This window comes from Diadema antillarum, unplaced genomic scaffold (assembly GCF_040938485.1).
Source record: "Diadema antillarum isolate AM-2024a unplaced genomic scaffold, OU_Dant_1.0 scf00000038, whole genome shotgun sequence".
NCBI lineage: Eukaryota > Metazoa > Echinodermata > Echinoidea > Diadematoida > Diadematidae > Diadema > Diadema antillarum.
In genome coordinates, this window is record NW_027270927.1 from 2,685,534 (window position 1) to 2,757,622 (window position 72,089).

At 39.3% G+C, this 72,089-nt stretch overlaps 4 protein-coding genes across 4 annotated transcripts; 2 read left to right on the forward strand and 2 right to left on the reverse strand.

Moving 5' to 3' along the window:
• Positions 1-933: 933 nt before the first annotated feature.
• On the reverse strand, positions 934-14,764 carry LOC139709773 (uncharacterized). The gene is made up of 10 exons (XM_071621738.1): positions 13,935-14,764; positions 11,291-11,568; positions 10,826-10,985; positions 9,526-9,664; positions 8,428-8,570; positions 7,314-7,603; positions 6,577-6,733; positions 2,915-3,056; positions 2,426-2,571; positions 934-1,280 (listed from the first exon to the last, which is right to left on the reverse strand). The coding sequence occupies exons 1-10, from the start codon at positions 14,443-14,445 to the stop codon at positions 934-936; spliced, it is 2,313 nt and encodes a 770-aa protein (XP_071477839.1). The 5' UTR covers positions 14,446-14,764.
• A 4,392-nt stretch (positions 14,765-19,156) lies between these two features.
• LOC139710257 (nascent polypeptide-associated complex subunit alpha-like) lies at positions 19,157-26,136 on the forward strand. Its single transcript, XM_071622192.1, has 7 exons — positions 19,157-19,219; positions 20,645-20,745; positions 21,421-21,615; positions 22,649-22,761; positions 23,178-23,321; positions 24,421-24,543; positions 25,329-26,136. The coding sequence occupies exons 2-7, from the start codon at positions 20,685-20,687 to the stop codon at positions 25,344-25,346; spliced, it is 654 nt and encodes a 217-aa protein (XP_071478293.1). The 5' UTR covers positions 19,157-19,219; positions 20,645-20,684; the 3' UTR covers positions 25,347-26,136.
• Positions 26,137-30,317: 4,181 nt separating this feature from the next.
• On the reverse strand, positions 30,318-40,925 carry LOC139710267 (uncharacterized). Its single transcript, XM_071622202.1, has 5 exons — positions 40,800-40,925; positions 37,996-38,039; positions 36,877-37,053; positions 32,149-32,243; positions 30,318-30,721 (listed from the first exon to the last, which is right to left on the reverse strand). Exons 1-5 carry the CDS (start codon positions 40,871-40,873, stop codon positions 30,479-30,481), a joined length of 633 nt encoding a protein of 210 aa, XP_071478303.1. The 5' UTR covers positions 40,874-40,925; the 3' UTR covers positions 30,318-30,478.
• A 165-nt stretch (positions 40,926-41,090) lies between these two features.
• Positions 41,091-49,396, forward strand: LOC139710279 (large ribosomal subunit protein mL45-like). The gene is made up of 7 exons (XM_071622210.1): positions 41,091-41,224; positions 42,112-42,382; positions 44,479-44,543; positions 45,032-45,183; positions 46,079-46,127; positions 47,833-47,982; positions 49,068-49,396. The coding sequence occupies exons 1-7, from the start codon at positions 41,177-41,179 to the stop codon at positions 49,356-49,358; spliced, it is 1,026 nt and encodes a 341-aa protein (XP_071478311.1). The 5' UTR covers positions 41,091-41,176; the 3' UTR covers positions 49,359-49,396.
• Positions 49,397-72,089: the final 22,693 nt, after the last annotated feature.

Below are 72,089 nucleotides of genomic sequence, written 5' to 3' on the forward strand. Positions count from 1 at the left end.
TGAAACAGGGTTCGTTATTCCGAAGGTTCGTTGAGCCGAAAATGAAATAGGGTCCGTAACGAACCTTCGGAATAACGAGCTTTGTTTCATTTTCGGATTTACGAACCTTCGGAATAACGGACCTTATTTCATTTTCGGATTAATGAACCTTCGGAATAACAAACCTTATCACATTTTCGGATTAGCGTACCTTCGGAATAACGAATCTCCGGAATAACGAACCTTCGGAATAACGAACCTTCGGACTAAAGAACCTTCGGAATAACGAACTGCAACCGCTATGTATGATCACTTGGCTTGAGAAAGTCGGTTGTTATCAGTATTTCCATGATTTTTTTTTTCACGAGGGACCCATACACAAGCGTTGTCTTTTCAGTGGGTCTCTCCATTTTTCGCACAATGCATATACATGTGTGGATATTTCACTTTGATTACTTCAGTCTCATTACAATGTATTTTACAATTATTGTAGTTTACTCTATTCAGTCCACATTGTTTTGTTTACATGATTTCTGTCACTAAGGAAAGTGAGTTCCATATCATTATGTTACTGTCGAATAACGGAAATAAATTTGAATAGAATTTGATTTGAATTGAATCATGGTATTGCCATAATCCTCAAGGAATATTTCAGTTTCAGTTTCAGTAAGTTATATTTCTCCACTTGTACATTACAGAAAATAAGTATAACACGTATTGTACACGTATAGAGAAGAATATAATCTTTTATGTTGATTTAGCCTCTCAACGTTCTAATCTTAGCTACTTTCCATTTTTATAAGGGATATAAGATGACTAAAAACTACTTCATAGCTGAGATAATTTTATTCCATTCGAGTAGATCACTAGATCAGGTAGTTCGTTTTGAATCGCAATCCAAGACAGGTATAATTCAATTTTGCTGCATGAAGGCGATTAGATCACATTCTTGCACTACTGCTTGTATTTTGTCAACTTTTTGTTGAGGCACTTTGTGACTTCGCAGCAGAAGTAGTACCACTCCATCCCATGGGCCGCTTTGTCCACCTTGTCAGGGTGGTAGCAGGCGATTGCTTGGAGAAGGCATTTTTTCGCTGATCCCGATGACTTTACGTTGCAATTCATGGCAACGGTGCTGGATTTAGGGGGCCAAGCATCGAAGAGCTTCTGAACGAACATTTCAGTGGACAGGGAAGATGCCGTCAGTGAATTGAGTTTCTTCAGCTTGGGTTTCAGTGACTCCAAAGCCCTAGTCTTCTCCTCAGTCTCTTGCTTTTCCCGCTCCAAACGTCTTTGAAGTTCTGCAAGAGGATAGACATTGACGCCGGGAACTTAAAACAGGTTTAAGAGCAAACAATTCATGACACATTATCATTTTTTAATCTACGTCTAGGGGAAAAACTTGAATGTAATGCAGTTGATTAGTATAGAAATAGCGCACGGCACGGCTCGGTTTCTTCAGATGGTGCGCACTGCGTACTCGCCTAGCGGCTCGTACGCAGAGGCGGCACCTATCAAAGAAACCTCGCGTGCACTGCACTTACATTGTCGCACAACGGAACAAGTGCGCGATTTCTTTTATAAAATAGCGTTTTTTATGAATACCCCCCCCCCCCACACACACACACACACACAAATTAAAAAACAGCATTGTACGCAATGAATTGTTTATTGATAGACAAATTTCGGCAACGTGATAACGCCAGGTAATAGCAGTCTAAAGGCCGCCTCACACTACGATTACGATGGGATGCATGTAGCATCGCAAGCGTTCGGTAATACTCAATGTACTGTACTACGTTAGATGCGATGGAATGCAATTCAACTTCACGAGCGTGGTATATCTCTCTCTTTTTCTTTTCTTTTTTTTTTTTTGCGCGCGACATCTGCACTCCCGTGCAGTGCGCCGAAAAAGTTGAATGCCACGTGACGCATTTTGACCAATTACCATGCTTGAAATCCGCTAGCTATTTTATAATGTTGATAAGCACAAGGCAGGCCGTATCTACAAGTACAACTGTGATATAAATAATGTTAAGGAAATACACTGAGCACGAGTAAACCAACATCAGCTGATGATAATTATACCAAACATTTTGTTGCCTTAGTCATATATACTTACTATGCAGTTATGAGCGTGTGTGCGTGTGTGTGTGTGTGCGTGTGTGTGTGTGAAGTGCATGGATACTATTTTCAACAACAATACAATGCGCGACAAGTACAAAGCACAGACCATTAGAAAGAAATGGGTAGAAAACTAACAATACACGTCATTTCGGGGAAGATCAGTACAACAGGAAGGTGTCCTTTGATTTCCCCTGGAGATTATTTCATCGTGTCACAATATGTGAGGGAAAAGGGGATATGAGAAGGAGTCATTTCAAGTGCTAGCATGTAGGCCTATATGGGTCCCATTTCAATGTCGAGGTATGAGTCCGATACGTACCTGCTGCAGTAGCCATGCGCTTCTTGACACTTTCCTTACAGGCATCCACATTCTGCCGAAGGGTACGCACGTTTGTCATTACATTTCCTTCTCCGCCACACGTTCTCTCGGCATCATCCAACAAAAGGGAGCATCTCTTCATGTACCTGAAACACATTGTGACAGGGGTCAAGACTTTGAATAGATATTAGAAAAATGTCCAGGAGGGGTAAATTGACCCCCTCTGAGTTAACGCAAATCTTGCGAAATGTAAGTGAGTGGTCCACGAGTCGGACACTGCGTACATTTTCAGAATTACATAAACATACAGTGATACATGTACTTCCAACCAGACAATCTCTTTTCCCCTTTTCATTGGAAGTAAATTATACAATAATGGATACAGGCGTGATATGGGGGATTTGAAAATCACAGATTATCATTTACCATACTGAATTAAATTTAATTCAAATGCATAATGTTGTGCAAATGAAGCGTGGCATGATGTACCTTAGACACTCTTCGTATTCGTTGGTTTGGGATATTTCCAGGCAAGTGTTGTAAGCATATTGGGCGAGTGTCACTTTACCAACCGCTTTAGAGTGACAAATCGGCAGGCACTCTAGAAACTCTTCAAGTTTGGTAGCCTTGACTGTACATGAGAGAACGTAATACAATGAGTGAATGGATTTCAGTTGTACATTATTAACATGAATGACAAGAGTAAACCCCTTACTTCTTGTGTTTAATCTGGCGTGTGAAAAGTTTTCTTAGCATTGTAGTATAAGGGACATAGATAGGGGAGACCCAGGAGACTTGAGCCACAAGGAGAGTTGATCCACCCCCTAAATCTCACACTTGCACTTTAGATAAAAAGTTAAAACTCCCTCTGCTGGTAGTGTATAATATAACTTTCTTTCCAGTTAAGTCAGCAAGATCCATGGTAACTCATGGGAGATTTTGTGAAAGGAAAACCAAATATCGCGCTGAAAAGTGGATTTGAGAGTTAGAGGTAAGACCCTTCTTATTATTCATATACTAGCAGTTACTTTGGTCGCAATATGGGCAACGCGTAGCCTCTGCATTGTTGATTATTTCTGATGTTTTTGGTTAAATATGATGCAACTGCTCTAGTGGTAGTTAAGTCACATGCAAAAATGGCCGACCTTTGGAGAGTTGAGCCACTCATCATGAGGAGACATGATCCATGGCTCAACTCTCCTTTTACCATTATCTTATTTATACAAATTTTTACTTTTCTTTCAGACAATGCCACAAATATACAAAAGGACATCAGGATTGATTGATTCAGTGATTCAGGATTGCTCCAGCGAGGAGCAAAAGCAGTCGAAGAGTTGAACAGTGTTCGAGCTGCCGCTCGAGCATTTGGTGTAGATCGAATGACACTCAAGAGATACATGGATAAAATGACCGTTTTTGTATAGGGTTCTTTGTACATTGTAGAACCCTATACAAAAAGGGTCTATAAAGAATCTTAAATACGGGACAAGAAGAGGTTCTAATCAGCACATTTTTTCTAAGAGTGAAGGGCACCATCATTTGTTGTGTCATTATTGTTAAAGTTGTGTTGGTTCACACTGCAATCATGGTATTCTGCATTTCGTTGAATCTAACAAATCATTTGTTGAGGTCATTTTGTTATTTTGTATTGTTTTGCCAGGTAGATGGAAGAGTCACTGGTTGGCATTATGTTGTTCATGGGACTACATTTTTTGAGCAGATATTGTTAACAATATGATATCATCGTCTGAAATTTGAAAGGATGTGACTGGAAAAGATGTGACTGTATTCAGGCAATTCTGGAAAGTTTTGTGGCCCCTTGTTGTCTTTAGACGTTGAATGAAACCCCATGGAAATTGAAATTCACAACAAAGAGGATGATACATAAATATCAATAGCATAGCCTGAAGCTGACGTGAGCTAAATGAAACAAAATGTCATGTTAATTTCCACGCACTACAATCTTTATCTCCTGTTCAAGGTTGCATATCTGTTTGAGCGAGCTCTGAAAAGCATTGTAAGATCTAAGTAAGGGTTATATCAGTTGTGTTTTAATGTTGTTTTAAAGTTTTAATGAAGCTGCCAATGGTTTTTCGCTTACTCAATTATTGTCTTCATGAGTAATGATTTCTCAAAGAAGTTATTGTGTTTTAAAGGGTGACACGACATATGCTCCGCCGACAATTATTGCTCTGACATTAATATCTCTCCGAAGAGAGAGTGAGCCTCATGGGTATGATTGAGTTTTTGGGTCAGAGCAGGGTAAGGATTTGGATTAGGGTTAGGGTTAGGGTAGGGGTAAGGGTTTGTGTAAGCTTGAACATTAGTAATTCGTGCCGGAGCATTTGTCGCCGGAGCATATGTCATGGAAGTGTTTTAAAGTTATTGATTGTCGGCCCCAGGTAGCCAACTCTGAGTCAGAACATTTCGATGACATCATCAATTTGTCTTCAACTTGGAAAGCCTATCTTGAAGTTCTTTCTATCTGAAAAAAAAAATCATAGTTCTCTGTTAGAGTCATTGTATTTCAATTTACAAAATAGTGATATTCGATAAGAACAGCACATTAAATGTATTTATGCTGGCCCATCCTCACGAGATATACGACTTTCCCACTCCCTAGTACAGTGTGGCACAACTCTCCCATGGGTGGCTCAACTCTCATTGCGGGTATGCTCAACTCTCCTCGTCCTACAGGAGACTTGTGCCATTTGACATCTTTTTTTGAACGGGCTCTTATTCTGAAATGCAATCATCTTCCGTATAATTAACAAAACTGGATTATGACATATGATCTTAACTTCCAACCATAAGAAAGTCTTCAGCCCAAAATACAATTAGGGGGAAATATGACAAATTATGTAAAAAGTGGCTCAACTCTCCTGGGTCTCCCCTACATTGTTATCTTCTCCTCCAAATATTAGGATGACAAGTGCATTTACACTGCTTATATTTTAACCATTTTAGTCTCTGAAACCATATTTCTTTGATTTTTCAATGATTTCACAAGGATTTGTGAGGTAGAAAAAATCAAAACATCAATCGTATTACAGCCCTTGGTTCTTCATTGGTTCATAGTAGCAGATTTTTAAAATCTCAGCATAATCTTAGAAGGTTATACAGAATAGGTTTCTCTCTCAAAATGATTTTGTAAATTCCTTTCGGCTTTGAGTAGATTTTGACAAACATAATATAAAACATATGCAGTAGTTCCAAGTAAATGACGCAGGTTGATGACATTTTGAAGTAAAGTGTCCCAGCACTTGATAGCTTAGATACAAAATAATGTCTCTCCATTGAAAAAGAATCAAACGAAATACAATTTTCATCAATATCTGACATACTTGCAGACAGTTACCATGAACCAACTTGTTTGTATATTGCATTTTAATGTAGCGGATTAGCCGCCACGATTGAACATTCACGACAACATGACGAAATCGTTTTCATATGACGAGGATGTTTTATCAAGCAAAATTCATGAAGCAACAATATCCCCATCATTGAAAGCTTATACAGGGTAAGTTAATATAACTTTACAGCGCTAAAGTCATTTAATGTGAAGTTTATGATATATTCTTTGTTATTTCTTCTATTTCATTTTACTAAAGGGGAATAAAGTAAACAGTGCTTGTATATCAAAATGTGAGATGTCATAATTGCCTTATTTTTGTTCATGTTTTAATGAAAGTTCAATGCCCTTCTAAATCAATTTCAATACTCTGTATACTGTTTATGTTAGTTTCAGCACAGATAGGCTTTCCAATTTAACATCATAAATCTAGCATGATAAGCGCATTAAAAGATTACATCGGTCTCATATCTGGGAACTTGCTGCCTTTACAGAAAATCGTTCAGACTAAAAGCGTCGAGAGTAATACTTTCCCCAACTAACATACGCACATAAATGGCCTCTAATTATACAAAAATATGATAGACAGATTGCTTATTTTCTGTTCATCGCTCCTTTTATGTCACGGACTAAAATAATGCGCCCAAAGTGTCAAACTCAAAATTTTAAGCGTATAGTAAAGTGCGCAAAGAAATGAACAAAATCTGTGATTAATGTCTGTCTACATTTAAAATACATATAGGTCCTATTACCTCATCAGGTATTCAGTAAGCATGATATTAAAAAAAAATCCTCTCACCCTCGACCGTCATGTGAGATACCCAGGACCGAAATTCTTGAAGACAGTTCTCCATGCATTTGCCAAGGTGGCTTCTCCATGCCAAAGGTTTGCATTTCCCCTCCGAGAATGCTCGAGCAAAATACTTTGCAGCATCCATGAAGTCATTTTCAATACCCTGCAGAAAGTGTTGTGAACAGTTGAACAAGGAATAATATCTGTAAGTAGATATCTGCATTTCCATTTTTGTAAAAATATACATGTACAACATAATACTACGTTACCCATTGAAGGCAAAAGACAAACTACCAAATAAGATTGGCAGACTGATTGGGCAGGAGAGTTTGAAATTGTTTTTCCCAAATATTGAAATTTTACAGCTTTTGAGCTTTAATTCTGCCAAATTCAAGGGATGTTTTGAGATTCTTATCGAAAATTTTCCAGATTTCATGATGACAGTATGGTTTTCGGAGGTTTACCTTTGTTTTTAAAATTCTACATATCTGCTCGCCCATATATTTCTAAACTTGAAGGCTGATTTTCTGGCAACGGTTTTTGCAGATTTATTACAAAACATACAAAGGGAATTATGAAAATACCAAAACAAAGATATTATAAACATAACTTTATATATATATAAACATATAGAGCTATGCCAAGGTACCTACGCAGCCGTACTACTGTTCTTCCAAGACGATAACGAAGGGAGCGCGTAACATTAGTAGAGTGTTTTGAAAGACAGCTCTGTGTTAGCCTACCTTATCCCCGCTTGGATGGTTGCCGTGTTCTCGGTAAAGGGTGGCCAGTTTCAGGAAAGTCATGGCGACGTTCTTGGCTGCCGAAACACCTTCCTCGTCCGTGCAAGACAACTGGCAGGCCTCCTTGTAAAGTTCAAGGGCTTCTTTGAGGCAACGAACCCTTTGTAGCGACCCAGCCTCATGGTCATCAGCTGACCTGAAACGCCCATTCCCCAAAGTCCTCTTCTCCACTGATGCCGAGACGGGACGGGGAGGGGCAGTAGCACTGGCAGATGATCTCGTGGTTTCGTCTATCAAAAAGCCGTAACGTTAAAAAGATACATGATCTTGTTTCTTCCCAATTTTCGTGTTTTTCATTTTCTTCTTAAAGATATAATTTACAACTTGCAGATGACAAACAAAACCCCAGCTTTAGTGCTTCAAAATAGTTCCGAAATGTGAGTTAGGGATAGAAAAAAAAAAACAACCAATGTACAATTCTAAATCTGTGTAATCAATGTAAAGTTTTGTTAAATATACAAAATGGGAACAATAGTAATGATAAAAATGTTTCTAGACTAAACAATATACCAGTATGGTTTATGAAGAAAAATATTGATATCTCGTTATATTTTAGGCTTTATTGCGAAATTTAATATGGTAGGGTATTTTGTGATACATCTGACCTACACACATGCAGAAAATGTGATATCTTGAACATTTTTGAATCACTGCTCCCAATGGTAAACAGTATACCTTTAACACTTAAAGTTTTTGTGCAAAATTGAGCAGAGAAAATGGGATTCCATCAGGATCCCATTTTCTTTGCTCAATTTCCACGAATAAATGATATTCATTTCTGGTCAGTTTCCATTTGTTTGCCTTTAACACTTTAAGTAGGAGAAATCATTCAAGGGTTAACGTATATCCATCCTGATCAAAGTAATCATCGTCCCATGCACGATGGCTGAATATTATGACACACCTGCCGTTTATAACGATCCGTTGAGTTTGTCACAAAGTAACAGAATGGTGAATTTGGGATTCACCAACGACCCCTCCGATCAAATACGGTCTTGTGTTGTGTTTGGGTTACATTTTACTGTTAAGGTAAGCGTCGTATCTAAGAAATAACCTGCTGACTTGGTCATTCGCCTCTTGACTATTTTAATACAGGCATTCACGGCCTTCCGAAGGCGAGGTAAGGATGTTTCCTCAGCTAATCCATCGTACAAGCTCACGGCATTGTCCAGCACTTTTAAGCATTTCGTCATGTACCTGAAATGCATTGTGAAAATAATCACAGATTTAAGTAGGAACTACATGAAAACTAATATTCAGTGGGACTTTTTTTTTAAATTCACATATATCATCAATTAAACTTGGAAGACGCCTCATAAAACACGGATCCTCAAGGATCTACACGGTGATCTGGGGAGATCCGGGGAGATCCTTGGAAATCCTGGGAGATACGGGGAGATCCGGGATAGTTTCGACCTCGATGGAGTGTCGACGAGCGTTGATATGACTGTACACACGGGATGTCTACGTGACTGGGGCATAAGGCTTGGCAATTGCTTCACCTTCCAATGATCTGCAAACTTTATTTATTATATATATATATATATATATATATATATATATATATATAAACGAACAAGATTCTCAAGGCAATATGGTGACATGTGTTCCAATTTAGTCTGTAGCCCAATTCGTTTATAAGAGTCAGCACTTTGAGGAAGTAAACTTTTATAGGAGCATGGAAAGAAAGAGCATATCAACATAATTTTGACCAAATAATGAAAATGCTAGAAGTTAAGATTGTTACGATTATTTTTTGTATAAATTTTTCTGCTAATGGATTCCCAAAGCCATTAAAGGACAATCAAGAAAGTAGTAATGTCGCGACGAAAACTATAGTAATTATTTCGTTTAAGTTTGATATTTCCTACATTTCCCTTGAAGAACTATTTTTCAGTGCTAATGTATAGTAAAGAATAAACTTTTTTTTTTAATTCAGTTATGACACGGATTATGTTTTAAGACCCCATGCAACCCTCCCCTTCCCACAAAAGTGTTGATGATAGCAATACACATTTTGACAGACTATCAACAATACTGACCAGAAACCGTTTCATGCAATGACACCTACCAGTAAACTAGTAACCACTGAGTATCGCAAAATGTTCGAACTCTGGAAATAACCATGAAAGGTAAACGTAGGAACACATACCGTAGGCATCCCTCGCGGTCGGTTTTGGCTTTTTCAAAGCCAATTTCGTAGAGACCCAAAGCCAAGAAAAGTTTAGCTCTTGCTTTGGCTCTACAGTTCGGCAGGCGTTCTTGAAAAGCATCCAGTCTAAACGCCTTGTCTGGAAGTAAAATAACATGCAGGGAAAGAGTTCGATCTATGAGTTTTATGATTACCTCCCTTAAAACCTCATGCTCTGTCAGAATTCCCTTGAGCTGAATATTCTCAAAATTGTGGTTAAGTGAACCTTCTTAATTCCGTGTATTATTATCCGCGATACTGCCGGCAATTTAACAGGGGTGGAATGACCCAATGTACTGTCTGATAACCGGCAACTTGGCTTAGGCGGCAAATCGATTGCTACATTTGCAGCACTGAAAGTGTGAAAATTTTAACACGCTTACGCATTCCGTATGTGTCAATCAAAAAACCCTTGTAAATGCCAGGGTGAGGTAAACTGGTTTATTTGCCAAGCGTTCAGTACGTGTTGATGCAGTAAGCCATAACAGTTAATACTTACACATTGGTATAAATAACCTTTCTTTTTTCTCAGTTGCATGGTTAGGCACTTTACTCGTTTTGAAAGCGGCATAATGCATTAGCTTGTCCGCCGTAACAGTCTTATTATGGAATTCAACATGTTCAAATAAAGAATAAACTTGCGTATTATACATATATATTATAAACTACAATGACCCGTTAATAGACACTTTATTCGGCAGGCATCTATACATTATTTATCTTTTTTTATTTGAATGCATAAACCCTTTTCTATTTGATATTGCCAAATAACAGGCTTGCTGTCGGTTGCAATGGATGTACTAACACGCATCATTGTTAGAATTACATGTATATCACATCGCAGTTGCTTTTCTCAGTGAATTTAAAAACCAACATCAATATGCCTGATTATGCAAATGACCTTTTTTTTTCTGCTCATGTGCGAAGTGAAACTGTGAGGTGGCTTATCGGTTAAGTTGCTTGCATGATCAATAATATATTTATCAAGTAAGGGATGTCCTATTTTTAACTAGACGTTAAAATGAAAATTTGTGCGTTTTATAGCGTCGAAAGGAGGTTGTCGAAGGTCTGATAAAAGAAAACACCTTTATTCAAATCTTACCAAAATTTCAGTGATCAGTGGAATAAAAATTTGTTCATGAATGATTTAAAAGGAATACATTGCTTACTAATGCACAAAATAATCGAAAGTTTATACCGTATCTTCGATCAAAGATTAGACGATTCACTAAATCGTTTTTGTTTCAACTCATTCCTGTACCTTTAAGTGTAATCCGATTGTGTTTCAGATCCAAATATTCACTAACGCAGCTCTGCAAGCATTCTTCTAGATGGTTGCTCCAAGCCGGGCTTTTGCAGGTTTTCTTGGAATATGCCTTTGCAAAGTATTCAGCAGCTTCCATGAAATGATCTTCAATAACCTGGAGAGTATCAAGATACAAATAGGCAAAGAAGTAATGTAGGGCCGACGCCATTAAACGCCATTTGTACACAAATTTGAGCAGGTGTCATGGAATGTTTAATCTTGCAGTGATGTAATATGTTTGGGACAGAAATTTGCATGTTTAAGAAAATGGTCCTTATTCGAGTAAAATATAGACAGCATGGCTGATTCCTGATCCAGTCCAATAAAAATGATGGAAAACATTTGGGCTATGAAATGTTATTTAAGTGGCATGAAGACAAATTCATTAAATTGAAGGAGAGTCATGTGCAACCAGCCCACCTTATCCTCTCTTGGATAACTGTGAAATTCTCGACATAAGGTGGCCAGTTTCACGGAGGTCACGGCGACGTTTTTGGCAGCCGAAACATTGTCCTCATCGGTGCGAGCCAACTGGTAAGCCTCCTTGTACAGCTTCAGGGCTTCCTTGAGGCAGCGCATCCTTTCTTGCGAATAAGCCTCATGGTTGTCAACTGCACTCAAAGTTCTCTCCTCCGCCAACATGACCGATGCCAAGACGGAAGGGTCGGTTGGTCTGGCAGATGCTTCCGCACTTTTATCTGAGTGCAAAAATAATGATGAAAGCAATACGTTTATCATAATTATAGTTATCACACAACATGGCATTCACCAAGGGTAGTCTCTCCAGTATTAACATTGCTCTCCTAGACAATTTCCCAGAGGAACTTATCATTAAGATTATTATAATTGCTCAGCATTGCCAGGTATAGGGCTACCTATTTGCACACTGTTTGTTAAGAGGGACATTGTGGGCAAAATATCCCGTCCAGGGATGGACGCATTGTGCAACATTCGAACCCCAAGTCCTTCTGTTTTCGAATCCATGAGAGCCTTATCCACTCTAAGAAGACGGCAATTTAAGCTCTCATTCTCTCTTTCTTCGTTATTATGGAAAACATTACAGATGGCCAGAAGCCGAGGCTTTTTTTAATCATTATATAGCTATACTTATCCACAAAATTTTACTCGAAGATATAATTTGTAATTAAGCGCATTTCTAATTTCTACGAAATTAAACATAGTGAAAAAAAAAGTGCGAAAGACTATGTTTATAACATACGGGGCTCCTATGTGACGGTGTAAGATCCTCGGCGAGGGTGTGGGAGGGGGATTTTCCACTCCAACGGTAAGGATTTTTGTGTAAAAACAGCGTACAAAGGTCTTGTTTATAGAACATTTAAAGTAAACTTCTAGAGAATTAAACATGGCGAAAAAAAGTAGTGTGAAGGACTATACGATTATAACATACGGGGTAAATTTATGTGACGGTGCAAGATCCTCCGCGAGGGAGCGAAGCGACCGAGCGGGAGGAAGGTGTGTGAGGGGGATATCCCCCTCCTACGGTAGAGACTTTTTGTAAAAACAGAGTATAAAAGTCGCGTTTACAGAAGATTTGAATTTAAATTTCTATGGAAATAAACGTAGTAAAGAATTACTGCGAAGGACTACGATCATAACTTATGAAAATTGTTCATTTTACTTTGTGTACGGGCAGAGCGAGCGAGCCACTTTTACTTTGCCATTCGTCTGAAATGTATTCATTAAAAGCTCATACGAGATCGCATTTTTTGCAATAAAAATATTCTTACATTGATAAAAAGCATAGAAGAAAGGGAAAATGTAAGGTTTACTAGAGGTATGTTTCATGGGGCACACTCGAGGACGCGAGGCTACCATCTATACGCTAGATTTACCCATAAGTAAATATTAGTGTATAGACATCATAATGTATATTGATAATGTATTATGATTTCGCATTTTCAGTTATGAAAATGACAACTTTTAGACAGGAAAAGTGCCTTTATTGTTCATTTTGGTCTTTAAATAATTGATCAATTATTTGTTCCAGGGGGCACTGGGGGAAGGGGGGGGGAGCAAAAAGTCGTTTTACCTCCCCCATTTTTTTTTTGGGGGGGGGGGGGCAAGTGCCCCCCCCCTTCTTCCGGCGCCCTTGTTTCAAATCGAAAGTTTCATTACTCTGTAATACATTATTTTTATCCATCTTCGTTGTCGATTACATAGCAGGCCTACGTTTTGATTTTGTTATGTTATTATTTGAGTATTTTATTCAACAACGAGTCCAAAAGTGGCACACAGAACTACGTCATAATATTATGACCGATGACGTCAACCTGCCATAGGCAGCACTGCCTGATTACAAGTTCGGAATTATGGCCAGTGTTGAGATAATAATCATTTTACTCCAGTCCTAAATAGCACCGAACATACGAAATCAGCCAATGTGTTTGTCCGCCACCCCTTGATTTATTATGCATGATTACAAGTTTTCCAGTTTCAGTTATTATAGTATTAATGTCACTTTTCGGGGAATCAAAGCACCCTACGTGAAGTGCACAAATTAATTGTTCAAATCTACTCGAAAAAACAACAACACAAACACAACCATATACTTTGTTTCTTGATCTTTTCTGTATAGTAGTTTGACGTGAATGAATAGCTAGTTTTGCTATATACTTATGAAATATTACCAGGTTTGTATTGTAACCTAAACACTACTTTATGCTTATGTGCGGTATTAACATATATTATGATAAACTGATTAGACCCATCTAAGAGTACAGTGGATTGGAAGTTACAGGTGTACAGGATAATGGGTAACGCCGTAATGAGAATCCTCGCTTGAAAAAAAAAAACAGATTTCGCCCAACTGCGCATGCTTTCCTGATTGATATTTCATAACAATGGAAAAAAAATGATCACACTAACACACACTGAAACACGCACTCGCACAGAGGTAACTTTATTTCTTTAGTCATATTTAATTGATAGCATTGTCCACCCCATCATTGTTTCTTTTGATCACGCACCTCATGCCTGCGTACTGAAGCTTCAGTTGATAATTATGAAAACAAATTTACAAATAATTACCTATTCACTCACTTACCTTTCGGGTGATGCCTATGACTGCTGCCCTTTCTTCCCGTTGATGAACGAAAGTTGCTTTCAGTTTCATATTCTTCCTCCTCGTCGTCGCCGTCGTCGTCGTCAGAGGTCTCTACCGAGTTTAACTCCGAGGTCTCTTCACAATTTGAACTCCGATCGGAAAACTCTGAGGCCGTCGCCCACTCATCATCCGTCTCACTCTGGGACATCAATCTCACACGTCGGGCGACATACCGCCAAACATACCCCTTTTGTACAATACCCAAATCAAAGATGACCCCGTCTTCTTTTTCTATGGTTTGATGATGGTTGCGTGGATGGTCGTCGACGATTGCAGAGTGGGGGAAAAAGACATCTTCGTAGACAATCAGATCGAGAGAATGACGGTCGATAAAGCCGTACCCACGTGTGGCTAAGAAGCTCTTTACAACACCTGTTACGTCTCTTTTTATAAGAGTAAAATCGTCTTCTCCCTCATCCTTACGTGCCTGTCCGCTTGTTTCCTGACCCATTGAAAATCCTGTGAACGTTTTCCAGTGCAACAATTGGGAGTTATCAAGGGTTGGTCGAAACTTGCTCGGACAGCAGGACTATACACGACTGACAAGAGGTTTCGATACGTCGAGAATCCAAGTTTTTAGTTTGTTTCTTTTTTCTGACTGTGTTGGTATAGACGTGTTATGAAACGATTCAAGACGGCTGTTTTAAACTCGTAACTCATAATCATGCAGGGTATAACTGCGACGAAGCTCAATATGGCACCGTAAGGTGAATAAATGTCCACGAACAGAAATGAAAACGTACACGGCATTCGCTATATAACGTCGGGTCCGTCAGATTGTTGGGTTTCAATGATTGTGCATACACAGACTCGCCCACCACCAGTAGCTTAGCTACACAGAATGGGTTTTCCCCATCCATTCATCTGCAGCATTCACTGCACCATGTTTCCCAAACATGCTTCACTGATTGCGCAATCGTTTAATATGGCAAGCAATGCATGTATCAATCCCAAGTTATCTTTGCCAATGTGACGTTTATGCTTTCTCCCAGAATAGTGCCTGAACAACAACGTTTTGGGGCTGTCCGCACGCCCAAGATTATTATCTGCAACGAAATTAAAGACACATCGTTCTTAAATAAAAGACCGGTATCTAGATCTTTTGACTGTTTTACTACACCGTACGTTTGAATGGTTATGACCCTAAAATGCTCTTTAATAGTATTGCTTTAGGGTTCGCATTGGTGTCAAGATCTAGGTCAAATTACCCAATCAAAAGAAAGAAAAAAAGTAAATCCAAATAAAATATACTGCTCAAATTAATACATGTAGAGATACTCTTACGATTCACACTGAATGATATACATGGCTTTGTATGAACAACAAAGGCCTAGGTAATGTTTCCATATCTCTGATCATTCATTGAGTAGCAATGGTCATCACCTTAGTCAACTATATAGTTGAATTAGATTAATGTCAGTTACACAGGCCCGTAACTAGGGGGGGGGGGGGTGTTCAGGGGGTTCAAACGAACCCCCTCCCGCAAGGGAGCAGGGTCCGCTTGAACAAAAGAAAAAGGTGAAAACTTCTTCCCAAAGCTCCAAATACGACAGAAGAGTGATACGAACATGTTCAGAAAATGCTCACACTGATTTGGAAGTTTTAGCAAGCTTTTGGATTCAATTGTTATTTTATATACAGGACAAGCCACCATATAACAGTGTACCAGCATCGTTGGATGATTTAAAAGTACAACGAACTATGAGATAAGTGCAATGTTTCCTATATACGCAGAAATATTATACAAATATCGGCTCACTCGCTTGTATACTAATTTAGAGTATTTTTTTCAAGTCCTCAGTTTGTTGGTATAAATCGTTGTCTATATAAGGCCGTCACTATATCTTGATAAGAATTGTAAGATTTAATAACCAAAATATGACAAGAATTCCATGTTTTGTATAAAGCTGAAATACAAAAATTTTCGGCTTGTTCGCTGCGCTCACTTGCCAAATTTATCAAAATTTATTACGTTGAAATCTCCCTCAAAAGACCCCTTTTAAGTGCTTGAAAAAGCATATCATGTGGATTTTTTTTAACTCCGTGCCGGGACCGAGACGAACTATGAGATAAGTGCAATGTTTCCTACACAGAAATATACAAATTTTGGCTCACTCGCTCGTACTAATTTAGATTATTTTTTCATGTCCTCAGTTTGTTGGTATAAATCGTTATCTATAAGGCCGTCACTATTATCTTGATTAGAATTGTAAGATTTGATGACCAAAAAATGACAAGAATCCCATGTTTTGTAAGGTGAAATACAACAATTTTCCGCTCGCCAACAGCTGCGCTCGCTCGCCAAAATTTATCAAAGTTTATTACACTGAAATCACCCTCAAAAGACCCCTATATAAATACGAACATGTTCAGAAAATGCAAACACTGATTTGTAAGTTTTAGCAACCTTACACAAATGGACTGAATTATCTTTCACGTTCTGATGGCTGCTTTTATTTCATATTGGCGTGTTTTGAATGCTTGAGTGCCTGCTAAGGTTCATGGCGCGGCGCACTTTGAGTACTGTAGTATAGAGAGGGGGAAAGGGGTCATTATATCTACATGTATAGAGTCGAGTCATAATTTTTTTCAACTGATTACTTTTTTATGCTTTTGTTCTTGTTTACGTGTACCATAATTCCTCACGCGCAATATACTAACGTTATATACACAAGTGACTCACACCCGAACACCCCAAAGGAAAACTCAATGCGTGTAATTTTGATTACTTGATCCTATATCCCCTCCTATTTCAGCAATGTCTGTTGTCCATTGAAATTTGAACAGCGTATATGGGCTGAGTTATGATAAACAAATATAGTTTATCTGTGCATACTCCAAATAACTGCAGGAAAATGTAAGTTCTTCAAGACATCATTAGTTTTCTTCAAAGGCCTATAGGGTAGTCGCGATGGTAAGCATGACTATCTATAACAGAGCTATTATGACATGTCTTTAAAGTATATAATTTCTACTTTATGTTATCATTAGGAAAGAAAGGCATTGCACTTACTTTTTCTCAGACTGATGTAGTAAAGAATATGATATCAAAGGCTGCGGAAGACCCTCTTCTTCGGAAGACCCTCTTGTTATAAACTCTCGCACTATACGGGATACGTGATGGAAAGGCCTTAAAGGACTGGTTCAGGACCTTTCTAGCCAACAGGAAACAGTTTGTCTGTATTAATGGCTTTAGTTCCAGTTTAAAAACACTATCTTGCGGGATCCCTCAAGGATCTCTTTTGGTTCCGCTTTATTCATCCCTTACAATTTCAAAAATTCATCTAATATTTTGTCCTTCCTTCTTTTTGCCGATGATTCCAATATTTTTTTTTTTCACATCGAAACCCAACAACCCTTTTAGATGAAGTGAACAGTTCAAATTTGGATTCAAGCAAACAAGTTGTCTCTGAATGTAAACAAAACCCATTCAATGTTGTTCAGTAATTCTGTCACTCGTTAACAGGTGATATAAAAATGAATAATGATTAATTCAAGATGAATCGTCTAAATTTGGAGGTCTTTATAATAATGACCATGATCTACCATGGAAATATCTCATTGATGCTATTTATCTAAGATGCTTTCAAGAAATACTGGAATTCTAAATAAGTTCAAATCTTTTTTTTTTTTCCTAAGTATATCTTGAAAATTTATATTCCATGTAATATTCCGCAAGTCGCACGGAAGGCTTGCCCGGAAAGGTGTGACACGGCCTGAAAGACAAGCCTTGCGTGCGACTTGCGAAGAACAATTTCTGCTACCCGGAGGTCCCCGCGGTCCCCAGCTACATGGATATTGGCAGTTTCGACACCTCTTCTTGCCAATAAAACACTATTTTATTGTACTTGTATAGAATGCCCGCAGATGACGCACGCTTCCGGCCCATAGGTAGGCCTATAGATCCACGCATCTTACCTACGTACTTCAAGCGGGTCAACTGCCTGTGACTTGCGGGATGCTACGGTCCTCCTGCGAGATGCGTGACCCTCTGCGGGCAATCCTCGCGACTCACCCGGAAAAAGTGTTGAGCACTCTCACAACTTGGCTGCGGGTAAATCGGACTAGCGTGCGCGCCTCCGGGCAATGTATGTACCGGCGAGATACGTGGAAAGTACCTCAGGTGCGGACCAACTGCAGGGAGCGCCGGATAGCAACAAATTTTCCCTGCAATTCAACCTGCAAGGCTTCCCCAGACACGGTTTGACAAGTCTTTGAGCATGCTCAAAATTTGTTCCGAGTGAGCAGATCGCGGGAGTTTGCCCCCAGAGGTACACGCCGGGCACCAGTAACAGGGGCGGATCCAGGGAGGACCGCAACCGGCGCACGCCCCCCCCCCCCCTTTATTTTTTGTTGAAACAAAAGAAATAAAAAGAAAAAATGGGGGAGGGGTGCGTGCGCCCCCATTTAATTTTGTAAACGCGCCCCCTCTTTACGGAATTCCTGGATCCGCCCCTGAGTATACAAGAAGCTCTTTCTCTGTCCCTGTATGTTGCGCGTAACTGAAAACGGATCGGTTTCGAAGCTCTCACTCAGGTCACACGGAATACACGCAAGTAGCAGGTAAGTAGCACGCGTCTAGTTGGTAAGACGCAAGTTACAGATCTCGCCAACATATCCTACCCTTGTCCGCAGAAAATTCTCCTGCGTGCTATATATATATAATAGAAAATCCCTACTCGCAACAAGCCCGTTAGCTTACCTGGAACAGCAAACAATCATTGGACCAAATAGCCGTCCAAGCAAAGGCCATCAGATTTTTATTAAAGTTTATGAGGAAAGTGATGAAACATATCAATTTGATAAAAAAAGAGGGGAAAATAAGAAAAAGGGGAACCTGGCGTATTCTAAATAGCCTACTTAGTACTCAATTTTGAGTGATACAAACCATTAAAACCAAAACAACAATTTCCACGATCGAGAACTCTGGGGGGCGTTTCATCAATGAGCCAGCTCGCTAATTGCTATCAGCCGATCAGACGCAAGGATTTCAGTAGCTTTTAACAGTTGTCAGTGTATATCACTGACAAAAAGTTTCATGAAACGGTCCCCAGTGTAGAGTTCTGTGAGGCAGCAGGGCGGGGAGAGCGATTCGAGGATCGCCGAATCTCGATTGCGCCACCTACGTTAACTTTCGACTATTTTCATATTGAGATTGACAAGTTATCCGAACGAAGGTACGGCGTACCGTGACTGAAATTTCATCGATTGTCATCGAAAAATTCGTAAGTCATTATGTTAAAGTCATTAAGGTTACTATAGATTAGATTTATGCGGTACGTTATACTCGTGCGTATTTCAGCTTACCGTAATGTTTCTAGCATTTAAGCTTAGATAAGAAGATTATTTCACTTTGATGCTCACATGTACCTACCTATGTGTGTTACCTTTCCACTAGCAGCGTGTGTGGAAGGAGGTACATATTTGTACTAGTATACATACATGGATGTAGATCCGTGGTGTGTCATACATTGTGAATACGCGATGAATGAAAGAGGCTGGTGTGTACTTTGTATGTGATGATGATCCACAGCATTTGTAATACATGTATGGCGCCATATATCTGTCATAGAAACATTCAGTATGTGCTCGTCTACGAGGTATTTTCTAAGGAGGTATTCCTCCCACAACGATAAAAGTATAGACACTAGATCTAATAGTAATAATACTGATAGACGCAATCCAAGTACCAGAGTACATTGTATTCCAGTCACTTTGTTTTTGTTTTTTATTGGTGTGTGTAGCAGTAGTGCAAGAATGAACACAAGCAGAAGAAATAATCCAGGACTTTTCTAAGTTGAAATTAATTCATTGTTCTGAATTTAAAAACCATAAAACAAGAGAAAACATTAGATAAAAGCAATAATTAACAATACTCAAGTTTGGTATGTAGTTTTATATTGAGTGTAAATTAATTGTTCAATAGATTACCTATTTCATCTTTGACAATCAGTTTTCTTACGTATGTTAAACAACTCCCTTTCACATATTTCACAATGAAGGCATCACATGTCAACCATACTTAGTAATATACTAGTTGTATTGGCACAAAATAAACAAAATGATGAAAAATCCATAAAATTAAATAAAAATTAGCATATTTGCACAATTACTTAGCCTTAATTAGAAAAATTAGACTTCTATGGTAATTTTTGTAAACTTAACTATGCATTATTGTAGAGTACGTCACGAACTATCTGCATGCCGAACTTGGCAAAAATCAGACATTCCAAGGCCAAGATACATGTAGTGCCCCCCCCCCCCCAATCCACAAAACTGTCAAAAAGCCCAGTCTTTTTAGGGTTAATTTGTCAAATTCTGCGAAAGACAAGGTTTTGAACTTGCACATGAAAGTTCTTGTCTATCCTTTAAAGCAGTGGATGCCAATAGGCTCTAGCAATTCTTCTGGTTCAGCAATTACCCAAAATGTAATGAAAATTTCATGCCACGGAAAGGCTACTGGCTCCAATTCACAAAAATTTCATGTTGCAAATATTTCTTGCTTTTTGCTGTAGGTCTATGACTTAAGTCACAGTGTAGAGCACATATGCTACAACAGGTTTATAGGTTCTACCCATTAGTCTACCAGCATTCCTCTAGCCGGTTTTGTCAAACATGAATGTAAATGCATCTTCTTTGTCTCTATATAGGGAAACCTCTTGGGAACACCTGTGGTGAGCAATTATCATCATGCCTTCAGAAACGACAGAAGCTGTTCAGCCGACGACTGAGGAGACCACCAAAGATGATGGTATGAAATGAGTTTTTGTTTCAATGGCTTTCTTTTCACACACAATGCAGTCAAGTAAATCGCAGCAACATGGATTTTACAGGACTCTGGTAGCTTGCTCTGTTGGCTGCTATTTTGTAGATTCTGCTCCCCTATTTGTCCTCTGTGATTTCTATTAATGTTAGAATCCAAAACATGACCTGTAGTGTGATGATAAATGAAAGGCCGACTTGGTTGAATTGTGTTTGTGTGTGTGTATGTGTATGTGTTCATGTAATGGATTGTTTGTATTTTTTTTTTTTGAGGGGGGTGGGGTGTGTCAGCAAACATGCCTAAAAGTGCAGAAGAAAAGTAAATACCAAAGTGTCCACTTTTGAGGGTTCTTTTCCCATTGAAAGTTGGATAAGCTGGATAGTCTGCTTTCTTCCCTTGCCACTTGAGCCCATTCATGATCAGACAATAAGGAGTTCCAAACAGAATCTGTACATTGGTTTATGCTGCTTTCAAACCGGTCAACCTGCTGATTACCCACGATGATTTTACTCGCGGAGAATACACAGCATTGTACGAACGAACAAATGGGAGTGCATGTACTATTCACCAGTGTCCATTACATGATTACATTTTGAAAGAAATGCTTTGATATCAATGTTTATCTTTGTTTTCATTTTACTTCCGTACACCGCCTAACCCCAGCCGAGTCATCTGGATCAGATACAGACAGTGAGGACTCTGCCCCCGAGCAGGAGGAGAGCCCCATCTCCACGGAGCAAGCGGACCTCCATGCCCAGTTTGGGTCTGGGGAGGAGCCGGCCAGCAAGGCCAAGCAGAGCAGGAGTGAGAAGAAGGCCAGAAAAGCCATGTCCAAGCTCGGTCTGAAGGCCATCTCGGGTGAGTGGGGAAGCCCTTAATAGTGCATACGGTGTAAAATTAGGGAGGTTTTTATTTTGACAAATTTCACGAGTTGGATACTATTCGCGAATTTTACTATGGGCAAAAATATTTACGTGATCCCGACATGAATGTGACATACACATGTACGTTTCTGCATCCACTACTGTACTCAACTGCAAATTTAGCCACCCTCAAAATTGTCTTGAAAGCCCTTATTTGTGAGAAACTAGGCTCGCTAAATTGTATCGCTTGGTGACACAACATTTGCTCCTGTGACAATTGCTCTGGTCTTATTTTCTCCTCGGATTTAGGGTTAGGGTTGTTCATTTTTGTCTACAGAACTTGATTGTAATTCAGTTGTTTTTTTCATCACAACCCTGCAGTGTATGGTGGCTCTGCTCACCTTCACTAAAAGATCCCATTGGGTGTCCTAGGGCAGTCCAAAATGTGCACTGGTAAATTGCATGGTTCAAATATTGGCAGCTTTGCTTATGCACGGCTGGCCTGGCAAAGTTATATAATCTGTGACTGATGCATACACATGTACTATGAATTCTTGTGTTCTTAAATAACTGTTGCCTCTTCGAGTGCAGTCTGTAAACAAGACATTACCGTAGATTCATAATTACTGTCAGCGCTCTTTCTCATTTGCAAACTTTCCAAAATTCAACCAATTAGATTCTGCAAAGCATTGTATGCTTGAATTAACAAGATTTGAACTATTTCACTATGGTGACATTGGCATCCATTTTGAGTGGACATTGATAGCATGCTTCTCACAATGTTCAGTAAATGGTAGAATGTTATAAACATTAGTAAACCTTTGAACTAAAACTACATCATATAGGACCTGTATTATGAACGTGGAAACTTTCATGCCATTGATATTAGTCACTAGTTTGTTTGACATAGTTCTAGTTTAAAAAAAAAAAAAAATAGCGAACTTTCACACTTAGAACTTCCTTGTCTACAGTAGCTCAGTTTATGTTTCATGTGTTTCATGTGTATGCCTTGTATTTTAATCTTGCAGGTGTACAGAGAGTGACCATCAGAAAATCCAAGAACATCCTGTTCGTCATCCAGAAACCAGATGTCTACAAGAGTCCAGCATCAGACACTTACATTGTTTTTGGAGAGGCAAAGGTACTATTAGCAGATAAACCAGAGTTAACTCTGGATTTATAACAGAAAATGCAAAGTGACACTATATAGAGGCGACTCCCATTCTAACAAAGTCCTCGGGGACCAGCAATTTTCTTTTTTTATATCAATTTTTTTTAAATAACGAAATTATAAAGTAATCAAGACAATACAGATGATAATTTTAGGACATAAATTTTTCCTTTGTTGTATTGAGATTTCCGTTATAACTATGTTCGTTATGACTGGAGTGTACAGCATATCTGAAACAAAGATTTCCACATAATAACAGTATTAACAAGCTTCACTACTGCTCCATTTGCATGTCATTGGATTGTGCGTAAATCTAAAAGACAGATTGCTATGCAGGCATACTTTAGTTGCTGTAAGTAATTTATGGTTACGTTGTCTGCGTACAGATTGAGGATCTGAGTCAGCAGGCGCAGATGGCGGCGGCGGAGCAGTTCCGAGCTCCGGAGAGAGCCCCCGCAGCTGGCGGCGAGAAGGCCGTGGCCAGCGTGCAGCCCCAGGCAGAGGAGAGTGATGGAGAGGATGGGGAGGAGGTGAGATTTTTTTTTATTTTTTTAGGGCAATTACTTATCAAACCAGGGTGGGCATTTCATGAAGTGTTTTGTCTGACAAATTTGTCATACATATTTGCTCTCAGGCAATCAGATGCAAGGATTTCAGTAGCTTATAATACTTTATCAGAAAAAAATAACTGACAAAACGCTTCATGAAATTCCCCCCCTTTTTTTTTTTGGTTGGGTTTTGTTTTTTTTTGTTGGTTTTGTTTGTTTGTTTGTTTATTTGTTTTACCCATATGCCATTGTGCCTCCTGAGGGAACTTGCCGATGAAGAAGAGTTTGAATGCAAATACAGATAAACGCCATTCTCAAACATTTGTAAGTAAGGTCATCAAGTACAGAAAAATTGATTCAATCTCAAATATCTCAAGTTGATAAAAGTGGATATATCAGTTTTTGCATGTAAACTCTTCATATGTATGTTTACTGTAAAAGTGGAAATTTTCGCGCATTTCACTCAACCCGAAACTAGCATGAAAATAAAAGCACACAAATATTTTTGTTTGCCATATGTTCCAGTCGTTGATGACTTGATTCCGCGGAATTAAAAACATGCGAAACTCTTCTTACCCTGCCGAGCGCGAAAAATTAGTGCACGAAAATATCCACTTTTACAGTATAGCACCAAAAAAAAAAAAGATTGTATACCAGTGAGGACTGTTCTTTTGTCACAGTAAAAGATTCTTTAGTTGCATTATTGCTGTAAAGCAATCTGAGTGGGAGGGTCATGAATGTCGTTCATTCCATGTAGTGACAAGTTTGTGTAGTTTTCTCATGCTTTTATTTGTTTTGTTTTGTTAAAGTAACTGTACAATATTGGTCACTGAGGGAGAAATTGAACCAATCCCATACAGTTTCCCGGCACATTGTTTGAAAGCGTATGATATAGCAATAATTTTCTGTATTTGAAAATATCCATGCTCTGTTCCATATTTTCCAGCATTAACATGTTGATGCATACTCTCCTAGTCCTAGAGTTTTGTTTTCTTTTTTGTAAAGTTTTGAGCTACCATAACATGGGCTTATCCCACATATTGAAATGCTTTGTTATCTACCATGCTTTATCTCTAACCAGATTGACACCAACAACATCGAACCCAAGGACATTGAACTAGTCATGACACAAGCAAGCGTCTCGAGGAAAAAGGCTGTGAAAGCGTTACAAGAAAACAACAATGACATTGTTAATGCAATTATGGTAAGTATGCATCCATGCAGCTTTTGCTTTGCCTCTGTGGTGTATACTCTTCATATGTCGTTCAGGGCTGAACTTCATACAGAGTCTAGAAGGCACTTTGCAAAGTTTCTTAGTTTCACCTTGATTTTCACATGAATATGGAAAGAAGTGACAAGAATTATTTTAACAAAGAAGACTAGCATATGGTTTTCTGTGACCTGAATAATGACCCTGTACATTGCATTCAACATGCCATGTTAAGATAGAGGAGTTTTTCAATATGTTTACCTTAGCTTGAACAACTGAGCAAGACCTTTTCCACTCCAGCTCAAGGCACATGTAAAGAAGGGAGTTTCATCTACGTGGTTGCCATAACCAATAATGATATTACGTAATGGTAAAATGCAGCATTTTCACATGTTTCGGTGATCTTCCCCACCTGTCCAAGCCAGCATCACTGGAAACCTTGATGAAACTCTTACGCTTGTGTGACACAACCATGCAATTTTGTATGATATGTAACTTGCGATCAGCAAAAAGTGGGAATTCTGCTTTAAAAAAAAGCAAACAAAGAAAACCAGTGATTGCCTTAGAAAACAAGGACAAACACCTTATTGAACTGCCACTTTTTGCTCCTCAACAAATGTGCATGTGTCACACTGACGAGACCATCTTTCAAACGTTGGTGGCTTGCATCAGCTCCACCTCTCAACTATCATCACATGCAACATTCCACTCTCAATGGCCACAGCTCAACTTTGCAAATGATGAACTCCCTACTGCATCTCTTTTTCTGTATTCCACAGTCCCTAACGATGTCCTAGCACAAGGAGATGGTGGAGGATGGAGGAGGAGGCAGAGGAGGAGGATGGAGGAGGGGGAGAAGGGATGAAGAGGAGGGGGTCTTGTGATCTGTTTGCAAATCTTCCAAATGAGTTTTCTTGCTACAAACCTGTCAAGCTTTGTGTAAACAGTGGGAGGGGGTTTACTGAACACTCTAACATGCATGGGTACAAACAGCTGAAAACTATGGCTCACCATTCACTCTTGACCCAAGTGCAACCCTCATATTAGCACCAAATTTGGCTCAGTTTTCTACTCACAGGAGTGTTAGATGCTTGTTTCATAACAAATGACATACAAAGCTTTGGATATCAGTATGTATTTTACTGCTCACTAATGCCGTCTTTTGTATTCAATCAGTTTCCAGTCATCATAGTCCAAAACTTTGATCCAACTTGATCATGTTGCTCATAATGGATGCACAAATTTGAGAAAATTTCATTACAAAGAGATTAACGCAGTTACTTTTGAGATGACATGTTTTACCAGTATGAAGGACATTAGTCAAAAATTGGGCAAGCAAACTTGCACACGTAATGAAGAGTTTTATTCTACTCAGTAGGTACTCCACTGCAGATTCGATAATTCATTATGCAAAGTGATAGGACAGGTTTAGGAACATGATGTCAAATATAGCCAATGATGGTGCATGACTTGTCCCAAATGAGGGAGTTAAGTATTGTTCTTAGCTGGTAAATTTGCAAACAGATTATGGTTGCTGGATTATGCAACCAGGAAAACATGCATAGGAGTAATTCCCTGCGATTTTTTTTTTTTTGGGGGGGGGGTGGGGAGGTGGGAGGGAGTTATGTTTTATTTTTATTTTTTTTCACAGTTTATTTTGTCCAAAAAGTTGATTTTCTGTGTTTGAAGTAGGTGCCCTCCTGTTGATTGATTATACTAATAGCAACATCAATGATCAGTTTATTTCTTTGTATTTACAAATATATAATCCATGTTTCATATCTCATTTGATTTTTTTTCCTCCCATCAGTTTTTTCTAATTTGTTAAATCATCCAAATCTTTATTAGTACTACATAAACACATTGTAGCTACAAAACATTTTGTCGACTCTGTTTGGTCTCTTTATTGAAATGTGCCAGAGTGGTTTAGAACATCTACGAAGTTGAGAGGGAATATGATTTATATGACAATACATTGTATGTGAATGATGTACGTGTATACGCGGTTATTTTTGCATACAAAAATTTTCAGGAATAAGGAGGTCACAGACATTTTCACGAGATGTTGTTTTCGCAAATTGACACAGAGGCCATCATGAGCGCACTATAATCTTGGCGCATGGTAACTTTTTTGTTGGTCCAATTTGTGGTCCAACTTTGATTCGCAAAAACTTAGACCCTCATGAAAATAACAGCTTACACAGTAGTTGACGTCTTCAAATGCATCACGATGCACGATGTGCACAACTAATACTGTACAGTACCTTAATCTGCCCTTGTCCGGTTTCTCCACCGAGGATAAAGGCCTACACTACGTACATGTACATTTGTACATTATATTACATGGGGTAGAACTGCCGGAGGGCTAATTGACCATTTGGAGTGCATATTATCTTGAAAATGTGTACGACAGCTCATCATCTTGAATGAAGCACAAGAGACATTCAACATTAATTTGAAGTTTATAAATAAACAGTGATTGCTTATACCAGAATGATAAAAACAACGAACATCACTAGGTGATGGCTAGGTGCAGAATCTAATTGTGCACAGGTATGTGTATTCAGTTGAATTTTGGACTTCAAATCTTCAGAAAGTTTCAAGGTGTTCATGGAGTAAAAGGTATCGGGCTCTGTAATTTTTCTCTCCCAATTTTCTAGACCTTTGATGATTTGGTGCTTGTTTTAGGTAGACTGTATTATGTGTGGGGTGTGTCATGATGCCTAGTTGTGTGTGTGAAAGATGTCTTGCTATTAACCCGTTGAGGACGAGTCCCGAGAATACTCGGGTAGGTGTCTATGGGAAATGCGTGTTATAGCAAAATCAGTCCGTCCGTCAACGGGTTAACAGATACACAAGGGTGGGAGTGACTGTTGGTTTGTGTCTGGTTCATGGATCATTTTCTGTAGCATTGAACATACCAGGCCTCATACACACTTTGTGAAGTTTGCAAGTCAAGCTGAAGTAATCAGAAAGATCACACCAAATGCAATGCATGATACATACATGTGCTAAAAATTTCATTACAGGACAGAAATAAACTTGTGCTATGTGTGGATTTATGTAAATCTGTTACATTTTTCCTGGTAAGGAAATGGCTCAAAACAAAACACAGAAGATCATTCTGTTGGAGATGGAATGTATAGTGACTGTGACTGTGGCATCCAGCCATGACAATGGAGAATTCTGAAGTAGTTCAAAGTTTCTCTGTATTTCCAGAACAATTTTTGCTATTGCTGTACCAATACCGCATTGTGTCATTTGCACCCTGAGCATCCTGTTGATCATTCAAATGACAGAATGACTGAATCATTCCAATATAAAACCATAGCCTTCAGACACACACACACATCCCCCTATCCACACCACAGATCCATCCATGTCACACCTACCACAGTACCTATAAACTGTTGGCTTGGGTGTGACGAACAAATATAAGGGGGAGGGGAGGAAGGATATACCTTACGAAGTGTAAAATTCTGATTTCTTTTATTGTTTTCCATCACAATGAAAAACCAGAACTTTTTCAGTTTAATTAACATCCTAACTAAATCATACCTAGACTAGGTAGTACAGAAGATGTTCATCATCGTGGTAGTAACTGAAGGAAATAAAGCTGGGGGGCATTTCATCAACGAGTTCGTCGGAGTTTTCACCGACAAATTTGCTACCAGCCAATCAGACGCAAGGATTTCATTAGCTTTTAACAGTTGTCAGTGTAATAAAGCTGATCTTTTGTCTCACGAGGCGAGGTAAACACGAAAAAATGAATATGACATTTTGGCCGTGAAATCTGCTAGCCTTCGTCTGGCAAAGTAGACCAAGCACTGCAATGCATGGCTATTTATACAGTATTGCTAGTGGAAGGGAACATTGTGCTCAAGGGCACACCATTGTTCCGCTTCGCTGGAGCATAAGCTGCGCTATTATTGAACGATGCGAACTGGTTTAACTAGCTACCCCCACCAAAAGATCATGAAACATCATGATTGGCCGACCATTATCTATTGCATTCAATAATAGCGCAGCTTACGCTCCAGTGAAGTGGAACAATGGCGTGCCCTTGACCACTATGTTCCCTTCCACTAGCAATATAAATAGCCACGCATTGCAGCGCTCGGTCTACTTTGCCAGAAGACGGCTGGCAGATGTCGCGGCCGAAACGTCATATTCATTTTTTTGTGTTTTTACCTCGCTTCGTGAGACAAAGGATCAGCTTTATTTCCTTTAATCATACCTATCGTACAAATTGACACTGCAATTGATTCTCTTCAAGGGTAACGTCGACTTGCCACAAATGTATACAATAGAGTATGTGGATTCAGTGCATGCAGAAATGGTTGTACATGGAGTACACATAGAAGTTTGAGGAAAATCTGACAGTCTGTTCAAAAGTTTATTAATATTATTAAAGTTTTGGTCAAATCTTTCTGCAGTTATCACTGGATAATAAAACTACCACCATTCATGATGTCACAGAAGGGCAACAATACACTGTACAACCAAAATATGAGGAAAATTCAACATTTTCTAATTTTTTTTGCATGATGAAAGAGCACTTGAATTACCTCTTTTAGAAGGCAGGGGAATATACATGTATCACCCTTCACATGTCGATTACTAGAACCAATGTGTAGTTCAAAAAGAATATTTGCATGTGTGTATTTTAGGTAAAATAGTCTTTTTTTTTTAAATTCACTGTCTAGGAATAAAGTTTCATTTTCTGATAGTCCATACAATCAAAAAATGTATGTCATTTACTTTAATAGAACTGTATTGTAACTGTCCTTCAGACGGTTTTACACCTTTCACACAAATAAAACTTCATTGAAGTAATATACAGTGCACTCCTGTTATAACGAACACGATTATAAGAAAATTCCAGTTACAACGAAGTAAAAATTCAGGCTGCAACATTATCCACTCTATGTATTTTTATTGTTCATTTGTTCAGTTATAACAAAATTTCAATATAACGAAAGAAATCTGCCGGTCCCGAGGACTTCGTTTTGACGGGTGTCCACTGTATAGCCATAATACTGTATGCACCGAATATTTCGTGAGGTTTTTATTTTCGTGAATTTCGCAAGTCAGCTGCTATTCGCGAAATAAAAGACACATGAAAATATTGACGCTGATCCCGATGTGGATGTGACGTACACGTGTACATCTCTCCGTTCAGTACAGGACTCCATGGTCGCAAATTTAACCACTCGCGAAATCGTCGGGAATTCCCGATGCGCGAAAATTTAGACTCGCGAAATATATGGCGTATACACTAATGCAAGTACAGGTTACGTGCTGTCCTTTTCCCTTGGCACATAGAGTTGGTGGTCTTTCTGCAGCTTGCTTTAATACTCAAATACAGTATATTGACAATACAAAGTGGTAAAAGCATGACTTTTTGCAGTAAAGGATGTTCTTCCCTTTAAAAAAAAAATGTTGTTTAACAAGACAGATGTAAAAATGCTTTCAATGCAGTGCTTCTGTGCATTGTAATTTTTCCTTTAGTTCTTGCACTAAAACAGAGGTTTCTGAAATGCCTTGGTAGTGTACCGTAAATTCATAGAGGAACCAGTTCTTGACATTACTGCATGGGTATAAACAACAAGAATGCATCTTAAATCCTGTGACAGTTAATGTGTGTGATCCTGCTGCTGCACATAAATGATGAACAAAATACTTAATGGATGGTTGTAAGCTGATCTCTGTTCAGCTCTAGGTGTAGAGACACTAGTGTACATAATAATGTACCCACATATGGCATTTCTCATTCCGTCACACATCTTGCACAGCTCTGTCTCGTACTTGTTCATCAGCAGAAGGTGTTCAAGATCTGCTTCACAGGGTTTGCTTATCACACTTGTCCTGCTTTCATTTTTATTTTTTCATACAAACATTCCTTCCTTTCAAGGACTCACTGATATCATCATCTTTTTGCGCCTTTAGAGAATTTCTGCCTCTTTCCTCGGGTCTGACTTGAGGATGGGATGCACAGAGCGCCACCGGCGACCCCAGAGGCGTCCTCCTTGATTCCTCGAAATCGTGCCATCTCCTTGTTCTTGGCCTTGAGTATCTCCTTGCGATAAGTGCTGCTCCCGCGGCCCGGAGATGTGATCTCCACGTTGATGGGTCTACCCTGGATCTTGCTCAGGTGCATTTTCAGACCATTCTGCCACGGAAAAACAGTAACAGTGTCCAAACTCAATACAACACCACAAACGTTGTGGAGTTAAAATGCACAAGCATGTAAATGCATTTTGGAAATCCTCACACCATGAACTGATGCTTTAAGTAGAATGCTGGATGTGAAAATGTCTTACCATGTAGAAATTTTAATTTATACATACTACATACATATACATATTATCTAGAAAAAAACAAAAACAAAAAAAATAAACTAATGAGAGTAAAAATTATTCATACAAATGTCAATGGAATTATGCTCTGCTATCGTGACTCACAAAGGTAAACATCAAATTATATATGTTATATATATATATATATATATATAATATATAAACAATGCACTGTATATGCCGAGTATTTTGCGAGGTTTTTATTTTCGCGAATTTCGTGAGTCAGCTGATATTCGCAAAATTAAAAACACGAAAATATTGACTCTGATCCTGATATAAATGTGACATACGCATACACATTTCTCCGTTTGGTACAGGACTCCACAATCGTGAATCCACCAATATATTACTGTAAGGTTTTAAATGGATCGTATAGTTTTCGTTGAGACCTAATTTCAGGTTTCTAACATTTTTGGGTGAGATAATGAGAAACCTCTTGTGAAATATGAAAGAGCATGTAATTCTATGAGGAATTCAATGGTTATTTGATGAAAATTGGTTTGAAATGGCCGAGATATCCAAAAAAGAGCAATTCCAATAAAGTGTGGGATCCGCACTTATAACGATTGCTTTGTTTTACTTTGTTTTTGGATGTTTCAGGCATTCCAAACCCGATTTTCATCAAATAAACTTTGAATTCCTCTTAAAATGGTATGCTCTGCACTATAGTGCACTATTTTCAATTGTACATAAATCTACACTGTAAGTGGGTACAGTTTCTGAAGAACGCACATCTGGGCCCTGTTGCATAAAACCCTTAACGCTGGACTTACCGCTCCTTTCTAGCGGTAAGTCTTCAAATTAGCGGTAAATGTTATAATCCTTGATGCTGATTGGCTGTGACGCCTAATTTTGCTGGTAGTTACCATTGAAATTCAACAGTAAGTTTTATGCAACGGGCTCCTGATAGGAATCCAGCCATCTGAGACAACAGTCACTATTTTACAACATCAAGTATTCACTTTAAATTAGATGATTCAATTTATTTTCATTAGCATCTCCTATAAAGAGCATATTGAAAGCTTTTAAATTGCAATATAGAGCATTTTTAGCACTCCTTTACTTTGATTTGATGTACATTCATTGCCATTAAACAGAAAAAAAAAAAAAAACACTGCGGTGGACTTCCACATACTGAAGTATTATCGGCATGGCATTTCATTCACGCACAAGTTTGTGACATATTTTTCAACAAACACATAATTTGGACTTGGGCCAACACATGAAACAAACATCTCACCATGTAAGCCTTGTTGTTCTTGAATTCAACGTATGCGAATCCCCTGGATTTGCCCGTATCCTTGTGTGTGGCAAGCCTCACTGACTTCAAGTCACCTATGTTGCAATCAAAGAGAAAAGCAATACAAGGGAACCACAAAATAGCAACAACCAAAAAACCATGACAATTGTTTGCAGTTTGGGCCCTGCAAAATGACCTTGTTAGAAGAGAGTTTTGTTACAGTATATGCTGTTATTTTCGTGAATGAAGAGGGCATGGACATTTTTGCGAGATGTTTTTGCAAATTGACACTGATGCTAATGTAAATGCGCTATTACCCTAGCACATGGCAACATTTTCATGTGTTAAATTTGCAATCCAACTGTGATTTACAAAAATTAAACCCTTGTAGAAATAACAGCTTATACAGTACACTGTATAAGCTAACCTCTTCTTGAGGTCTCTTTTCCACCTCCCAAATTCCACTGTACATGTATTGTACATTGTACAACGTATTTTATATTCTATGTGTCAAAGCAAAATCACTACTGTACTCATTTGGTAATTACATCAAGCCTAACCAGGGGCGTGGTCACCTCCCTGGACTAACTCTATCCTTTACACTGAAATCAGTATGTATGCATTCATATTTCAGCGACAGAAACCACCTGACAAATAATAGTTTGGTTTTTACAATATCTCTGCCCTTTCTTGGTGACAGTCATATAGACAGTTCACAGAAAACAAGCCTCATAAAAAAATATGACAAGTTGAACAGTAAGAGCTATTTCTTGCTCCTACATGTTCATACACATAATAATGGATTAGTTCTCATTATCCATGTCAGAAATAGCAAATATCTGAGGCTGTGGAGGTGCTCCATTCACAGCCTGTTCTGGCAAAACATGTTGATCTGCAACATACAAATGTATTAGTCAAAAAACAACATAAACACAACTAGAAATGTCGCTTTGGCGACTGGTATGCCTCCGCCATAATGCATGATTTTCCCAATAGGTCTAGATAGTACATGTGGACAATGTGTGATTACATTTTCACAAAATTGGCAAAATATTGAAACAACAAATTTGTCACAAACGTGTTGAATGTTCACCTTCCTTGACCTAGGTTTAATTGGATGAATAGGAGAGCATGTATCTAGGGATTTAAGGACTTTAACTTGACTTTGACCCATTCATACATTTAGGCATTGAGTAATTTTCAAGGTACAGGTGTGGAGAATTGGTGTGAATTTCTGAATTGAATAGTAAATTGTTACCATTTTCATCTGGCCCTTGACCCTAAAATTCATAAGATAATCACTTTCAGGTAGAACATGCATAATATGTACTAAGTTTCAAGATAACTTGAGCCACTTCCGAGATATGGAGGAAAAAGTTAGTTCAGCACTTTCACTTGATCTTTGACCTTTTGACCTTTGAGGCAAAAAAAGAAGAAAAAAAAAAACCTTTCCAGAGAATTTCTATTAGGTTACACATGCATACACCAAGTGTTAAAAAAAAATAACCCTGCTGGCATTGCATAAATATGAGGGAAATAGTAAAATTTTGAAGTGTTGCACTTGACCTTTGACCCCTGACCTTTGACCCCATGAACCCTCGTTCTCTAGATAATCAATTCCAGTCAGTACATGTATGTACTATGTTCCATGAAGATACCTTGAACAATTTTCCAAGGTATGGAGAAAAAAAGAAGTTTTAATATTTTTACTTGACCTTTTGACCTTTGACCTCATGACCCAAACTTTCACCAGAGAATTTTAATTGGGTAATACATATATACACTAAGTTTCAAGAAAATATCTTAAGGCATTCAATAGATATGGTGGAAATAGTGAAATTTTATGTATTTGACCCTGACCTTTTGACCTTTGACCTTTGACCTCATGACCCAAACCTTCACCAGAGAATCTTAATTGGGTAATACATGTATACACTAAGTTTCAAGAACATATCTTCAGGCATTCAACAGATATGGTGGAAATAGTGAAATTTTATGTATTTGACCCTGACTTTTTGACCTTTGACCTTTGACCACATGACCCAAACTTTCACCAGAGAATCTTATTTGGGTAATACATGTATACATTAAGTTTCAAGAAAATATCTTCAGGCATTCAATAGATATGGCGGAAATAGTGAAATTTTATGTATTTGACCTTGACCTTTTGACCTTTGACCTTGAGCATGTGCACCCTAAAGTTGATAGGCACAACTTCACCCCCTAATACACATACATGCCAAGTTTCATTAGGATACCTCAACAGGTTTTGATAGTTACCTTGTCCACAAAATTCATTACGGACGGACGGAAGGACGGACGGATGGACGGACGGACGGACGGGCAACCCGAAAACATAATGCCTCCTGCACCACTTTGTGGCGGCGGCATAAAAACATAAATTTGTGTTTTAGGTGTTGACAGCTTGAGCAGAAAACCACAGGTTTAACAATGTAACAGCACTATCAATTATGGTGGATAGTGGAATTAATGCAATTTAATGTGAATGCAAACATGCGTGAATATGATGTTTTACCAACAATGTCCCTCTTGACTCAAGAAAATCAGTCCTTAAACTAAGGGAGCTGTAAAACCGCAATCAATCAGCCATGTATTTCTGCACTTTTGGACAAGGCATAAATGTCACTCCAGTCTCATGAGTGCTCATAAATGTTCATATCAAATGCAAACAATGCTGATATGAAAATTCACTCAATTTCATATCTTGGGAGTAATTACTGCTACCATGTGGATGTTAAGGAAATTGTATGCCATAAAACATCATTCTAGCTTTTTTTTTTTTTTTAAATCAATATAGGCACATTCTCAATGATGTAATTCAAGACAGATTAACCCTTTATGTGCCCAGGCACTTGAAGGCATAATTTACCATTTGCGGATGAAACAAAAACCCAGCATTAGCGCTTAAAAAAAAATAGTTCCAAAATGTGAGTTTGGGATAGACACAACCACAGTAAAAATTTGAATCTGTATAATCAATGTTAGGTATTGTTAAATACACAAAATGTGAACAATAGTAATATAATAAAAAAAATTGCCAGACTTAACCGTCTACAGTTATGGTTTAATGAGAAAAGTAATGATATCTCCTTATATTTTAGGCTTTATTGCAAAAATGTTATATGGTAGGATGTTTTGTGATACAACAGACCTACACATATGCACCAAATGTGATATCATGAACATTTTTAAAATCACTGTTCCCAAAGGTAAACAGGACCTTTAAATAAACTTGTCAAGTTTTTTAATCAGCATTCAATAATCCATTCAGACTTGACCTTAGTTGCAGGATAGCAGGCAAGCCTATTTAGATTTAGCAATGTGCAGCAGTCCTAACAGAAAGGCTATGGTGACAAAAGGATTTAGGAGATTACATCGTCGGCTTAGAACCAGAAGGGCACTATTGCGTTATATGATTTGAGCATAAATAAAGACAAAATACTCAATTTTCATGAAATAAAAAGTTTATTCAATGAACAGTGGGTAGATTTATAAGCATTGTTCCAAATATTGGGTGAAATAGCACCCTTGTGGTTTTGATTTTCTACATTTTACTGAAAATGAAAATTGCCACCATAATGTATATAGAGGAGATCAAGCTCGACAATGTGATACCAGTAACTCCATACCCCCAAAAACTGCGATAACGCCCTTCTGGTACTCAGCTGACGAAGTAATCTCATTCAGTTTCCAGACATTAGTAACCAATCAGGAAAGAGAGCACTCTAGTGTGCATTGAAACTGGCGAACAAAGCACTGTGAAGGTTAAATGAAAAATTATGCTCCTCAAGATAATTCTTCAAGGCAAGCTTGATAGTTAACACTTTCAAGACTTCAGTTGTCCACAAGTATACTAAGGCAGGCGTCACTGGGAAACGTGTGTTTTAGCAAATCAGCTCGTCCTCAACTGTTTTTTTTTTTTTTAATAATATTCTTTATTTGAGTTTCATTAAATATCAAATCCATATTAACAATGAAATTAATATTACCAACAACAACAAAAAAAAAGCAGCTGTATTCTTCTTTCTTGTGTTGCTGAATCATTTTTCAAGCATACAGTACAATATATTTGGTTTTTTTTCCAAATCATACCATGTTTTTATAAGAAAAATGACATGAAATTCTGCCTAACTCTCTGAAAAAGCTATTTTGATCAGCCTAATCAAGCCAATCCAAATGTGCCTTATTACACACATACCAAAAAAAGAAATTGTGCTACCAAATCATTTTAAACATAACTTCCTTCTTTTTTTCTCTTTTTTTTTTTTTGCAGAGCACACGCTATATACATGAATATATCAGATTAAGTATAACTCTTAAAAGGGAAAAAAAATGTCTTGATCAACTTGATCAGATTACTCAATATCCGCTTCATTACATAAATTCTCTTACACTCTCTTGAGAATACAGCATTTCCCAAAACGTGTCATAAAAAAGCATGCTTAAATTAACCAAACAAAACACATCATTTTTATTTAACCTATCAACCTACCCCCCCCCCCCCCCCCCCCCCGTACAAAAAAACAAAATAACCATATGTGTATATTATCAAAATAAACCATATTCCTGCCTAAACCCTTAACCATTACTCTACTATTACCTAACCCCGACCATCCCCACTTATTTCCCCAATAACATGCCTTCACACGCACACACACACACACACACACAAAGTTACTGGGCAGCGTCAAGTGCCATAAACCTCACCTGCTTTTGAGAAATGCTTTGTGATGTCTTCCGTGGTGGCGGTGTATGGAATCTGCCCAACAAACAACACGTAGAACTTCTTGTCGGATTGCTTCCTCGCCTTGACATCGCCTGACTGAGAGGGCGCCAAAGCATCTGTGCTTTCCTGATTCTTGAGGGCCTCCTTAAAGCTGGATTCTAATAGTAAATTTGATTTCATATGATTTATATTCATTAAAATGATAATGACAAATTACTGAGACTGCACATTTATTGTGTAAAACTGTAAAACACAGTGTTCTTTTCATGGCGACATAACATTTGCTCCTGTGACAATTGCTCCAGTCTTTATCTCCAAGGACTTGGGGTTAGGGTTGTGATAGGGTTTTAGGTTTAGTTTGATGTGAGGATTAGAATTAGGGTTAGGATTATGTTTGCGGGTAGGTTTTATGTTTGGCCTAGCGTGCAGATATTTCATGGGAGCAACTGTCTCAGGAGCAAATGTCATGGAACCTCTTCTCATACACACATGGACAAGACACCACCTTACACACAAATTTAAAAAAAAAAATGATATGTAACAAATTAAAGAAACATCACTCTTTATGGCCTTTCTTAGGCCTGAAATTAGGTTATAAAACATAAACTTACTTTCCCCCACTGCATTGATTAACAACTAATGCCTGTGTTTGAAAGGCATTTTATTATGACTCTCTATGCTTTCTCAAAGAGGTACAGTAGGTCAACTGCTCTTCCTTTTTTTTTTTAATGCTGAAAAAAAACCCACTAAAATATGCTGAAGTCTCTTTATTTTTTTCTTTGTCTTGTCCTGCGATGACATCACAAACTGTCATACTAGTGGTCTTTTCATTCATTTAAATGGCAGCTTGAAACTCTGACAATTCACAGTTTTTTAATGGAAATTCTGATTTTCCTAAAACTTCACTGATAGTGTTCTACTAACATTGGTGGAGTACAGTTAATTCTGAGTATACCGACGGAACCGAAACAGAAACAGAAACAGAAACTGTACTAATATTGCTGCATTCCCTCAATCCACATATTTGGGTTTCATTCTCCTTAAAATCATACATATTTCATACATAAAGACAAGTCATATAGATTATGATCTCAAAGTACCTTTTGGAGCTTGATCATTTTGAGGCTGATGCTTACTCCACCATCTGAAAAACAAAAACAAATGAAAAAAAAAATAATACAAAATGATTAGTTGAAAGTGGAAAGACATAACGTCGCTGGGGTGACAAGACCTCGTATCTACAAAATGTCAAATGTTCAGGAGAGCAAAAAAACATGGCAGCCAAAGCACTGTATCCAATGGGACAGACATTCCTTTCACATGCTGTGGTGGCTTCATTTTTGGGGAAAGACATCTAGGATTTGTACAGGACATCACTTAACTGATTATCTGACCATTATTAATTCAAAAAAGTAATTTTCACCAAAATTGCAGATACAAGGTCTTGTCACCCCAGCGACGATAAGTCTGATGATTTTTTGTGTGTGTGTGTGTGTGTGAATGTATTTCACTTTGCTTTCCTGATATAAAAGTTAAAACTGGACATCACAAAAAAGTGATAGAGGAACATTTGAGCAATATCAAGCTCTACATGTCTAAAAAAATGGTTTGGTAGAATGAATCCTGTGATTTGTAGCATAATGATATAAATGATACAATCATAAGACAATGTTGGTACTTGGGGCAACAAAGGCAGAGTTAAAGGAGAACATGGTGATGAAGGTAAATAGGGCAAAGAGCAATTTAGATACAAGGCTACTTACATCAACTTTGTAGTGCTCACAGAGTACATATTGCTGAGTATTTGGTCGCTTCCTCCACAGATACTCATCAGAACTAAATATATGGATGCTTCATCACATACTTTTGCAGAAGCTAGAGTATCAACAATCCCATAAAATTGCCACTTCCTCAGTTCACAAATATTTACATTTACAATCCTTACAAATAATAAAAAGAAAAATAGAGCTACTCCACCACAAGAGTGATTCCCCTACAATGTACACTCTACAGGTCAAGTACTGAAATATTCAAAACTGACCAAATTCCAAGTGCTATTACACAGCAGCAAAATTACCTACCCGACACTGACAGAGGACTATTTATAGCACTACCCCTTATTCTACAGCTCACAATATTGTAAAAGTGGAAATTTTCGCGGTGTTGAAATTTTCGCGCATTTCGCGCAATCAGAAACTAGCACGAAAATAAAAGCACGCGAATAGTTTTGCTTGCCATATATTCCTGTAGTTGATGTCTTGATACCACGGAATTAAAAACACGCGAAACTCTCCTTACCGCGCCGAGCGCGAAAAATTAGTCGCGCGAAAATATCCACTTTTACAGTATCCCTGCCTACTAGGCTACTAATAATCTAACACCCTAGGCCGATAAGACAACTATAGGCGCCTGCCCCCGGGAAAGGCCAAGACTTCACTGGCGTCGGCTGGCGGGTCCTCTACTTGCCATGGTGTAACCCTGCACTTCGGTGCAGGAGTAAGCAGGCGACACCTATTTTCCCTAAAACCTATCCCCTTTTTCCTTCTGTGATTATCTGATTTTTAAATATTAATGATAAATATATTATAGATAGCATTATCCTGAAATAGTCTACCACTCCATTCACCGCCATTCATTTCTTCATAGCCGGGGACTTCTTTCAACCTCCATAGACTTTGCACATAGTGGAGACGCACACGCAGAACGAGAGGGGACCGATATCATGATTTGGCCAAATAGATTTTATGTAAATAATTAGTAGCAGTATAAGTGTTGTAGTTTAATTTAAGTGATTATTCATATAAATATATATTTTGGAGCAAATTGCCTACCCGGCAGAGAGCTCCATAAAATTAAAAGAACAGCAACATCTACTAGTACAGCTCACTTACATTACATGTTACTATTGGTAATGGTGTAGGCTTGACCGACAAGTATGTCTAATTCCGCGAAAAACTTCTCATTTTTGATAATGACATTTGCTGGGTCAGTTTTTCGCTTCTTAGACAGACACCATTGATACATACGCTATTGCGACGGTTTCAACCGTTCTGGTTGAACGCAACTTCGACCCAGTTCCCCTGCATAAAAATGGTCCATACAATTACTATATCGGTACACTTACGTTTATTGACTAAAGTACTAGTAAGTTGTTCGAGCGCTAAATTTAACTTCGTAATATTGTGAATGAGCATTTGGCTTGCCATAGACGTTCGTGCGGTCATTTTTCAAAAGTAAGGCGGCGATGAATTGGGGAGTGCTGCAAAGAAGTGGAGGAAACAACCAGAAAACAGGAGGAAACAGTGGAAGAGGTGAGTCAAAATGTTTACTGTCACTGATTAATCCTGTATATATTTTTTCCAGATTGTGGTTTGAAAACCAAGCTGGAAAAAATAATAATAACCATTTTTATGCGGGGGGAACTGGGTCGACGTTGCGTTCAACCAGAACGATTTAAACTGTCACAATAGTGTATGTATCAATGGTGTCTGTCTAAGAAGCGAAAAACTGACCCAGCAGATGTCATTATTATAAATGAGAAGTTTTACGGGGAATTAGACATACTTGTCGGTCAAGGACAAGGTGTAGGCCTTTCCACACCAGATGCTATTTAGTATTGCTACTTCAATTTGACTTCAAGAGTTTATAATATAGAATAATAGTTACATTATTTAATGATAATTATTCTACTGGAAAAGAAAATGGTCAAGATATTCACCCCTAACTGGACTGATAGGAAAGAGCAAAAGATTTACCGCCCCTGTCTCAAATAAAGCAGTGAGTTACGTCGTGGTGGAAAAAACACAAATATGAACATGCGGGACTATTAAACCTGGAGTGTACCGCTGGAGTGTAGAAACTGCAATACAGCCACAATGAAAACTCTTCGTAACAGGCAACTTACTGCATTCTCCTTTCTTTTCTTGATAAAGTGGAATTACCAGATGTGCAAACCGAATCATTTTCAGTTTCTGTCATTTTCACCTTGCCTGTGGGACTAGCTTTCTGGGAATTCTGGCAACTGCTGGGATGATGTGCCTGGCTGGGTAGACTCCTCGCGACTCGCGCTGCATGCTCCGATGATCCGTGGGCGCCGGGCGCACACGCACGGATAGCCGGTACGGTACGGTGGGCCTCCCACGCTGACGGCACAGGTGCAGACCACAGAGCTGGTGCAGACGCCCAGCCATGTTACCAACGAGTACGCACGTGTTGTCAATCAGCGAAGCTTCAAGCTGTAATTGTTAGGGGGAGTTCACAACTCGAATTGCTTAAAAAATCATGGCAAGTGTTATTTTCAGGACAGCAAACTGCTGCTATAATTCTTCGGTGAGTAGTGCGCATACATACCACCTTGTACATTTGTAGTGTGAAAACGGCGTAGACGTCTGTGGAGACAGATTATTTCAAACGTCCCTGAACGTTCCCTTTTGCATGATAACACAATCTTCTATACGTGGGGCTATGCATTATACAATTCTTTATATTTGCTGTAGTTTCTAGTAGCTGTAGATTCTGTATGTATTCATGTACTCCGATCTGCATCATCACCTTGTCCAATCTGGCGCCAATTTAAAGAGGTATCACATACGCCCTTACCAAGCCCTTTACATTTACAGTCAGTAGGGTAAAATTTAAGTAAATAACCATGTTCTAGATTCCAATGACAAAAGGTTGGAGAAAACAACTCACAGCTTCAGTTTAGAATAGTAATCGTGATAAGACGAAGTCTTGTGTGGAGTTTTGGGGAACCCTGTACGTGGTGTAACAACCGTTAGATTATCCATGGAGGTAGAAAGAGACGCCTTTTCTACCTCCATGGATTATCTAAGTGTAAGTGCAATAGGTAGATGGATTGCTTCTGAGTTCTGTAAATCTATATTTTACTGGGTATGTCTATTAAAAGCAATAATTAACATGGGTAGAATGTTTCTACTACTCTATCTCTAGTTATACACAGCCCTTTCACTGTACACAACTCACAAGTGTCGCCTCGCACAGCGTCTGGTTGGACTATAATCTATCTCGGTATTTAGGTTGGACTGACTTTGTTACATGGCGCCCGTGTCAGTACATATATTTCTGTCAACCATGAAAAATCTTTTACCCCACCTCATTTTGTGAAAAGGGGAGGGGGGAGGGGAGATGTACATTGTAGGACGATTTTGTTATTTTTTTTTTTTCAAGACTTCTGACCTTGGTTTTTTCTCCCAAAGGTAAGCTACTGTCGGCTCCTCCTCACAACAAAGCAGGTGTCAGCCACTGCACAGGCAATCACGAGCCACCAGCCTGTGAGAACCAGGACCACCCAGAAGATTCACAAGGCTAGCAAGAAGGGCCGCCTCACCCTCAAGGACCAGGAGCGGCTCCGCAAGACAGAGGAGTACAAGAATGACCGACGGAAGTACATCCTCGACACGCTCCGGAAGGCAGGCATCAGACCAGGCCAGCAGTACCAGGAGAGACCCATAACCATCACCTGCACAGGTCAGTGGCAGAGCCAGGGGGGGGCACTGGGTGTGCACCCCCTCTTCATTTTTTTTTTAAACAAAACAAAAAGGAAAAAATGGGGGGGGGGGTATGTGTGCCCCCTTTAATTTTGTAAAGGCGCCTCCCCTTCACGGAATTCCTGAATCCGCCCCTGCAGGTGAAACTTGATCTGTCGAAATAAAAGGTTTTAGTCTCTTGACCCCAGAGGAAAGTAGTTGTAATTGCGGTAAATATGTGACCCTTCACCTCAAAACAAACAAAAAGTCGCCAGACATAAATTTTTAGTTAAGACCATATTCTGAAAGAGCAGACTTTAAGCTTTAAAATGATGTACAAATGGACTCTCCTAACCTATCTAAATATTGGAAAGAAAGCACAAACTCGGGAAAAGTGTGAAGTGAGAAAAGAGGCTCTGAAATACAGTGTCTATTTAAGCGCTTAATCTTTACCAAACCGTGCTGGCTGTGCGATGAATGGGACAAAAAACAGGAAGTAAACCACCAGGGTAATAACAATGAAGGGATTATTAGATTAAACTGAAATTAAGCATGCCTCATTAACACATTCTGTCCATGATTAATGCCAACTTTCAAAGCAGTAGCATTATCCTTTCAAAAGTTATTAGAATTGAAAGTGAAGAGTGTGGACAAGGTTTTTCAGAAATGAAAAAGGGATTCTAAAGACACACCTAATCATACTATTCTACCAAAAATGTTCGAGATAAACTGCTAAAAAAACACACTTTCCTGCCCATTTTATGATACCAAATTTTAGCATAATGTAAAAGAAGACCCGCTCTTTCAGAAAATATGAAAAAGTCAAGTTCGGCTAGGTTGACCCATTTCATTTATTTTCAGTCCTCGCGCAAAATCAGTGTGTGTGACTTTATGTTCGTTTTGAGGTGCACGGTCACATTATATTCCCATGAGTGAGGATCATTTAATGAAGTTTGGAAGGGTACTGGGCAAATTATTTGAAATGAAGGATAAGTGCCAGTATTTCACCTATAGTGATGTAGAGTGGATCTTCACCCACCTTCCATCCTCCTCTACTTTATCAAAACAATGTATTTTGCTTCTTAATTTGAGCTTACAGAAAGCGGGACTATATAAAGAGTAATATAAATCAATTTTTCAGTGTGGCATTACAAGAATATTTTGACACTTTCATCTGGCTCATCATCTATGCTGTGCTATGTCTTTACATCACATCTCTGTTGTCGATTTGACATTTTCACTGACAAGTGCCAGAACTACTCAGTTTCTGTCTTACATACATGTACTTATGTGACCCTTCATTACAAAATCACCAAAAAGTTTCTAGATATGGATAATTAGTTAAGGGCAGATTCTGGAAGAGTAGATAAAGTATAACTCAATAGAAATGGACTTTCCTTACCTATCTGAATGAGTCTAAGTCTAAGTAGACACTCTGGGAAAGTGTCTACTTAGAAAACAGGCTCTGAAGTGTAAGGTCTATTCAAGTACCGGTACTTGATTTTTCCAAGCTGTGCATTGTGCAATAGATGAGATAAGAAAAAGAAAACAGGATGTAAAACTTGATATCAGCCACAATGAAGGGATTATCAAATTAAGCTTAAATCTTGGACACTCTATTAGCACATTCTATTTATGACTATTGAAAACTTTCAAAGCAGTAGCATTATCCTTTCGATAAATATCAAAATTTAAAAGTGAAGAATGTGTAAATGGTTTCTAAGAAATTAATTTTTATACCATATCATCACATTTTTCTACAAAACAGTCTTCTAAAAACTGCCAAAAAAAATCAGTTTCACATTCATTTTATTATAAACCCCAAATTTAAGAATTTTGTAGAACATTTATGGCTCTTTTAGAAAATATGCAAAACTGAAGATTGACTAGGTTGACCTTTTTCACATATTTCAAGTTTTCAAATACATATTCTGTAAACTTTCAAAAAATAACATGTTCAAAGGACATTTTACGTAACAGTAGCCTTGATTCTCTATGATAAGTGTTTGTTTGTTTTGTTTGTTTTTTACACAGCTATTGACATGTGTGAAGATGTGGTAACACTCCTATCTATTTTCACCCTCTGTCTGTATTTAGGGGATTTCTTTGAGCCGTATGTTCCCCCTGAGGGTGACGGAAAAGCTTCATCCCTTTCAACTGAGGTATGTTTTGTGTTGCAGGTTTTACGCATGTGGTGTATCAGGCATTCCTTCAACATGTTGGTCCAAATTCAGCATGTGGATGTTTCCTTTCCTTCCCTCCTGATGCCATTGTACTCTTGATTTGAAACGAAATAAGAGGAAATTTATACATATTCCACATTGTTGACATTGTAAACATACAACATATCTGACATATTTGCATGTAATTACACATGTGAGTAACTGACAAAAATATCTTGGACAAAATGGTAATTTTTTGCCAAATTTAAGGTTTAAAACCAGACTGCACAGTCATGGTATTTCATTTAATTTCATATTTGCAGTGGAAGTCATGTAAAGTACCTGCTACACATTCTAAAAATAATGAAAAAAAAAAGATGATTTCAAATTCGGACAACTTGCATATGATTCTATGTGTCAGATATCATTTAGAGATAATGTTTTTATATAATGCTGTTGTGCATTCATTTTGATTGTCCTTCACACAGGGTGCCAAGCAACGTCTTGAGAGAGTGAAGAATGTTGGCATTACACAGTTCAACCAGAGGAAGATTAGGCAGTTTGAACCCGAGTTCACCATGACAGATTTTGCGTATCAAGCACAACAGATATATGTAGATGCACACAATGCACTCCAAGAGTAAGTCATTTGCATTTTTACTGATATGGTCTGAAACGTGTATGTACACTTTTCCTGCTAGATGAAAAAGTTAGCCTCTATTCTGCTTTCTGGCACTTGCAATTTTCACCACATTCTGTCTGAAGCACAATTTTGTAAGTTCAATGGCATGCTCCTCGTTTTTCAGTTTCAGTTTTTCCGTTTCACTTTATTGTTTTCATCCACTTGTACAAACAGGATATGTGATAGATCAGCAACAATTCAATTATGATGTGACAAATCAGTGATGAATAAACTTACTGATAACATGAATGTTATGCATGTTCAATGATGATACAGAAACCTATAAATCAAATCAAATCAAATAGACATGCAAGCACATAAACAAAATAAGATATGCACATTAAACACTAACATGTTTTGAGGTATAAGTTTAAGAGGCTGTCATCAATAGGCAGTGTGCTTGACTGGGATGACAGCCTCAGAGTTACATAATATTTATGAAATTCAAAATTCAAATTTAGATTGAAGGAACAACAACTTGAACTCCGAATGCATCTAGACATAAGAGTATCCCAAGGCAAGGGAATACAACGTATTCCCTTAACTGTTTACGTCATAGATGAGTGCCATCTTTGTCTTGAAATTGTACACTTTTAAACTGACTTAAATGCAGCATAAGTGACTACAAAATCTAAGCAATATGCATGTAGCTAATATCACCTGCAAATGTGCACAATGTTATTTTGTTTCCTCATTTATGTAACATTATGACTTGTGGAAATCACACACCATTTTGAACAGTCGTGCTTATGACTTCTTGTCTTAAGTTTGCTAATCCCCTTCACAAAATAAAGTTGCCATTTCCATTGTAATGATACTGTTGCTTGACAATTGTCATCCTCTTCTTTGACAGTTTTGACAGACATCTTCTACATTCACTAGTCACAGAGAAATGTTATCCAGTGAGTATTTGCCACTTGCTTTTTTATTTGTATGATATAATTAAGTTGAATTCAACCTGATGTGTTTGGCATCATGAAAAACATCACCCTAAGAAGGAAATCCCCCAAATATCTCAGAACCTATTTTTATGAACAAAGATTAAATACTAGTACTACCTACAGTTAGACTGTATGGGACACTCTCTTTCTCTTCATCTCATTCTTTGATAGGTATTATTCATGCAAGGTTGATAACTTGTTGCCAATTTAGAGAAGTAATGAGCAATAACTTCTTAAATTCTGCAGTAACAAGAAGTGTCAAAGCAGTGCTTTTTAGCTCACCTGAGCCAAAGGCTCAAGTGAGCTATTGCGATCCCCCTTCGTCCGGCGCCCTTCGTGCGTCGTGCGTCGTCTGTCGTCTGTCGTCCGTCGTGCGTCGTGCGTAAACTTTCTACATTTTCATCTTCTTCTTGAAAACCCCAAGACCGATTTTCATCCAACTTGCCAGGTAGCATCTCTAGGGGGTTAGGAACTCAATTTGTTAAAATGGGCACCATGCCCCACCCAGGGGCCCCAAGGGGGCCCAAACCCCCCCAAATTAAGGAATCTGTAAAAATCTTCTTCTCTAGAACCAGAAGTGATAAAACTAAGTTAATACTATGAGTTAGTACATTGATGACTGTAGTTTCAAGTTTGTTCATGGCAGAATCAGGGGTGCCCCCCTTGGGACCCAGGGGAGGGGGGTGAGGAGGGGTCCTAATGGGGCCTAAATTGTACATTTTCATCTTCTTCTTGAGAACCCCATGACCCATTTTCACCAAACTTGGCAGGTATCATCCCTAGGGAGTTAGGATCTCAATTTGTTAAAATGGGCACCATGCTCCACCCAGGGGGCCTCCAAGGGGGGGGGGGCCCAAACCCCCAAATATGAAGGAATCTTTAAAAATCTTCTCTAGAATCAGAAGTTATAAAGCTAAGATAATACTATGAGTGAGTACATTACTGACTGTAGTTTCAAGTTTGTTCATAGGAGATCCAGGGGTGCCCCTCTTGGGGGCGGGTTTGTTGAGAAGGTCCAAATGGGGGCCTGAATTGTACATTTTCATCTTCTTCCTGAAAACCTTGTGATGGATTTTTGTCAAACTTGGCAGGTAGCATGCCTAGGGGGTCAGGATCTCAATTTATTAAAATGGGCACCATGCCCCACCCAGAGGGCCCCAGGAGGCCCCAATCCCCCCAAATTAAGGAATCTTAAAAAATTTGGGCCCTTATTGTACATTTTCATCTTCTACTTGAGAATGCCTGGTCAAATTTGGGTAGAGCAGTGAATAATTTAGATTAGTGACTGTGTGAAAGGTGAACTTGCGATACTCAGGTGAGCGCTAGACCCGCGGGTCTCTTGTTGTGGTTATATAATCTGCCACAGTTGATAAAGTGGTTTGCACATCAGGGCTGTCATTCCAATAGAGGTAAGCTTTGACATACAAGAAGGGAGATCACGATAACCTATCAGGAATTAAAAGATGGCATGACTTCCTCAAATACGCTACATGTTTTGATATCTCCTGCAACGTGATATAATGCCAAAATTACCTGAAATTATCACACCTTTGATAGTCATCTGTTCAGAAGTCAATTTCCTCTGAAATTTATCATTCCAATTCTGAGAAACCATCCTGGGAGCTGGAGAATATTGTCATTCTCTATCTGTCATTTACAACTCCAGGAAATGATAGCCGGCTTCCGCTACAAGACCATCCACTGGAAGCTCCTGGAGTCCGTGGAGAAGCCGAGAGTGGTCCACATCCGGTGCACGGACATGATCAACAAGGGCAACATTTACGGTCAGGTGACTGTCAGGCTGCATACCAAACAGGTTAGCAACAGAACTCCTCTCACAATATGTTTTTAAAACTTCTTTGTAGGGGGGGGGGGGGGAAATAGAATGACTATCATGTGACACCTTTCTTGAAACATACCAAAACAATGACGGCTTTTTAAAAAAATCTCCTCTCCCTTATTTTTACTTGTTACTTACTGTACCTGACTCCTTTCTCTGTGAAATGAAATGAAAAAAGGATTTTGCAAAGTGAGCATGGTAGTATTGATATATTTCTTGCTTTCTTGGACAAAAGGCAAGACACCGGTTGTTTACCTTTGTGTCCATATTTGGTTCTCACTTGGATGCTTAATACTACCTTTTTATGTGTGCATGTTGACCACTCAATTGCATTTCCTCTTTTAAAGTGATACACTGTACGTATCATTCCTTAAATCAGAAGTCCTTTTGTGATTTTTTCCTTTTTCTCGCTCTGTCCTTCATGCTTATATTAAGCTGTTGTCATTAGTTCAAATGTTGATATTTCAAAAAAATTTGAAAGAGTTTATATATTTTATTCAAGTGAAGATTCAACCTTTGATCAGGTAACAATATTTTTTGTGAGGCATATTGGTGATAAGTTTGATGAATTGCAAATGCATCAGCATTGTAAAAAAATGCCACCATTATGAGGAGCATCTGTACTAGGGTTTTGTTTATAGTCTGAATTTTTATACTGAATTTGAATTTATTTCCATGAACTTATAGAAAGCAAAACCATATGTAATAAACATACAAGTTTGAAATCTACATGATAAAAACAAATTTACATGATATCTCAGAGAATGACAGAGCCAATGTAGGCTTACAGGCCTTTCTAAAGTTGATCCCAAACAAGAACTTGAATCTCACAACAGGCAGATATTATTGAAGAAAGATGGAGAAATCCAGGAAAGAAAATGAATAGAAGATAAAGTAAAAATTCTGAAAATAGAAGTTCTGCAAGTGACAGTCCAGTGTAGCCTACAGGTGCCAATACTACAGTGCTTTGTCACTGGTAGGAGGCACTGATTTTCACACGAAGACAGCAAAATGTAGAAATTGAAATGCAACTTTTATCAACATTGTGTGCCAATTTACAGACCTTGGCAATCTACGATCGATTCGGTCGGCTCATGGTTGGCAGCGAGGACATCCCGAAGGACGTGCTGGAGTACGTGGTGTTTGAGAAGCATCTGCCCCATCGCTACGGGAGGTGGAGGATGCACGGCAAGATTATACCGGAGTGGGCGGATCACCGGGAACCGGTCATCCGGACCATGGTGATACCAGAGGAGGAGGAGGAGGAGGGGGAGGTAGAGGAAGAAGAGGCGGCAGTGAAGGAGGCCACGGAAGGAGACCGTAAGGTCGAAATGGAGCAAAAAGGGAACTGAGTTGTGTGGAGATGATTGCCCTCCCTATCTTTGGAAGAGCTTTGGAGGATAACAGGAGCCGTGCCAAATTGGAGAACTTGACCTCGGACAAATAGAGGCACCTTGAGCAAGGGGTAATACTTGTACCCTCATTCAACAAGGATGGAAGAGAATGTTAAGGGAAGCTTTGGAAGAATTTCAGCATTGAACGTAATGCTGTACCAGAGCCCTCCTTCATGATGCTCATATTGAAGAATTGCAAGTTACATTGATTGCAGCTACCATGGCAACAACTTGGCAACAGGCAATCACCTTTCAAAAGTTTACTTATTACACTAAGAGCTGGGATTAGAACACAAATGATTCTCATTTTTCCTGTGACATGTGTCATATGAGACATCAGGGTACCATTTCATGAAAGTTGTCAGCACTGACAAGTTGTCAGTCTCTGACAATAATCATAGTAACAGTCAGTGACCAGAGCATCTCAGCCAATCAAAACCAAGGATTTTGCTTAAATTGTCAGAGACTGACAACTTGTCAGCACTGACTAAATTGATGAAATACCCCCCAGTTTTATGCAGGGAAGTGATGGTACATTATTGCCCAGCTGCCAACTCTCTCGCAATTAGCATGAGACTCACGCAATTCACCAAATTTTAACTGCCTCACTCTGATGAAAGAATTCTCACGCTGAACCCCAATAACAGAAAGTAAAAAAAAGAGAAGTGTTCCCAAAATCCCTGATAATCCATACATTTGATATGCCCAAGCCCAAACTTTAAAGATTTTCTTACAGGCACACACTCTCTCTCTCTCTAGATGCATTTGTTGAAATCTCTTCTGAAGTATGCACCAGACTGTACCATTTAAAATGTAAAATTATCAAAGCTCCCTCCAGTGGAAAAGAGGGGGAGGGGGGAGGGGGGGGGGGAGACACTCCCCTTCCACACCATCCCAAACTTCCACCACTACTGTCACTTCAATCCCTCAGGTTTGGTCGCTCGCTCCCTCACAGTATCGTACTTCAAATTCTCACGCGAGGATGGCAGCCCTGTCTTTGCATGGCTTGGACCGATTGTGAGAAGGCAGATGGGAGTTAGTGTAGGTAAACCAGTGAATGAGGGAGATAGAGAGGGAGAGAAATGGGCAGAAAGAACAGGGATGAGTGTGTTTTGGCAAAACTTTATAGATTGTCTCAAATTTATTTATTTATTTTTTTTTTTTGGGGGGGGGGGGGGGCGGAGGGGGGACAAGGGGAGTAGAGAGCTATTAAGTATCCCTGACTCTGTGAGAGGCTCCCTGAAAGGCTAGATATCTTTTCATATCTAGATGCTGTAAAACATGATATATTCGCGGCACGAAATTTTCGTGAATTGGAGCTGACGGCCTTTTTCGTGGCAAGAAATTTTCTCGAATTGCCACGTGCGTTCAATGCATATAGTGTAGATAAGACATTTCGCGTGCATTTTAATTTCGCGAATCTTGGCGCTCGCGAAATTCGCGAAATTAAAATGCACGCGAACATTCCTCGTTTTACAGTAAGAGAATACAGTCAAACATGTCTGTAGCAGCCATCCAAGGGAAAAGAAAAAAAGTGGCTGTTATAGACAGGTGGCCACTATAGACAGGTTCTTTGACATGCTTTTCCTCTCAGAGGGAATTGGTTAAAGTGGTTGTATGTGGCAGGTGGCCGCTATAGACAGGTGGCCACTAAGACAGGTTTGACTGTATAAGAATCTCCCTGATTTGGGATATATGTTTGCCTGTAGATATGCGTGTAACACAGAAAGAGCTCTCTGATTACTCTGCAATATACTTGAAAACAAGATATATTCACGGCATGAAATTTTTTGCAAATCAGAGCAAACAACTTTTTTGCTGTGTGAAATTTTCACGAATTTCCACTTGCATTCATAGCATATACATGTAGTGTAAAGAGGAACTTTTGTGTGCATTGTAATTTCGCGAATCTTGGCACTCCCAAAATTCGCAAAATTAAATTCATGCAAACATTCCTCATTTTACAGTATCCCTGACTTTGGTGAGGTAATGTTGACATCCGTGAATGTAGGTGTGCTCGCACAGGTATGCTGCATGTATTTTGTTCACAACACTGACATGGACTTGAGGATAAGGATTATTTAAAGATGGCAGAGCAGTGTGCAAATCCATAAATTATAGCATTGAAATGTGTGGAATGCAGAACAATATTTAATACCAGGAGATCATTAAATTGGTCAGACCTGGACACAATGTCAGTGGAGTTACCGACTGGAGGGAATGGTTACTCTGCAGTAATAATGTTGTATTCATTCTTTTTTTTTTTGGGGGGGGGGGATGAGAGGGGGATTCTTCTGTGATATATTTTTTTTTATCACATTTGAGGGCATCATTTTGTTTTTCTGCTTTACATGTGCAAGGTTTATGGTATTTTGTTGCTGTCGTTTTTTAAACACCACACCCCCTCAAAAAAGAAAGAAAAATAAAAGATGCTGTTTTACAACAAGATAAGTATAAAGATGATGTGCAGAAAAAAAAGATGGATTGATAAGGTAGCTGTAGATGGCTTTTTCTGTCAGTGTCGTGCATGATAATTATATACCAAGAAAAGATATACAGCCTACCATGTATGTAATGTGATATTTTTTTTTTGTATTGCAATATTTTATTTATGGCAAGCAATGCAAGTCAGTGCTATGATTTGCCTTTGACATTAGGGAGATGAAGGCTGTGTTTGGGATGACCTCAAATTGTTAAATTACAAAATAAAGGCAATAGACATATGGACAGTAAATGGTATTGGTTGTTATGTCTCACTTTCGTCACTCAGTCTCGGGGAGGGTTTTTTTTTTGTGTTTGCATATCCAAGTAATCTGAAGAAAAATAGAAGAAAAATTGTTCAAAAATATATGGAATGTTTCCAGATATTCGTTGAGGGTATCATGAATCAACACAAATCAACATGCATTTGTATGTCATAAAACCTTTAACAGTAGTTTTGCTTACCTCATGGTTTCATAACTCAAGCTCCAAGTTTCAGTGGAGAGTACATAGCACCATCTGTAGCCAACGACGTCTTGCATGTCTCATGATTGAGGTTATTGTCACATGAATTACAGTCACCCTCGCCTAAATCAAATCCAAAGTGACCGGAGAAAATCCTTCAACTAACGTGGATTTGGACTTACAAGCGACACAATAGAATAATGTGTTTATATCCATCTGCGTGAATTTTTCTTCAACTTTTTTTTTCCCCATCAAATTTTTCAAGGTGTGCTAGGTTGACTCAGACATGATTTTACTACTGCTTCAGGTACAATTTAAAGTTTTGTTCAAATACTTTACATGTAAAGTAATAAAAGACAAACAATAACAAAAACAACTGCATGGTATGGTAGATGCAATTTTATGATATACGTGTATGTACATTATATGTGTATTATACATATATATATGTGTGTGTGTTTATGTGTGTGTGTGTGATTAGTATATAGATATATGATTGACTTATCACATATATATATATATATATATATATATATACCGGGTGTCCCAAAAAAAGCGGAACGGTGGTTTTTCAGTACCTTGCATTCTAAAAGTGATATGTTTTTTGACATCATTAAAAAGAGCATCTTCCGCGGAAGACAATGATACCAAAATCATTAAATTTGGTTCAGTAATTTTTATTTTACGCCAATTTCTGAAAATGCAGTCATTGTCAAATTTCACCGGATTTTTGCGACTTATGAGATAATAATTTGAGTGCGACACGCGATCCATACGATGAATATTGTGGAAGCTCGGTGATTCATGTCAACAAAAGATACAGCTTTCACATTAGGCACTGGCCAGGAAAAAACAGGGTGTGTGTGTGTGTGCGCGCGCCCAATATGAAAGCGTTATCTTTTGTTGACATGGATCAGCGAGCTTACACAATTCACCGTATGGAACGCGTGTCGCACCCAAATTATTATCTCAGAAGTCGCAAAAAATTGAAAATGACTGCATTTACAGAAATTGGCGTAGAATAAAAAGTACTGAACCAAATTTAATAATTTTGGTATCATGGTCTTCTACGGAAAATGCTCTTTCTAATGATGTCAAAAAACATATCACTTTTAGAACGCAAGGTACTGAAAATCTACCGTTCCGCTTTTTTTTTTTGGGACACCCGGTATATATATATAGAAGTATTGGAACAAGTTCACTCGGTTGACAGCAGGTTCATCCGTATTTTATTGCTACTTCTGTCTAAAGCTCTTCCTTTGAGGATATCGAGCACTCTTCATAGAAGGATAGAATCACCAAGTGTATATATATATATATATTCATATCTGCATCATGGCACCACTTGAAATTGTATAGATTTGATATGTGTCAAACTTTCTGCTCGGTGTGTACAATCTCATTAAAGCAAAAAGTGAGGCTTCATGATTTAACGCTATTTTCCTCCGAAAACAATCGTACGTGCTCGCGCCACTGATCACTCGGGAGCGGAAAAAGGAGGTAATACGGTAATGTCACGCTCGGCGACTTTCCGCGAAATTTACGCAGATTGTACGCAGGTAACCTCGGTATGAGTGCTTCTAACCCTTCATTTGCTGGAGTAGCGCTTTTTATGCCGATACCTTATAATTAAAGAAACAAAAAGAAAAACCCTGTGAAATACGTAAACACGTAGCTGGAAAACTCATTAGGATTTACGGCTTTGTTTTCCACACATGGGCATGTACTTTGCACTAAGGGAATACATTATTTTTCCCTTTTTTTTCAGATTCTAGTCAAATCTGACTACATCGGCAAAATCATATTAAAACCGCTGGGTGTTTGTCAGCAAATTGCATTTTGATGTTTTGGGCGGGCAATTGTTTTTTTGTCCCTCAGTCAGAGCGAGTGAATGCCATTAATAATCATGTTGTGGCGAACTGAGTAAATTAAGCTGCCTCAGTAGTTTTTCGATTCGTGTCGCTTCATTTCGTCGTCCCCGTTTTTCGTCAGCGCTTCCGTGCGCTAATCTGAGCAACCCATAATACAATTGTACTTGATCTGCTGGCCGAAAAGGAGCAATTTTCTCATTCCTGTCTTTGCCAATTTTAAAGACGCGCTCTGCGTGTCAATTACAATGTATATTAATTTTAGCAAGTCCTGATTACAACTCCTTCCCATCAATATAATCACCATTTATGTAGGCCTAATCCATGTATCTAGTGAATGCATGATATTATGCGGAGGATTTCCATTATGTATACATGTCACTTTGTGTGTGTGTGTGTGTGTGTGTGTGTGTGTGTGTGTGTGTGTGTGTGTGTGTGTGTGTGTGTGCGTGCATGTGTGCATGTGTGTTTGTATCAAGTGCTGAGTCTCTCACTTGACTTTATGAGCGAGCTTTGCTCTAGATATGCGACGCTAATGTTTATGAGTAATCGTGCTAATGTTAATGACGCTCATTCTTCGTTTCCGGGGTTGGACATCGGAAACAGCTGCCTTGCGCATGTGCAGAACAACATTTTTTTTTTCTTTCTTGCTTCGTCGCGTTGTAGGATTTAGCGTCGCATCTCTAAAGCTCACTAATCACAGGGTCCAAACACAACTCCCGTTACCTCACAGATGAGGTAAACAGGATTCATTTCTAAACAGAATGTGGAACGCCAGGTTCCTGAAAGTGGAGATTTAAAATTGTCATATTAGGAAAGAAAAACAACCAACAACAACAACAACAACAACAACAAAGAAAGACACACAAAAAACAACAACAAACAAACAAACAACAGAGCAGTAGTGAACAGGAGAGATGACAAAACCAAAATTATGTGCGATACAATAACAGGCCTACTCACATTAATAGCAAAGACGCCTGTTAGACGCCTGTATGGGATTTATGCAACGGAAATTGACTCTCCGTGGATTAAAGAGACAACTCTTGATATTGGAACAACGAACGCACCCAGTTTTCGAAGCCAATGTCAGTTTATGCAATATCTTGTTTATTCATGTCACATATTCGTACACGCCTAGTGCATATCCGACCATACTGGTTTACAAATACAGCTCTGCTACATCAGTTACATTCGGGTCAAAATATCGTCATTGTAGAACACAACTATTTACAAAACGATTGAATTAAATAGAACAGTGGCAATAATCTACAACGCTATAGATTGATCTGGAAGCCCTTCAACCATAAGTAGCTTCAAAGTCCCACCCCCCCCCAAAAAAAAAACCCACACTCACCAAAAGCAACAACAATAAACAAATAAAAACAAACAAAGAAACTAACCTTTAAACAGCTGAAGATTGTACAAGATCATTTCTCAGAGGAAGACACTTGTTTTTGGTTGCGAAGATATTGTTCTTATATTCTTATATGCAGGTCAAACCAGACTATCAATATTTTCCGTCGCCTCCCGCTACGGACCGCCTCCAAGTTTTGTTACGGCCTATTACGTGTCGTCGTCTTTTGTTGTGTTCACCTCGTTTTATCACGGCATACAAGATTCCTCATTAGCATCAGGACTGCCGTGGCAAACATTTTATTGGACAGTTTAAAAATCTGACACGGCATCCACGACAATCACGGCCTGCCGCGTTTACCTATCCCGTCTCACCGCGTTGTTTGAAGTCCATCCCGTTTTGTCCACGGTGGCCTGAAACGTGGCTGCCGCGGCTGCCGGGAACATGGTGTAAACGCAGCGTAATAAGCATCTACGTGGAATAATAGCAGTGTTTGCTCAGGAACAATTCACCACGCCCCCTGCCCCCCCTACCCCCCCCCCCAAAAAAAAATAGAAGTTCAAAAGTCTGGCGGTAGACAATAAAAAAGTCTAAAGGTCTTCTCATCTTGAGGGTGGGGGCACATTAGTGTCATCACGTTGGTGGGACGGGAACGTCTTGTCACATTATAGGCAAGATGCAGAATCTAAATTGGTGAATTAGAGTACTTAAAGCGCCGAAAATAAGCGCAACGCGCGAGGCGATTCCGGGCGACAAAGCAATGCGCGCAAACACGTGCAGGAACGAAAGTAGAACGATATTCTTATAGGTGTCCGTAACCACCCCCCCCCCAAAAAAAAAAAAGAGTAAAAATGTATCCTCCCCCCCCCCCCCGAAAAAAAAAAAAGCCGTAAACAAAAGACGAGTGAAAGAAAACGTGTGTTGACCAGCACTGGATTTGGACAGAGGTCAAAATAATGACTGAAAAAGTGACCCAAACACTATGTAGTGACTTGGGCATGTCATCTGATATGGTGTCACGTGATCAGTTCTCTTTATCATGTTTCATGAATGAAGAAGGAGCGGGTGCTTGTCAGATTTACTTTAAAGAAACATTTTATTACTTCGTGACTCTGTATATACATGAGCTAGACGCTGACAACATTAAACCCTGGGGAATTCTGTGAGTCAAAATGCATGTTCCCTTTCAGACATTTGAAAAATGAATATTTTCCCTCCTTTCCTCTAATTCGTTTTTTTTTATAGCCAAATGGGAGGGGAGGAAGGAGTGGTTGCAAGCCCAATTCCCCCCTCCCCCGGCTCCTCGGCCCGTGAAGATGAGATACTGTGTCGTGAATTGAAGATGTTGTGAATAGGAATTGAATCTCGGTTTGTCTACCCCGGCGCTTCTATTTGAGGCCCAGTTACATTCATGTGTAGATTGAATACAAATCTTTTTATGCCTCCCCCACGAAGTGTCGCCGGAGGTATTATGTTTTCGGGTTATCCGTCCGTCCGACCTTCCGTCCGTAATCAATTTTGTGGACAGCGTAACTAAAAAAACCATTTGAAGTATCCTTACGAAAGTTGGCATCCTTCGGTATCCTTACCGAAGTTGTGTCTATCAACTTTTGAGTGCACATGTTCAAGGTCGAAGACCAAAGGTCAAGGTCAAATGCTCAAAATGTAAATATTTCCCCATATATGTAATGCCTGAAGATATTTTCTTGAAACTTATCGTGTGCATGTATTACATAATCCAGATTCTCTAGAGAAATTTTCGAGTCATGAGGTCATAGGTCAAGTGAAATTGTTAACATTTTTACTTTTTCCCCATATCTCGGAAATGGTTCAAAGTATCTTCATGTACATAATATGTACTGACTGACAGTGCTTATCTTGGGGATTTTTGGGTCAAGGGTTAAAGGTCAAGGTCAAATCCTCAAAATGTCACAAATACCCTCCTATCTATATATGCAATGCCTGAAGGAGTTTTCTTGAAACTTAGTGTATACATACATTATCGAATAGATATTCTCTGGGATTTTTTTTTTTACAGAAGGTTAAAGATCAAAAGGTCAAGTGAAAATGCTAAATTTCGCTTCTTCCTCCATATCGTGCTAAGTGGCTCAATGTATCATCATGAAACTTAGTACATTCATGCATGTACTGCTTGACAGTGATTATCCTGGGAACTTAAGGGTTATGGGTCAAGGGTCGAAGGCCAGGTTTGAATGCTGAAATTTTACTATTTAATACTCAAATTACACCTTTTCTCTATACCTTGGAAATTACACAATGCATCTAAAACCTATAAAAGGGTCAAAGGTCAAGTAGATACCCTAAAATCCCCAAATACCTACTCTCAAACACAATGTAGCCAATCATCCAATCAAACCTAGTTCAAGAAAGCACTTAGCACATTTTTGACAAACATGTTATTTTGATATCTTGCCAATATTAAGTGAAACTATCGTCACACATTGTCAAGACGTAGGCTACTTATTGGGAGAACCATGCATTATGGCGGAGGCATACCAGTCGCCATTATAGCAACATTTCTAGTTCATTTCTATTTTGGGAAGACATCACGGCATACTGGTTGAGAAGCCCTGGTGCACCCATAACCAAAAGAGTTGTCTCTCTACATATAGGTCACGATGCTTTCTCTCGTTATTAGTTTGGGGTCCCATAACAGTGACAAACATTAAATCTATGATCTCACTGAAATCAGAGAAATGTGACACAAATTCCCGGGTAAAATGTCCTTGGATTTACAGGCCTAATCTCCTCTCAGGCGATTACTTTAATGCTTCCCATCAGCATGAAAGCGCCACGACGCGACGTCAGAAATGCGGTCACCATGTTAAACGAGAAGTGACAGCAATCCGCACCTTCACAAAGAGAAAAGATAGTAAAAAAGATCCATTCTCTTTTGCTTACTTTTGATATAAGACATGGAAACGCGCTCAAAGAAAAGTTTTTGCAGACGAGCGTGCCTGCCAGGAGAGGCTATACCACCACATCGCATACTCTAATGATTGTAATGATGTGTAGTTTCAAATTCCCGGGAGAAATCGTGAGAGCCAATATATATAGTCCAATCAGAGCAAGCCAATTCAGCGCCGCAAGGTTTTTGACTCCGTCTTCACATTCTTGTAAGAGGAAACCCCACCACACTATGTGCTTCTAGTTGTTACAGTTATAACTTGAACATGGGGTTTGGGTTTTCACTTATCCAATGCGCTAATTGCTGGAAAGCCCATTACAAATCGACATTTCCAACGCTACTCCAGTTCCCCGCCTCTCACAAGACATAGTTATGAAGGTATGGGAAGGATTACTTGTGACTTAATCTTCAAAACATTTCAAAAGTGTCTGTTTCTACCCTCGCGGGCCATCCTGCTTCTTCTTTTGCGAGTATGTATTATTGGTGTGTGTGTGTGTGTGTGTGTGTGTGTGTGTGTGTGTGTGTGTGTGTGCGCGCGCGCTAGATTATAAGAAACGAAATATTAACAAGGATTTTTGAAACATTTTCTTTTTGGTAGAATTGTGTAACTGTTTTGGAATTACTAATCTGACATAATACAACGGCGGCTTTTCATTTTTGATTTTTTTTTTTCTTTTTGATTTTCTTTTTGATTTTTTTAACCATATTGACATGCATTGTAAAATAAATGGTGGGGGAATTTAGGGGTATGTGATAAACGACAAGGACCGGATTCGATCACTTTTATTCTTTTCAAAGCCCAATATCTTGAAACTTTTTGACAATTTAATCCAGGAATGCAAATGGTGTGTTGTTTTTTTCTGTGTCGCTTTTATGGAAGTTTATAGACAAAGGAATGCGACAATCATGAACAGCGATTTGGTAATGTGCTATGTATAATATGCCTCTGTAAAATTGTTTCACACCTCAAACTAAACATTACGTTAAGTGTGTTTTAAGCATGGATGAGTCCTATTAGCATTCATTATTTCCACATGAAGATCTCAAGGGAGGGCGCTTATGTGTTTGTGTGTGTGTGTGTGTGTGTGTGTGTGTGTGTGTGTGTGTGTGTGTGTGTGTGTGAAAGATCAAAGAAGAAAGAAAGGAAGCGGAAGACAGGAAAATTAAGTGGCAGGGAGGAATGAGACGCGAGAATAGTTGCATTAATCATCGGCCCACGTAACTTATAAACGGATTGACTTCAAGCTCAACGCACACGTCATTTATCATTACTTGATCAAATATTGACCTTTGCAGCCTATTTTTCTTTTTACTCTCTGCAGCTGAAACGTTTAGGGATACAGACGAAGAGCGACGAATTTAGAACGCAAACTCTATTTTTCACTCGTGATAACTTGTAAAGAATGAATTATGGATGCAAAGTCCTGGATGCAAGTTGACCCGATATTAGGCGACCAGTTTGTGGAAGGAAACAAGAATTTGAAACAGTGTGAAGTGAATGAGCAGAGAAGAGAATTTTAAGTGTTGCTTAAAGGGATGGTACAGTTTCGAATGAACCGGGGCTTCAGGTTTCCAACGTTTTTAATGGTGATATTTTGAGATAGTGAGAAACTTCTTATGAGATAATTATGGAAGAGCATATAATTCTAAGATGAATTCAATATTTATTTCATGAACATTGGTTTTGAAATGCCCGAGATATCAAAAAAAAAAAAAAAAAAAAAAAAAAAAAAAAACGATCCTAAAGGTCCTGTCACACCTCTTCGGGTAAGCTACGCGGGCTTGTTGCGAGTAGGGATTTTCAAGCACGCAGGAGAATTTTCTGCGGGCGGACAAGGATGTTGGCAAGTTCCGTACTTGCGTCTTACTGCTAGACGCGTGCTATTTACCTGCTACCTGCGTGTATTCCGTGTGACCTGCGTGAGAGCTTTGAAACCGATCCATTTTCAGCTACGAGCGACATACGGGGACTGCGAAGTACCAGCGTGAGAGTTGCCTGCGAGGTGCTGCCGCTAAGGGCCTCCTACTGGTGTTCTGCGTTCACCCGGAACGAGTTTTAAGTATGCTCAAGGCCTTGTCACACCGTCTCTGGGGAAGCCTTGCGGGTTGACTTGCGGGGAAAAAAAAATTTGCTACCCGGACCTCCCAGCAGTTGGTCCGCACCTGACAGTACCTACCGCGTATCTCGCCCGTAGTTGCCCGGAGGTGCGCACGCAAGTCCGATTTTACCCGTAGCCAAGTTTTAGAGCATGACCAAAACTTTTTCCGGGTGAGTCGCGGGGATTGCCCGCAGAGGTCCACGCAGTAGGCAGCCCTTAGAGGCAGCACCTCGCAGGCAACTCCCACGCAGGTACTTCGCAGTCCCAGTATGCGGCCAAGATAATGACATTCTGTGGGACTTCTGCCATATTTTCAGAGGGATTCCTTCACCGAGTTGTCAGCCCTCAATCGCCACCCATGCGCCTGACGCGCAGGTCACACGGAAGTAGAACGTAAGTAGCAGGGGTCCAGCAAGTAAGACGCATGCGAAACTTGCCCAAATCCTTGTCCGCCTGCAAAAATTGTCCTGCTTGCTGGAAAATCCCCCCACGCAACAAGCCCGTTTTCGTAGCTTGCCCGGAAAGGTGTGAAAAGGTCTAAACTTGGCTGAGGGTGAATAGGACTTGCGTGAGCAACTCCGGGTAACTACGGGTGAGATACGTTCTAGGTACTGTCATGTGCGGGTCATTTGCGGGGACCTCCGGGATGTAAAAATTGTTCTTCGCAAGTCGCACGCAAGACTTGCCCGGAAAGGTGTGACACGGCCTTTATAAAAGGAGGGACCCATTTTTTATCTGGGGCCGTATTCTGAGAGCTAATTAAGTGTCTGATTAGCACTTAATTACCGAATTGGTATTCTGAGAGCATGATTAAGTAGGGGGTATATTAACTACCATAGCAACAAGCGTTTTGGCGGGAAGGACCTACGCGTTTGCGCGTATCAATGCGCGTGCACCTCTGAGAGGACTTAATCACAGAGTTAATTACGAATCGGTATTCTGAGGGTGTAATTAAGTATGAAAGTTAATGGAAAACTTAATGATACCAAAGAGTGACATTAACTACTCCGACATCACGCATTACATCGTGTTTTCTCTGCCACAATAATGCTTACCGTCTTCGGTAACCGAGGAGCGGTTGAATCTTGTTATCATGGTATCCGTAGAATTCAGAGAAAAAAAGAAATACAGCCGATCTTCGAGGAATTTTGTCATTTTATGTGAGCAAAGAGGTTGAGATCTTCGCGTGCGTAGGTGAGGGGTTGTAACCAAATACCGGAGTGTGCGCACGGAGCTCTTGGGTTGTAAGTACAGGGGGCGTGCAGGAGCGCGCATTCAGGGCATATTTGCGCGTGTAATCATCATTTTGGCTTCTAACAACGCATCTGATTGGATGGAATAACAATTAGATGGGAGGGACCTAAGATAATTACAGGGGACTTAATCATACCTTAATTACGTCCTCAGAATACCGATTTTGCCCATGATTAAGGGCCTATTAACTTCACGACTTAATCACGAAGTTAATTACAGACTTAATTACGACCTCAGAATACCACCCCAGGATCGTTGTGTTTTACTTTGTTTTTGGATATCTCGGCCATTTCAAAACCTATTTTCGTCAAATAAACTTTGAACTCCTCTTAAAATCGTATGCTTTGGAGCATTTCATAAAGTGGTTTTTAAATATCTCATGAAAAGTGATAAGCTGAATCCTCATCTCAACCAGTACCATATCATCCCTTTAATGGGGGAAAAGGGTGAACTGACGGTGAGGTGCGCGCTACCAACCCACGCCCAGTGTTCGAGTTAACCTCGACAAATAATAGTCGGGTCACTTAACGTTAAATTCTGAGATTACCGTTACAGGGCGGATAAAAGCACCAAATTTGGAGAGATGATCCCTCAGGACCTACTCATTGATATTAGAGTAGGTGCCCTCTGGATTTTTTTTTTTTTTTAGGGATCGTATCCAAGTTTTGGTTGAGACCTAATTTCAGGTTTCTAACATTTTAGTGAGATAATGAGAAACCTCTTATGAAATATGAAAGAGCATGTAATTCCATGAGGAATTCAATATTTGATGAAAATTGGTTTTGAAATGAATGGCTGAGATATCCAAAACAGAGCGATTCTAATAAAGTGTGGGACCCACACTTTATTAGAATCGCTTTGTTTTACTTTGTTCTTGGATGTTTCAGTATAAATTCCAAACCCGATTTTCATCAAATAAACTTTGAATTCCTCTTAAAATGGTATGCTCTGTACTATTTCATAAGTGTTTTCTTGGTATCTTGCAAAAACTTAAAAGCCCGATTCTCATCTCCACCAATACTATACCATCCCTTTAATTCTCTGGTAAAAATGATGAATTTTATTTTCCAGGAATTTTCGCATGCATTAAACTTCCGAAATGTCGCGAGGAGCTATGAAAAATGAGAAAATTTGCAACAAATATGAACCTCTTTTTTGTTGCTTTACTTCCTCAGATACATGAACACAGTGTTGCTTTGGCGGCATAATAAGCTTTCGCGAATTGGAGCCAACGGCCGTTTTCACGGCATGAAACTTCCGCGAATTGCCACTGGCATTCAATACACAATATGTATGGAATCGCGCGCATTTTGCTTTCGCGAATCTTTGCTCCTCGCGAAATTGGGCATTAAAAAAAAAATCCAGAGGGCTCCTATTTAAATATCATTGAGTAGGTCCTGTGGGATCGTCCTGTGGGATCATCTCTCCAAATTTGGTGCTTTTATCCGCCGTGTAACGGTAATTTCACTATGCGACCTGACTCTAAAGGCAGAGAAGGAGAATGGCAATAGAAAATGTCATTAAAATCTTCAATGCACAAAATTAGGATGATGTGATATGTCGTTATCGCCTAAACACAAAATGTAGGCCTATGTCAAATTTTCCAGGTTGAACTGGATATCAAAATGCAATGCCTTCACATCTATTTCTACTTGCAATTAATAACTCAGTAATTATGTCTTTGACGTATCCGCGGTTGTTCATTCTGGCCAAATCATAAACCAAATTACGATTTTCTTCTGTATGGATATACACCACTGTGAAAGTTGAGTGCCGATGACGTCATCTAATTATTCTTGTTTTCCCTTCAAAATTAATGACTGAAGGGGTATCGGTTATAGACAGATCTTTGAAGGGAATGAACGTGCAGGCCATACAAGATTTTTCCTACACTCTTATGTGCTCATTCACTTTTTCCCCCACCGGAATCAAGTGTGAGCGCTATTCACAAAGTCGTTTTGAAAGGCGAGCAGACCGGGAAATGAAGAGTGACGCGCGCCGTGCGTTTTCGAGTGATGTAAGCGGGCACACCGTCAAGCTGTGTATACGGACCCCTGGGCACGTTCCTGATACTCTCTTCCTCCGTGATGCGATTTCTGAAATCAAATTCTGAAGCGCAAGGGTTCTGAAGAGACTCCCAAATAAATAGTCCTCGCGGAAAAACTCTGAGCGGTCTTCTCTCTTCCTCTCTCTCCCTCTATCTCCTTTGCTCTCCCACTTTTTTTTTTGGACGGAAATAGGACGAAAATACCTGGAGGTGGCCACTTTATGGTACTGACGTTTTCCACCCATGTCATTAAAAAAACTTCAATAAATCCACCAGAATTCACCCCGATGCATGATCATTCTACTGCAGACGACTAACGTTAGAAATATTCAAAGACGTGTGGAGGCCCTTCTCAAGTCAAGACATTCATGTTTGTATAAAGACTTAATGATAATCAACCTCTTGAATACAGAAAATAATTCTTGTGTCTGTGTCTGATCAGTTGCCAAACTGACATAAACAAACACAGTAGTCTTCCGAGGTTTGGTTTCGAAGTTTTCTTTTGTGGTTTTTTTTTTCTCCCAGTCCTTCTCTGTGACGTATATGCAAGTAGACTCGTATCAAGCATTTTCGTATAATTTCGTTCATTTCCCTCTGTACCCTGTGGTTATAAGTAGGTGACGGAGTTAATGAAGCGACCACGTAACAAATTACCCGACGCGGGTGCATTATCATGAGTTGACCGACTTCGCGATTTCGTCACCCTACGATTTAGGCTGACCCTGGGTGCTCCACTACCATATCTCGTCACACCATTGATCCACTCATTTTACCTTATCGATGAACCCGAGGCACGCGTCCAGACCACTTTCTTTATTTTCTCCGCCTTTTTCTTTAGACGAGGAAGTTAGGCCTTTGACATTTCCATTGCATTCTACCTGTTCAATCGCTGGACTTCCAGGAACTCGTGGATAATCTAGGGCGAAAATAATCTATGTTTATTGGTACGCCGCTCGACGTCCTCAGTGATTATTTACGTGCGTATGCTGCGTGTGTGTGTCAATCGTGACGTTGCGAGCTGTCTGTAATTTAGTCCGGCGAGAAGGAGCAAAAATATCTAGCATCAAACTTTGGTATCTCGCCCAAATATACCTGCAAACAGCTCGAGAAGTCAAACACAGTTGCCACGTTCTACACAACCACACAATCATGTAGTCATATCGGCCTAGTTGGTAACTTGCAGTAGTGCAACGCTGTTCCTGAAACCATCACTCATTCCCGTATAGCAGGCGATGCAAAGTTAATTATAACAGCAAAGACGGATGAAGACGGGCTGGGAAAAGAATGGAGGAAAGAGTAGTCGAGAATCCCTGTCAGAGTAGAGTGTTCACAATATAATAGGTAGTAGTAGTTGTTTACCTGATACTATTCTGATATTGTACCTTTCTGCCACGTAGCGGTGCTACGTATCATTACCCCGTCACCAAATATCAAACTCGCGCCATCAACGGACCTCCCACTTTAAATCCCTTGCGAGGATTCCAGTCACTTTTCGACTCACACATGCCAAATCTAATCATACTAACGTTCATTCCTGTACAATCATGTTGATTAATATTCAAGAGCGTTGTTGTCAAAATGCCTTGTTCAAGAACAGGAGTGACAGGACCGCAGAACTCTTAACCTCCTTATATCCAGGCGCATTGCGTTATCTACTGGTCCCCCATCCGGGGTTTCGTTTCAAGTCTTATGAGAAATGTTCGCCCATAAGACACGCATATGAGAGACTTCATGAAATGGATTTTACTTCTCTTTGAAAGTTTTTGTTAGCTACATATATTATGAGCGAATGTGGCCATTCTGAGGTTTATGTAAAGATATTAATGCGATGACTTCACGAAACGGACCAAGGCATCATGGGGATCCCAAGGTACGAGCGCAGGGGTACTTTACGATGCATTGTTGGAAGCTTGATAACTGAAGGTTCCGCATCACAGGATGAGGTCGACAACAAGATCTAATGCTTATTATGTTGATGACATGGAAGTGTGCGAATCATATCAAGAACACAAAACGTCCGGTCAAGGTTGATATAGAGGCAGCATACTAGTACCTCTCAAGCTTTCCTATAGTTTCTGAGAAAATGTACTCTTCTCAATCTCAAAGCCTCATCCGACACCAAGGAGATGGCATACAATCAACCCAGTCGCTGCCCTTATCCAGGACGGTTGAATGTACATAACTGATGAGTTCCTTTTACCTCTTTGCACATTACCACTTTGTATGATTTGTGTGTTACATACTGTCCAAAGTCCCTGACGCAGAAAGGGTTAACAACAAGGTAGTGTTAACATTGTGGTACACTAGTACATGAGTCGATTGGGCTCTTGACTCCTAGAGTTCCTATAGCATGTATAGTTTGGAAGCCTGCACATATCAAAAAGTTTGTCTGTCTTGACCCCCCTGGTGTGTGAATAGGTACACGGCGATGTTGGGTTAGTAATAAGAACAGGGCAGAAAGTGTGTGAAGAGGCTGCTATGCACGGGTAGATAAGTCCCTGTTTTAATGATTATTAAACACCTTTAGGCGCTTTACAGATAAAATATGCATCGTGTTACTTCAACTTGCGACCACTAATCGACACGTTCACAACAAAAGTCTTGGCTCAATTTTATCCGATACCACCTTCCCGTCGATACACCCCACCCTGGTTAGGGTTAGTACCTTTAACTTCATTTTGCCATTTCTATCTTGCGTCGTAATTGAATTATGATGAAATCCGAGTGTTGCGCGTATTATCACAATGCATTCATGCAACGTAATTTCGGTCGCTCGCTGCCATGACAACGGCTGGCTCCCAAAATCGGTATCATCCTCACGTAATCAGATCATTGGCGTTTCATTCAATCACCCCTTTACAAGTTTCTCATTCGGAACCATTACTTTTTGACTCTGGCGTTATAGAGGAATGACACGATGATATTGCCTTGTTACTTCAGTCACCTCTCGTTGCCGACAGAATGGCGCCAAAACGAACTGAAGTGTTCATTTTGTTCTATCACGCAACCATGTGATTAGGAAGCAGGTTTGTCGGCTGCGGGGAGCCGTCGAATTCATCACGGAATTTGTTTCCGTCACCAACACCTGCGGGAGTAACGAGGTTGATCGCAGGCCATTTCATGATCCGACCTGCATTCGAAACAACGGGGTGCTCGATTTCATAATATGTAGAGTAATGGCTCGAAAGGTTTGCAAACACGTTGAATCAGTGGGGGGTACACTCGCATGACAAGAAAAATAGCGCATAAAACCAACAGCTTTTGTCTTTTAAAGAAGAGTTTAATAGTCAAGCGCACTTATTTGCATTATTAACTCACTGAAGAGGTAACAAAGAGATAGAGAATATTGTTTATTCTTCTCCTTTATTTTGAATCGCAGAATACCTTTGTATCTGAAATCACTAGTTTGAATAATTCAATGTCAAATTGTTTCCTCAAAAAATCGGGAAAAATGTGTGTTTTTTTATAGGTTTTCCCGGCCAATTTCGCACTTGTGTCAGTCCAATTCCTAATTGCTGCATTCAATTTAGCAAAATTTAGCGTAGATGACATGTTCGGTAGTTCAATTTTATGATCTCTTCATTCAAATTCATTTTGGAGCATTCAAATTACCTTTAGCGTCATTCTAATTAACACTTTTTCAATTGAAATTCGTAAAACTAGCACCATTTCGTTATTCGTTCATTCAATTTAGAATGATATAGTCACGTGATCACGGACATGCCGCACTCGTTCATTCAAATTCATTTTTGGGCATCCAATCTAACATCTTTTGCAGTCAATTTAGCACGCATGTTTATGCTTTGGTTCTTTCTTTATTTTTTTTTGTCAACACAGTTACTGTTTTGCAAGCGTCATTACATTTCATATTTTCGTACTTATTTGAAAGATTTTGGCAACAGGTTTTTTTTTTTCTTCAATGTGCTTAGTGATTCTTCCAGTCCGAAGATTTAGTGCATCATGTGGCCACAACTTATCTGGCCGTTGAGTGCTTTATTCCGAGTGTGTCGGCCAGTTCTAGGAAGTGAAGGTTATGATCATCAAATGTTTCTATAATTCTTTTTCTGTCTTCTTGAGAAATACGTCTGTATCTAATTTGTGCTGTCATGACTGTAAGAAGATGAAGTTAGTATTGGTACATATAGGCCTAAAATGACATGTATGAAAGAAAAGGGGCGTTACAGAACAACAAACCCGAGTTATGTATGGTAAAAAATATGATACTTTTACTGCTTAACAGTGCGTGGATGAAACAAAAAGTCACATAGAAATACGCGTTTAAATGTTATCACCTTTTCAAAAGAGAAATAACATGACGTTAATTTGAATGAACATGTTAGGAATTTGACTGCCCATACGCGAAATTGAATGACTGAAATACCCCTTTCGGCCAGTGTTGGCGAATTTGAATGACTGAAGAGCACGTGCCAATTTGAATGCTCGTTTTACGAATTCGAATGGCACATGTGCAAATTTCATTGATCGAAATGCTAAATTGAACGACCAACTTGCAATTTTGAATGACAGAATGGGCAGTGACGAGGATTTTCGCTAAATTGAATGAACCTTTTATCAAATGGACTGACAAAACAGGGGCGTCACCAGCTTTTTTTCAAGGGGGGTGCGTTTTGACACTAAATGTATACCTGTGAGATTCTTTTTTTTTATTTGATATATTGGTGCCTGTATCATCATGTACATTTATATGATACACTGTACACAGGTATACATTGTTAGTGGCATGTATACATAAGCATAAGTTAAACATAGTGGAAAAATAACTGTAAAGGACTATGATTATAACATACGGGGGTAGTGACGGTGAGAGGTCCTTGGCGAGGGAGCGAAGCGACCGAACGGGGGAGATTGTGGGAGTGGGATACCCCCTACCACGGTAGCTATTTTTTTTGTAAAAACAGAGTATAAAAGTCGCGTTTATAGGGCATTTTAAATCAACATTCTAAGGAATCAAACATCACTGTGAGGGACTATATATAACATGCGGGGGTACATTATGTGACGGTGTGAGATCCTCGGCGAGGGAGCGAAGCGGGTGAGCTTGAAAATTTTGACATTTTACAGTCCAAAAACTGCCGTTTGTAGCTATATCTTTTCGCTTTGGAAATTAAAGGGGAGGGGCACACCAGGCGCAACTGCTGGCAATTACTGGCAGTAACATCAGGAGAATGGCATAGCGATTAACCCTATTAAGCCCAAGCTATTTTGACCCCTCGCAGGCCCAAGGGGGGGGGGGGGGGGCACATTGTGCCCCCTATATAACATTTTTATTATTTGATGTATTATCGTCATATTTGGCACGTGGGTAGAGTAACTCATACTCTACATGACTATACATTTGAATTTTCACAAGGTCACCCATGGAGGGCGTTATTTACCAAACTATAAAGAAATACATAGGAAATATGCCAAAAACATGATTTTTCTGTATAATTTCTTTATCCCCATTATATATGTCTTATTATGGACCAATCATTTTCATTTTTGCCACAAATGATAACCAAGTGGTATTTTATTTTTTGTTATGGTTGAAATTTCTCAAGGTCACCACATGGGGGCGCTATTCATATCAACATAGTGATTAATTATGAGACCTGAGATGAAATGTTTGGGATGGGTACATGTGTAGTTATGACATTTCATATTTGCATAATACTGGAATTTTGAGATTGTAAATTGATAATATGATAAACTAATGATATTAGAGGCATAACTTGGGTGAAGCAATCAAAATAACTCAAAATACAAGGGCAATCTTTGGAAAATATTATTGTTTTCAATTATCTCTATTATTTCTTTTGGTTTATGCCTTTGTCACATAAAAACATAGGAAATAATAAGAAAAACTTTCCAGGACCATAATTACTTTGAATTTTGCTCCTTCAACAAATTTCAGCCAAGAAACAACCATTTTATACACTGTAATGCTGTTAAATGAAATGGGAACAGAAAAAAGATGCAAAATCTGACTGACATGGTTGTCAGTTTATGGTTGCCATGGCAACCAGCAGCATCAAATATAGCTAAATTATACATCAAAATGTTCGCAATAAGATTTTAGGAAAAGTCACCAAATATGGTTGAAATTGGATTGAGGGCGAAGGAGTGGCAAACGAAAATCTGGTAGGGGATGCACAATGTGCCCCCCTTGGGCTTTATAGGGTTAAATGCGAGAGAGCAAAGCGAGCGAGCTTGAAAATTTTAATATTTTACGGTCGAAAAACTACCGTTTGTGGCTATTTTTTTTTTCGCTTTGGAAATTAAAGGGGAGGGGCACACCAGGCGCAACTGCTGGCAATTACAGGCAGTAACATCAGGAGAATGGCATTGCGATTAAATGCGAGAGAGCGAAGCGAGCGAGCTTGAAAATTTTGATATTTTACAGTCCCAAAACTGCTATTTGTATATAGCTATATTTTTTCGCTTTGGAAATTAAGGGGGCGCACCAGGCGCAACTGCTGGCAATTATTGGCAGCACCATCAGGAGAATGCCATAGCGATTAAATGCGAGCGAGCGAAGCGAGCGAGCTTGAAAATTTCGATATTTTACAGTCCAAAAATTGCCGTTTGTAGTTATATTTTCTTCGCTTTGGAAATTAAGAGGGGGGGGGGGGGTCACCCGATGCGTCCCCCCCCCCCGATCCGCCACTGGTAGTCAAGGGTGTCTGTTTATGTTCATGATTGGGAGAGGTATGACCAGCGAGGGGGCGTCGAAGTGACTAAGCGGGGGAAAGATGCGAGAGAGCGAAGAGAGCGAGCTTAAAATTTTTGACTTTGATCTGGTAGGGGATGCACGATGTGCCCCCCTTGGGCTTTATAGGGTTAAATGCGAGAGAGCAAAGCGAGCGAGCTTGAAAATTTTGATATTTTACGGTCCAAAAACTGCCGTTTGTAGCTATATATTTTCGCTTTGGAAATTAAGGGGAGGGGCGCACCGGGCGCAACTGCTGGCAATTACTGGCATCCACGTCAGGAGAATGGCATAACGATTAAATGCGAGAGAGCGAAGAGAGCGAGCTTAAAAATTTTGACATTCTATAGTCCAAAAACTGTCGTTTGTAGCTATATCTTTTCGCTTTGGAAATTAAGGAGAGGGACGCACCGGGCGCAACTGCTGGCAATTACTGGCAGTAACATCAGTAGAATGGCATGACGATTAAATGCGAGAGAGCGAAGCAAGCGAGCTTGAAAATTTTGATATTTTACAGTCCAAAAATTGCCGTTTGTAGTTATTTTTTCTTCGCTTTGGAAATTAAGAGGGGGGGGGGGGGTCGCCCGGTGCGTCCCCCCCCCCGATCCGCCACTGGTAGTCAAGGGTGTCTGTTTATGTTCATGATTGGGAGAGGTATGACCAGGGAGGGGGCGTCGAAGTGACCACTGAAGCGGGGGAAAGATGTCCAAAATCTGCACTTTAGACCATCCCCTAATTGTTTGTTTGTGTGTGTGTGTGTGTGTGTGTGTGTGTGTGTGTGTGTGTGTGTGTGGGTGGGTGTGTGTTTTATATACGTGGAAAATTTAGGAAATAGACCAGGTCAAGTCTTATTATTAGCAATGCAAGGCATTTTGATATAAGACTTGTCTGTAAAGCAAACTGCAAAATCAATGATCTATAGCTTTAACGAAGCGGTACGTACAAGGTGTGCATTCTACATCACATTGCGCAACATTGCGTAAGAATCTTTTTGCCGTTTATGTTCGGAGTACACTGCGCACATCCTGCTTATATTCAGAATGCCAACCAGGAATCACGCTGAATCACAATGCTTTGTCGGCTACGGGCTTTTTGAACTATGTTTTACACTATATACCTCTTTAATGATGGTTAAAAGAAATCTAAGAAAAATATCTGATTTCTTGATCATCCTTTCATGTCGATTTCAAAAGCAGTTTACTAAACCTTAAATTGCCATTTTGGTAAGTTTCTTTTTTCCTTTTTTTCCAGCGGATTTTTCATATGCCCCCCCCCCCCCCCCCCCCGTAGTTACGCCACCGGGATGAGGGAAAATATTTGAAATCAAGTGACAGATATATCAAACATGTTTTTTGATGAATTATTCTGAAATTTGTCAGTCCCCAAGTTTTCTAAGTGTATGGAGGAGGGTGTGTGAGGGGTAGCCCCTCCAACACGACAGAGATTTTGCATTTTCAGAATTGAAATTCAACAATCCGTT

Coding starts and splice junctions, on each gene's coding strand:
- LOC139710257 (XM_071622192.1), top strand. CDS start 20,685: ATGCCTTCAGAAACGACAGAAGCTGTTCAGCCGACGACTGAGGAGACC. Junction 21,616..22,648: donor CGGTCTGAAGGCCATCTCGG/GTGAGTGGGGAA, acceptor TTAATCTTGCAG/GTGTACAGAGAGTGACCATC. Junction 23,322..24,420: donor ATGGAGAGGATGGGGAGGAG/GTGAGATTTTTT, acceptor ATCTCTAACCAG/ATTGACACCAACAACATCGA.
- LOC139710267 (XM_071622202.1), bottom strand. CDS start 40,873: ATGACAGAAACTGAAAATGATTCGGTTTGCACATCTGGTAATTCCACT. Junction 38,040..40,799: donor AGAAAAGAAAGGAGAATGCA/GTAAGTTGCCTG, acceptor TTTGTTTTTCAG/ATGGTGGAGTAAGCATCAGC. Junction 32,244..36,876: donor AAAGCATTTCTCAAAAGCAG/GTGAGGTTTATG, acceptor ATTGCAACATAG/GTGACTTGAAGTCAGTGAGG.
- LOC139709773 (XM_071621738.1), bottom strand. CDS start 14,445: ATGGGTCAGGAAACAAGCGGACAGGCACGTAAGGATGAGGGAGAAGAC. Junction 11,569..13,934: donor TCATAGGCATCACCCGAAAG/GTAAGTGAGTGA, acceptor TTTTGCACTCAG/ATAAAAGTGCGGAAGCATCT. Junction 1,281..2,425: donor GCGCATGGCTACTGCAGCAG/GTACGTATCGGA, acceptor ATCCTCTTGCAG/AACTTCAAAGACGTTTGGAG.
- LOC139710279 (XM_071622210.1), top strand. CDS start 41,177: ATGGCAAGTGTTATTTTCAGGACAGCAAACTGCTGCTATAATTCTTCG. Junction 42,383..44,478: donor CATAACCATCACCTGCACAG/GTCAGTGGCAGA, acceptor GTCTGTATTTAG/GGGATTTCTTTGAGCCGTAT. Junction 44,544..45,031: donor CTTCATCCCTTTCAACTGAG/GTATGTTTTGTG, acceptor TCCTTCACACAG/GGTGCCAAGCAACGTCTTGA.